Source organism: Sorghum bicolor, chromosome 6, assembly GCF_000003195.3.
Source record: "Sorghum bicolor cultivar BTx623 chromosome 6, Sorghum_bicolor_NCBIv3, whole genome shotgun sequence".
Lineage (NCBI taxonomy): Eukaryota > Viridiplantae > Streptophyta > Magnoliopsida > Poales > Poaceae > Sorghum > Sorghum bicolor.
In genome coordinates, this window is record NC_012875.2 from 48,505,271 (window position 1) to 48,566,218 (window position 60,948).

General features: G+C 43.2%; 7 protein-coding genes, 1 long non-coding RNA gene and 1 pseudogene across 8 annotated transcripts; 2 read left to right on the forward strand and 7 right to left on the reverse strand.

Moving 5' to 3' along the window:
- LOC8073571 overlaps positions 1–4,129 on the reverse strand; it is a 7,218-nt pseudogene extending 3,089 nt beyond the window's left edge.
- On the reverse strand, positions 7,047–11,451 carry LOC8058703 (beta-glucosidase 12). The gene is made up of 13 exons (XM_021462698.1): positions 11,254–11,451; positions 10,894–10,963; positions 10,527–10,585; positions 10,114–10,189; positions 9,928–10,005; positions 9,752–9,839; positions 9,401–9,656; positions 9,172–9,287; positions 8,849–9,066; positions 7,996–8,027; positions 7,801–7,903; positions 7,613–7,721; positions 7,047–7,521 (listed from the first exon to the last, which is right to left on the reverse strand). The coding sequence occupies exons 1-13, from the start codon at positions 11,440–11,442 to the stop codon at positions 7,353–7,355; spliced, it is 1,563 nt and encodes a 520-aa protein (XP_021318373.1). The 5' UTR covers positions 11,443–11,451; the 3' UTR covers positions 7,047–7,352.
- On the reverse strand, positions 15,692–25,922 carry LOC8073572 (beta-glucosidase 12). The gene is made up of 11 exons (XM_021463609.1): positions 25,872–25,922; positions 25,575–25,650; positions 25,389–25,466; positions 25,233–25,320; positions 24,751–25,006; positions 24,441–24,556; positions 24,114–24,331; positions 23,841–23,872; positions 23,632–23,741; positions 21,237–21,339; positions 15,692–16,648 (listed from the first exon to the last, which is right to left on the reverse strand). Exons 2-11 carry the CDS (start codon positions 25,624–25,626, stop codon positions 15,692–15,694), a joined length of 2,010 nt encoding a protein of 669 aa, XP_021319284.1. The 5' UTR covers positions 25,627–25,650; positions 25,872–25,922.
- LOC8058706 (G-type lectin S-receptor-like serine/threonine-protein kinase LECRK3) lies at positions 30,900–33,896 on the forward strand. The gene has a single exon (XM_002446608.2). It carries the CDS (start codon positions 31,125–31,127, stop codon positions 33,648–33,650), a length of 2,526 nt encoding a protein of 841 aa, XP_002446653.2. The 5' UTR covers positions 30,900–31,124; the 3' UTR covers positions 33,651–33,896.
- On the reverse strand, positions 34,264–35,504 carry LOC110436146. Its single transcript, XR_002453852.1, has 2 exons — positions 35,166–35,504; positions 34,264–34,524 (listed from the first exon to the last, which is right to left on the reverse strand). It is a non-coding gene; the product is annotated as an uncharacterized LOC110436146 (long non-coding RNA).
- Positions 39,456–41,327, forward strand: LOC8073573 (putative protein Brevis radix-like 5). The gene is made up of 3 exons (XM_002446609.2): positions 39,456–39,536; positions 39,630–40,277; positions 40,869–41,327. The coding sequence occupies exons 1-3, from the start codon at positions 39,456–39,458 to the stop codon at positions 41,079–41,081; spliced, it is 942 nt and encodes a 313-aa protein (XP_002446654.2). The 3' UTR covers positions 41,082–41,327.
- On the reverse strand, positions 42,987–43,931 carry LOC8073574. Its single transcript, XM_002447987.2, has one exon. The coding sequence runs from the start codon at positions 43,738–43,740 to the stop codon at positions 43,195–43,197; it is 546 nt and encodes a 181-aa protein (XP_002448032.1). The 5' UTR covers positions 43,741–43,931; the 3' UTR covers positions 42,987–43,194.
- On the reverse strand, positions 55,529–57,532 carry LOC8073575 (pentatricopeptide repeat-containing protein At1g62350). Its single transcript, XM_021462347.1, has 2 exons — positions 56,896–57,532; positions 55,529–56,248 (listed from the first exon to the last, which is right to left on the reverse strand). Exons 1-2 carry the CDS (start codon positions 57,214–57,216, stop codon positions 55,844–55,846), a joined length of 726 nt encoding a protein of 241 aa, XP_021318022.1. The 5' UTR covers positions 57,217–57,532; the 3' UTR covers positions 55,529–55,843.
- Positions 58,666–60,382, reverse strand: LOC8058709 (2-oxoglutarate-dependent dioxygenase DAO). Its single transcript, XM_002447990.2, has 3 exons — positions 59,726–60,382; positions 59,277–59,595; positions 58,666–59,181 (listed from the first exon to the last, which is right to left on the reverse strand). Exons 1-3 carry the CDS (start codon positions 60,058–60,060, stop codon positions 58,939–58,941), a joined length of 897 nt encoding a protein of 298 aa, XP_002448035.1. The 5' UTR covers positions 60,061–60,382; the 3' UTR covers positions 58,666–58,938.

The window sequence follows — 60,948 nt, forward strand, 5'->3', positions numbered from 1 at the left end:
GATGGTTGTGCATTTTTCTATAAACCTGATCCAAGTTATAAACGTTTGACTCAGATAAACTAAAATGATCTATAATTGGAAAACTGAGTGCCTATTTTGGTAGTTTTTAGTTTGCATATAAGGATTGTTTTATGCTTATGCTGATAGAAATAAAGGCCTTGGCACAACTTGAGTTTTACAAAAATTGAAATTCTTTCATACTCCATTAAAATACAGGATACTTATATATTCTGTAGAAAAGAATATATTATGAGTCATACCTTGTAGAGATGGTAGGAATCCACTGCCACATCCCCATTGCTTCTGTTAGCAATTTTATCTGCCAAACCAGAGAATGATTAAATCACAATTAATTGTCTACTGTCACTGAAATTCAATAAATAGGGGTTAGGTTACACCATAAGTTATCCCCGTTTGGTATGCTTATTTTCCTGGATGGCTATGCCAAATTAAGATTGTTGGCAGCCACAAGCAAGATCATCAATAATTCAACAACTTGCTCCGTCCATACATTCCGTGTGCAAAAAAAAAAAGCAATCTATGGAGAAAATGGAGCGCAAGATAAGGTAACGACATAACTACTGTCATACAAGCATGTTCGCTAGTCTGAAAAGTTATGGCTGAAAATACTGTTCGCTGATTTATCATAAAAAAACATTGTTGGCTGACAGAAAAAATACGACTTATAAGACAAGCGAATGTGAGTATCATGATCGGGAGTGCAGATCAAGGCTAGCGGATAGCGAACTCACATTTTATAGCATGCGCTAAGTTTCAATAGCAAAATGTTGAAAATGATCACTAACATGATATTTGCATAATATAATTAATTAGAAGTTTTGAATTAATTACTACATTTCACGGTTTAAAACCCATAAACAAACATATATAAATAAGCAAATATAAAGAAGAAACGGGTGAGACAAAGTTAAGGTCAAGCTCTTATAAAAATAATACAATTCATCATCCTATTATTCTTTATCGTCACCCAAATCACCATTCTCAACATTTGTGTTACCATGGATACAGTACCATCCACGTTGTTACTTGAACCATTAGCATAGTGAACGGCCTAATAATAACAATAGCGGCCCACAATAGTATACGCTAAGTGCAATGGGGGCTACTAAGTTTCAACAACCTTATCTTTGTTTACCTGCTGTAGCAGACCCTACGCAATGCTATTTATTTCTATGTCAGGCTTACGCTAAACACTAACCAACATCTAGTTTTTTGCAGAATAAATAATTTTTCGCGGAGCGACGCTTTAGTAAAGAGCAATGAGAGGTTATGATTAATGTTATATATATACACACACAAGTTGGAGTCACACGTCTTCCTTTAGAGGACCCTTTTAACACTATGAGATATAGTTACTATAAAAGATAATTTCCTTAATGGTATTAACTTTAATTTTAGCACATAAGTCATAATATTAATAGTCTCACACAACAACCTCACATGAAGTTGTAGAGTGTCTGCATGAGACTAACTCTTGATCAAATAATAACTTTTCTTTCTCCTCTTTAAAACAAAATAATTGATATGTTTAAAGCTAGTTCATAATAATTATGGTTGGAGGTGTCCTTAGACTGTACTAGAAGCATAGCCCGCGATGCCATGGGATTTCTTAAAAACAAATATATTATATAAATAGCACTACTATATGGTTTCTATATATTGTTTATATGAATTTGATTTGCATGTTGTCTTGTTGTAATGGATCTAGTAAAAATCGTAGGCTAATAGAAGAGAAACCAATAAAATATTTAATTACATTAATAAAATAGATAATGTATCTAAAAATTATAAGTATTACACAAGATAAAGATGATGTTGTCGTTTTTTAATAATTAATAAGGGCTGACATGGAATAATTTGCATGAAAGGATTACAAGTTAGTGTGACACTTAGTGAGGAATGATGTGAACACCTTGCACGAAGAGATAGAACATCCTGTCGGCCATTTAGTGGGGAATATGGACAAGGATGACATGGGATAGCTAGCTTGCATGAAAGAATTGCAAGTTAGTGGGACACTTAGTGGAAAGTGATGTGGACACCTTGCACGAAGAAATAGAACATTTAGTGTGTCATTTAGTGGGGAATGTGGACAAGAATGATATGTGATAGCTTGCACGAAAGGATTGCAAGTTAGTGGAACACTTAAAATGACGTAGACACACGAAGAGATAGAACATCAAGTGGATCATTTAGTGGGGAATGATGTGGACACCTTGCATCAAGAGACAAATCAACTAGGTTTAGCTCTATAATAGTACATAACTTTAGTTTTAGCACGTAATTCATAATATAATAGTCTCACGCAACAACCTCAGATGATATTGTAGAGTGTATGTGCATGAGACTAGCTTTTGATCAAATAATAGCTTCTCTTTCTCCTCTATTAAAATAAAGTAATTAATATTTATAGAGCTAGCTCATAATAAATTATCATTTTTTGTACGAGCATAATAAAGACTGTACTAGAAGCATATATACCCCGGGTCTTACCGTGGGATTTTCTTAAGAAAACTAGTATACATATAATCCTGCTATATAGTATTCTATATACTGTTTATATATATTAATTTGACTTGCATGTTATTTTATTGTAACAGTTCTAGTAAAACAAATATTTGATTAAACTATAGCAGAATAGATAATGAAACAAATAACGAATGTAAATGACTCGTACACTAGTAGACTAAAGATTAAAAGTATTATACATGATAGAGATATTGGCTATTTTTTTATAATTAATAGGGATGACATGGGATAGCTTGTATGAAAGGTTGTAAGTTAGTAGGACACTTAGTGTTTTTTTTCGATCTAGTAGGACACTTAGTGAAAAATGATATTAACACCTTGCACGAAAAGATAGAACATCAAATGGGTTATTTAGTAGAGAATAATATGTACACTTTGCATAAAGAGATAAATTAGCTAGTGCAATTTAGCTTTATAAGTGTATAGACAAATAGATATAAATTCCGGAGAGCGTGGGAGACTTTAGGATCCGTTCATCCTAGCTGTGACTTTTAATAACATTGGTTGTCTCTTGCATATATTGTGTAATTAGGCCAGTCTCAATAGAGTTTTATCAAAGTTCATGAGTATTAAATATGCTGATGTGGCATCATATCAAAGAAGAAGAGAGATGATAAGAGTTTCATAGGAGTAGAGAGAGTTTCATGGGGATAAAACTCTCTGCATTATTTCTAAATAACACCAAACTCCCACTGAGACTAGTCTTATTAACGGTGTGTATGTTCATCAATCCTTTCAAGTTTAAACAGAGGTTGCACAAATGTTATATAGCATTTGAAGCGGTTGTAAGTGGGCTTGCCTAGCTGCAAGCCTGCAAGCATGGTGAAGAAGCATGAAGCACTTCTTTTTCGGAATGAGCATGAAGCACATATAAGTTGCAAACAAAGTATATACGAAGCATATATAGAAGCACAAATCTCGACGATAGAATGGTGGTGTACATATACATGCCTGGATGCTGATGAGTGAAGGTGTCCCAGATGCTTGGCCCTCTGCTCCCCTCCATTGCACCACCCTCGTACTGCACATGCATGAATTTCATTATCAGGCCAACTTGTAAGCTAGGATCAGGCATGGCAAAACAGAACCAACGACTACTACTACTTGGAGCAGCAATTGGATCATCGACGATCTCGATAGGCCAGTACATTGATCGACTGTTTCTTGCCGCTTTTGCCATCTAGTGGTGCTGAAAGTGAGCTTATTAGTATTAAAAACGATCGATCATATGGCCCTGCTGCCTGATCGAACGACGACGCACGTGTGAATGACTAAGATCGAGAGAGAGAACTGTCAGTCACCACCTGATAGGCTGCCGACGCCGTCCCGAAGATGAACCCCTCGGGGAAGCTCCTCCTGCTGCTGATCGGCGGCTGCCTGCCAGCGCAATCACAAGCGTTGGAGGCAGCAGCAAGCAGCAGGAGGAGGAGGAGCAGGGGAAGAAGACGAGCAAGCATCGCAGCACTGCTAGTGGTTCCTCCTTTGGGAGCCATGTCGATCGATGTGGTGGTTAGCTTTGGTCCAGCGGCCAGTCTGCGACAGGCCGGCCTCACTCTGCATCCTAGCACCCCCTACTATATGTAGAGAAGATCACGTCGAATGAAATGAAACGTGTGCGAGCGGCTGACAAGAGCATTTCTGACTAGTTAGTTGGTTCCTGATGGGTTCCTGATGAGCTGTCTTCGGAGCTGAGGAAACGTAAAGACAGCAAAGCGCCTTCACACGTTTGCATTGCTGGGGCCTAGGCTCTGAGGGTGCTTGCAAAAATTGGCCACATAAAAGCGATCGACCACGCGTGTTGCGACTGCGGTGGATAAGCAGAACAAGAATGCCTCGAACGCAGCCATTCAACTTGAGCCAAAATTGCTCATTGCGGAAAAAATAGGGAGCGAATTAAAAAGGCAACGAGATGGGGGTGAAAGCTTCAACTTTTTTGTTCTCTTGGAGCAGATTATGTTCTAAAGGTGAACCTACCATGCCTCTATTTTAATTCTCGCCAAGAACACGTAGTCACAACGTTAACCTTAGCAAACTAGATTAGAAAGATGCAAAAACCCAGCGAGCAGTGAGCATATAGAATGAAGAAAACACTAAAAACATAATAAAAAGGTCCAACCGGTATTCCAAAATCGGCTCGCCTGTTCTTCGAAAAAAAATTATGAATTTTGGAGAAAAAGGCAAAACATGATCATAAAAATGTGAAATTGCCATCATTCTCAGCTTCTTGCATGCACCAGAGCTTCTATAGCTGTATTTAGTGAACGCTCCCACCCACCGCGCGCCGGGGAGCCCCCCTCCAGCCACCACCCCGGCCGCCATCGCCGCCCCTCCGGCGAGCGGTGGTGGCGGCCTCCCTTTCCCGCAGCACACAACCACCCCCTCTCCCCCTCCTCTCCCGTGAATAAAAGTCAGGGCGCCCGAAGTTGACGATGGCCGGCGACGAGCAGTGGGCCTGGGAGCGTGGATTCATGCCCCCCGCCATCGGATCCGGTGATCTCTGGCCTTGATCCGGCGGTGGGCGCACGCCGCGGCGCGAGGAGCCTCAGCTCCTGCCGACCACCGGCCCTGGTGACGACTGGCTCCATCAAGGCCGGCCATCAGCGGTGGTGCCGCGCAAGCTGAGGGCCTGGGAGTGTGAATCCGAGCACCCTGCCCCCGGATCTGGCCTCGGAACGGCGACGACGGTGGTATGGTGGGCTCGTCGCGGTTTCCACCTCGCGAGGCCTTCTTGTCGTGGCTGGGCACGACTCCAACTGACCGGCCCTCTCCTGCAATGGACGGGGAGGGATCCGGCGGGTGGCTGACCCCCGGGGGTGGGGGACCCCCGGATCTAGGCTCGAGGCAGCTGCCCCCCTCCACCGGTCGTTGACGCCCCCTAACGCGTTGGCCAGCAGGCCCTGCTGCAGCGGCGAATGGCGGCGTTTGGGGGTCGCGATTTGGACCCCTGGGCGCCGGCCACGCTGCCCCTAGGCGGCCCACAAGCCGGCTTCGACGTCCACATCAAAGGACGCTGTGCTTGGATCGCCTGCCGTCCACATCAAAGGTTGCCTCGCTGCAGCTGGTGAAGACTCTGCCGATCATCTTCGGCATCTCGTCGTCTGCAGGTTCGGCTTGGATGTGCTTTTGCAGGAACTTGGAATATGGGTGAAAACCCTGCCTGGCTGGCTCTGGGCCGGCGGTGATGACGAAATCAGCGTCATATTCCCCCTTGGAGGTGTCGCTGTAATTTCCTTCCTTGCGAAAGCCTTCCTGAGCCCCTGCACTACGGCATTCGGGACTCAGCTGCGGCGTGTAGAGCAAGCCAAGCCAAGGACGCCCTCTCGTTGATCAAATAGGGTAGAAGCATTAATCGTTTTGGTGTAATGTCCTAGTCGATATATAAGACTGACTTTTCTCTCTTTTGTTTTTTTCACTCTTTTTGTAACTTTTGGCTGTGTACATCCCTGGATGTAGAGACCGGATATTGATTATCCATTATCGAAAAAAAATAAAAATGTAAAATTTGAACCAACTTCGAAGCATCATGATGAATCAATCATCAAAAGATGTTCTCTAATCCGAAAGAGTAGCTCGAAAAAAATAGCCCAATTGTTTTTTTCAAAGTTAACATAGAATATTTCTCCATAAATAAATAGGAGATAATGTCCAAAAATCCAAAACAACTTCATATCATTTGAAAAATTATGAAACTTGGTCCAAAATCTTGACTAACGTCATGGTGAAGGTAATCCCATGGTATCTTTTAAAAAAAATGTCTAGGTTCCATCACATCTTGATTAATTCTTCTCTCAAATCCAAGTTTTCTCAAGAAAGCATAAAAGAGGAAATTGAAAGTGCTCCTAGGAAATCTGTTGAAGGCCAAGCCTAGATATATTCCAAGGACACCAGGATTATAGAACCAAGTAGCAAATGAGAAGAACTCAAGGGCTGAGCTTCAAGGCATGACTTGATTCAAGTTCCAAGGAGTCCAGGAGGCTACAGATCGGATCTACATCGAGTTCTTCATCAAGAGAGAGCACTAGCTCTGAGATCGGTGAAGATAAGTTCATCTTTTGTTTTGAGAATTATGCGGTACAACGCAGATGCTCACAACACACGCACACTCACCCATATGAATACACATAGGCAAACCCTGCCCCTATGAGCACCTCTAAAGGACTGAGTCGGTAGATCACGAGATTCACGAAGTTACCACAGGCGTCTCGCTGTCGACGAGAACATCGTCTACCACTAAAAATATAGCACCGATAAATTCTGGAATAAATCCAGAAAAATGCGAACATGTTGACTTGAACCCAAATGAACTGGTTCCACCATAAGGAACCTAACCATATGATCTATGACCAGTTCACTAAGATAAATTCATCTACATCAACTCCTAAATAAGTACACGAGCACAGATGGCATCTACCGACCTGGTTAGTATCTGAGATTAATTTTCACATTAAGATGAGTTAGTGATCATGCTAAGGCTAAGATTAAGATCCTTTTTAATCTAAGTTTTATTTCAACACCATTCACACCCACACCGGTCGTCTGTCCGGTCCTACAGTTTCATTTTATCATCTTGTTCGATCGGAGAGGAATTATGAAGCCAGAACATTTGCTTCCACTATCTAAAAAAAAATGTTTTATCAAGGAGCGACCATGGGAAGTAGCCCTTCACGTTGCGATTTACATGCATCGCGGACACGACCAACACCAATGTGATCGTGCTTCTTATTTGTGTTTCGATTTACATGCATTCTACCAACACTCTTGCTGCCCCCAGCCAGCACAACATCATCGTCGTCCATGCACACTTATTTCTTGAGGAACTCCGTGAACCAATGGGCAGAGCTCTTGGGGTACCGCTTCAGCCCGTCGTTGTATTCCACGAAGTTTATCCCGAACCGGACTGTGTAGCCGTTCGCCCACTCGAAGTTGTCAAGGAGCGACCATGGGAAGTAGCCCTTCACGTTGGCGCCGTCCCTGCAGTGAGTTGCGCATTGCGAGTCAGAGATTCAGTTGCTGTAATTCAGCACTCGCGCATTTGCAGCTTTGGTGGTTCGATCATTCCTACCTTATGGCACTTTGCAGGGCAAGAAGGTGCGTGTGGTAAAACTCTATCCTGGTGTTGTCCTTCAGAGCTTCCTCGAGTGAGAGGTTCTTGTTGTTGGCTTCGTCGACGCCTAAAAGTTTCAGATTAACAGATTTTAAGATGCTCTGTTTCGTTTTTATAGATACCTTATTCAGGAACACTGAAGCTACCATTTTCAGTGATATAGACGGTAGGATTTCCATAGTTTTCCTTCACATAAAGCAGCAGTTCACGGAAGCCTCGAGGGTATATGAACAGCCAAGATGAAGCAGCCTACACGTGTCATTCGTGGAAATGAATAGTTAGTTCATTTAGCCGCAACGAAATGGGAGACAATCCAAGTTACTTGTGAGACCTGTTGTTACCTGAGGACCAATAGGGACGCCATTTCGAAAACCTAACAAATCATCAGACATGGTTAGTTAGTATATATCAACAGGAAAAGCAGTAGAAATGCTTCTTCTTTTCGCGGTTGGGTCATTCACCCGTTTTTCATTAAGGGGGTGTTTAGTACCCTTTTTTTTCAAAAAATTTTAGGTTTTCGTATATAATTTTGCAAAATAGAACTAAACACCATGCAAAATTTTTGACAAAAAGGTGGTTATTCTCTATTTTGGATTTTGGCCTCAAGAGGCCAAAAAAACCCAAAATGATCTTCAAGAGGCTCTCATGAGACAATAAATTCTGCATTTTGGATAGAACTAAACATGACTCTGAAAATTTTTGCATTTTGTATTCCACAGTTCCAAAATAGTTGGCATTTTGCATTTTTTTTTGAACTAAACACCCCCTAAGAAGAAGTTATAACAACAAACACAAACATGGCAGAGGATCAATGGCAAGGAGTCATCGAGACTGTCCGAGGAACGGAGCCTAGCTACTGGATACATCATTGGTAGATTACATGGCACATGTGTTTTGCGACCAAATAGGTAGTGCTGGCGCGAGCGTTCTGAAGCCCGCCTGAACCAAATGCTTCCACATTGAAACTAAATTGTAAATTCTAATGAGGATTGAGGAATGATGTCAATACACAGTTCAAGCAACTGCATTATGTCAGAAATGCAACAGTATTATTAAACAAGAGTTTTTTTCCTTCTGTTCAGAGTTTTGTTATATATATATATATATATATATATATATATATATATATATATATATATACCAAACTGATAAATGAACAGAAGTAGATTGATCGTTGACTTTAGGATGACTTACCGGTAAGATTAGCACGGGCATCTGTGCTATAGCTAACGTTGAGGCCGTTTGATTGAGGAAGGTTATCGGCGTAGTTTGTGGTGTAGTAGTTTAGTCCAATGAAGTCGAATGCACCCTTGACCAACTCAGACTGCTCCTTTGTGAACTGTGGCAAGCGGTTTCCAACCAATGCTCTCATGCTTAGCGGGTACTCTCCTCTAGTAAGGGGGTCCATGAACCTAGAATGACATTATTCATAGTGAGTTCTTTATTTTCTTCTAGACTAGACTTGGTCGATAATGAAATTCTGTGAGGAGCACAAAGATTTATATTTAGTTATTTACCATCCAAGCATGAAGTCGATGGCACGCCTTGCTGCGTCATCGTTTGATTTGGAACGGGAGAAGGGCACAAACCATTGTGAGACTAGAGTTATTCCAATATTTCCTTTTTGCTCCACCTGCATTCGGCATTCGGTCATTGATGAATTGAAACTCAGAATTGCAAAGTTTCAATTGAGTTGTTGTTCATTGATGAACCGAAACTGAATGGATGGTTGAGTTCATCACTGACCTGATATTTTTCCTTGTACAACCGGACTGTTTCTGCATGGGCGAGTATCTGATGATGACAGACAGTGTAAGGCTCTGTTCCTGAATCCCCAGCGCTGCACTTGCCCTGTTCCCATGGTGAGCACCGGCCCGGCGCAATCGTGCCAGACGCATAGCCACTTGAGCAGAAGCTCCAGGGCTCATTGAAGGTGATCCAGTGTTTCACTCGGTCACCAAATTCTTTGAAGCAAACCTCAGCATAGTCCTTATAGTCGTTGCTGACAGTCATAGATAGATTTGTTTAGCGGTGACCTCAGTGCAGAACGTGCAGTTCGTTCTTGCATTCTGTGTGAATATAAATATTTCGACTTACATAATACTAGAACTAAGGAATCCTCCATATTTATCTTCCAACGCCTGAGGTGTATCCCAGTGAAAAAGGGTCACAAATGGCTGAATCCCTGCACACATATATAAGCACGCACATATATATAAGCATGGATTTATATTGTTTTAATGAAAAATAATACCAATTCTTGCATGGCACACCTTTCAACAGAAGCTCATCGATCAAGTTATTGTAGTATCTGATGCCTTCTCTGTTGACTCCACCGCTCAGACTTCCATCTAACATTACATTCAGATGGCTAAGCATTGTGCAATTGATATCCTTGGACTTCAGAATATACCGAAAACAGTGAATTGCAAAATATCTCGATACTGGGTCACACTTACTTGGAAGAATTCTACTCCAGGAGATTGAAAACCTGTAGGCATCCATCCCCATACCCTTCATGATGCGCACATCTTCCTACATTTTTGACAAGTCATCCATTATGGGTCAGAAATGTACCACTCCGTCCTTTCCAATTATAGGTCACTATAGGTTTTAGTTCATATATATAAGGACCGTGTGTCATACTTGATCTTGTAGAATTAAAGACCCCTGACTAAATTTGAGTTTTTTTATTGTGAAACAGACACTTTATTACCAATCACAAGTATCATTACAGACTAGAGACAAAACAAAAATTTGTGAAACAGACGCTTTATTACTAAATTTGAGTTTTACAGTAATTGAAATTCTTTCAAACTCCACTAAAATACAGGATACATATTCTGTGAAAAGAATATATTATGAGCCATACCTTGTAAAGATGATAGGAATCCACTGCCACATCCCCATTGCTTCTGTCAGCAATTTTATCTGCCAAATCAGAGAATTATTAAGTGTTTTTCAAAATGTAGCTCTTCGATGTCACCGGCAAGGCCGGCTAACCTTGTATCATAAACCTTCCTGCTTAATGAAAATAAAACACAGATCTCATGCGTTTTCGATATAAAAAAATTTATTAAATCACAGGTCGTCATTGTCTATACTGCAACTTGAATTCAATAGGGGTTAGGTTACACCATAAGTTACACCCGTATGGTATGCTTATTTTCCTTTCATAACTATGTACAAAGCATAGAAGCACAAATCTAAACGATCTAATAGAGGTGGTATATACATGCCTGGGTGCTGATGAGTGAAGGTGTCCCAGATGCTGGGCCCTCTGCCCCCCTCCATCGCACCGCCCTCGTACTGCACATGAATATCATTATCGATCAGGCCAACTTGTAAGATCATGGCAAAACCAATGGCTACTTGGCTGAGTCGAAGCAGATCATCGATTTCTATATAGGCCAGTTATTTCAGTAGAAACTATTGACTGTTTGTTTCTTGCAGTTTGCCAAAACTAGCTAGTGGTGCTGATGAAAGGTACTCTATATATTAAACGATCATGCATATGGCCCTGCTGCAGGACCCTTGACCCTGAACCTGATTGAACGCACACGTGTGCATGACAGAGAGATCAGAAACACTGTCACTACCTGATAGGCCGACGAGGCCGTCCCGAAGATGAACCCCTCAGGGAAGCTCCTCCTGCTGATCGGCGGCTGCCCAGCAGCGCCATCGTAAGAAGCGTTGGAAGCAGCAGCAGCAGCAGCAAGGAGGAGGAGCAGCGGGAGAAGACGAGCAAGCATCGCAGCACTGCTATTGCTACCTCCCTTAAAAGCCATGTGGATGTACTGGTGTGGCACCATGCAATGTGCACCATGCTATATATATATATATAGCAGGGACGATCTCTCACGATGTTTCCTAAAAAAAAACGATCTCTCACGATCACATATTCTCATGGACGGAACGCGACTGATCGATGTGTTTTCTTTTTTCTCCCGGCAGGTGATGATGGTGATCACGTACCATTCACCGTCACCGGCACGAGCCGATGAGCATGACAGCACAGCAGGGACGTACATGGACCTTTCTAACTTGCGAAATTTATCCCTGGACCGAGCCCTAGTTGGACAGAAATGTGCAGTTGAAGAGAACCCGATCGAAACGTGTGCGAGAGCGGCTGACAAGAGCGCTTCTGACTAGTTGTTTCCTGGGTTTCTGAATTGTCTTCGGAGAGGAAACGTCAGAGAGAGATCGAGTGCCTTTGCACACGTTTGCATTGCTGGGGCATTTTGGGGGTACCTGAAAAAAGTCGCCATATAGGGATCTCCGGATCTCTGTGGTAACTGGTGAGAAGGAACTGCAGAGTTGAAAACGCAGGCGTACAGCGAGCGACGACCACACGTGTTGCGACTGCGGTGCACGATAAGCAGAAGAGGAATAATCCCTCAACTTATAAGCCACAATTGGCCATTGCGGGAAAAAATAGGGAGGGAAAAGTCAACGTTTTTTTTTTTGACGAAACTGGGAAAAGGCAACGTGATGGGGGTGAATAGAGCTTCAAATTTTTCTCTTGGATATGTTGGTTATGTTCTAAACGTAAAACCGTGCTTCTGTTTTAATTCCCGTCAACAGCACGTAGTCACATCGTGCGTAATAACCTCAGCAAACAAGGTTAGAAACTAGAAAGATGCAGTAACCCAGCGAGCTGTGAGCATAGAATAAAAAAAACATTATAAAAACAATAAAAAGGCCTAACCGGTATTTCAAAATCGGCTCGCCTGTTTTTTGAAAAAAAAAAAACATCATGAATTTTGGATCCAAATGACCTGGAACTCCAAAACCGTTGTTTGTTTATGAAAATTGCCAAACTTTTCTCCAAGAGCCAAAGATTGGCTCCTTCGTGACGATGCTGCCTTCAATACCCCCGGCCCCATCACTGGGTCTCATAGCTATCTCTGGAAAACTATAAATGATGAACTCAACAATTTTCATTCTATTACCCATGTGGCACTGATGCTCTTCATGAGTGTGGAAACAGCGATGCTGCTGAGCGTAGGGATGAAAACGGATTGGATCAGTGCCAATAATGTCTTTTCCATATTCTAATCCGCTTTTTTTTGTTGAATTCGGTGCAGAATAGATAATATACGGATGCGGATATAGATGCAGATTTTTTTAGTAGTCAGAATCGGTAAGGATATGGAGCGGAACCGGATCGGAGACGGATTTTAATAGTCAAGTAATATGTGCATACATACAAAATTATATGCTTGTTAAGAATTGATTTAGTAGAGAACAAGAATAGGCAATAGATAATAATCTTGCACTGCATTCTATACTGCGGCTCTCACACTGATAATTAACACTTAATTAGCCAATAAATAATAGCATCTAGCAAATTTCTTAATTTACAAATTAGAACATCAAACAACCACATCACAAAAAAAAGAGTTCTCAACTAACAGACTTTTTAAAATCCTAAATTCTTTGGTCTAGGAAAGAAAGTTTCGGATATTCTATTTTGTATATCAGATAATCCACATAGAATTTGCGGATAATGCATATCCATCGGATTTTACCTATTCCATATCCTACCCCATATCCGTAGACAAGGATTCAGATTATCCATATCCGCATGGATATTAAAAATTCTTCTCCATATCCTCAAAATTCGAATTCAGATCAGATGGTTCAAAGAATTATCGACACCAGTTTCACCCCTGGCTGAGGGAGATGGGCTGGAAAACCGAACAATGAAATCGCCGGCCATGGATGACCAAGTCGGAGAAGAAAAGACAACGGCAATGTGTTACGACAAATATCATAATGAGGGGCTAGAAATTGAAGACAAGGGTAGTTTGAACATTTCCTCCACCTTCTCTCTCCTGAAATCTGAACATTTATTAAAATAATTGGTGTAGTGTGTCTAGACAAAAAAAACATGAATTTGCGATGTCCTTAGGCAAATTCTTGATCTGGCACTTTGATTTGGCCATTACATGTTTCTCCATTGTGCTCCATAGCAAAATTTGCCAATTTAAAACTAAATTTACAAGCATTCAAAACAAATCTAGGAAATTGATTTTCATGTAAGCACTTTCCAAAGTGGTAGCATGTAAATAGTAATACAAATGATATACTACATCTTAGAATGAAGTCAATTTGAAAATGTAGAGTAAAATCTGTTTAAATTTAAAAGACTTAATCTGCCATCAAGTTATTCCAAGTTTGGAAAACATTATTAGCTATACATGTTTAGAGCTAGTTTTGAAAACATTATGTATATAAGTGTTTTACCAAAACATACAATCAAAGGTGGAGTATAAACTAAGATCTTTAATCCAGGGTAGCTCCTATTGACAAGAAAGATATGATAATTCTTTTTAAGTAGCTAAGATACACAAAACCTAATGATTTGGGTACTAGATATAATCAATACAAAGAGTTAAGAGATGGTATTCAGGGTTTGATTAAAAAGTAAGTTTGTATATAAATTGTCATAAGTTTAGAGCCAAATTACTAAAGGTAATGTGATATGTCATTTGGCCTAAGTTTATATCTTTAGTGGTTAAGTCTTAGCGGTCTTCTGATTAACCAAAGCTAACTAAAAAAATGGTAATTAACTCTGAACATAAAGAACAGATCCTTAATTTTGATCAAAGTTTATTAAACAACATCTTGTGAAGTAGGGACTTTGAGAGTTGAGTGCCTATCTGTAGATTAATATACCAACTTCGAACCTTAGTAAGGCTAATAGAATTTGATAAGTTGTGCTTCAAAACTGAGAGAAAATCATTGAGGAACATGATTGGCCATGCACGAAGTCGAGCTCTACCGTTCAGTCATCGCTTAAGCCTCATAGCTTTGCAACGCTATGACATCACCAGCTTTTCTGGCATAGATCAAGTAGAGTTGGGGCATTGTCCAACAAAGATCAATGCCACAAAATCATTTTTAGTTACCTTATAACTAGGACGTATTTAAGTGGTACAATCACAATCTCAGTAGACAAAAGGCATGTCGTTGTTTTCTAATTATGATGTTTGGATATTTACGTGGCAAGTGAAATCATCGGTGGCGACGCGTACCATGACAAATTCTACCAAGGTTTTTTTTGAATTTTTTAAAATTTAATTTCAAGTTAATACTTAATTTTGAGCATAAGATTTGTTAAGAAACTTCATATTTCACCTAAACAAGTATGCTGAGAAATTACATGACAAAACACTACTTTCTGAACCATGAATTTAATATTTATTTCTGGATTTTTGGAGGCTATTTTGAGGCTAAAGTGGTTAGCCTAAGACTTAAATATAATATTACGGGAAAATTTTAATTTTAAAACTACAAGAGGTACAACGCTAGATACAAGCAAAATGGTTCATGCTTAATTTGTAGCATATACTTAAAAATTTTGAAGAATTTTAAAGATATATCGGTACCTTTTGTTTTGGATAGACAAAAAATAACTAAAAACATCTAACAACTAATTAATGAATGACACAAATATGTGTCACACCATATGTGGTGGTGTGACTCAACCTAGTCACACTATCCATTTGACCGTATCATATGTTGGTAGCTTTACGTGGAATGTGTTGTCTCGATGTACCCAAAAAAAATGTCTAGTTAGTCATGCATGCTTGTGCATATTGTGTGATTGAGCTTATCAGTTGCACCATGACCTCTTGCATGATTAAACGTGCTAGTTTCTGAAAATTAGTTTGAGAGACATGTTCTTTTTTATATACCAGTCTTTTTTATGCTAAAATAAAAATAACCACGCCACCACTTTCTTATTATTTGGGCCAAAAACTTCCTGGGCTTCGACGAAGATTGGGCCAAACCTATTGGGATTTCCCAGACATGAACTGAAGCATTATGAATGACACAGCTCTTTTTTTTCTTTTTCTTTTTTTGACAAGAGAATGACACAGCTTTGACCAACAACTCAAAACAAAATAGTACTATTTTTATTTATGGGATTAACATTATCTATTTATCTTAGCCTCTAATGCATGTTAATCCACAGGCCACAGCCCACAGGATAGAAGAGAGGACACAACTTCATCGTCTCAGCGGCCGTTAATTCCTGCAGGGCGGCAATGGTGTCCCACACAGGCACTTGTTGTGCTCGTACGCCGCCGCCTTGAACTGCACCATGTGCCCGCCGGTAGGTATCTCCCCGCAGAGGTCGTTGTAGCTGAGGTCCAGAATCGACACCCTGGTGTCCCGGAGCGACACCGGCACGCCGCCGTAGATCCGGTTGTGGCTCAGGTTCAGGAAAGACAGCTGCATCGGCATCTCCACGCCGGTGAGGTTGAACCGGAAATTGTTCCCGGACAGGTCGATGGTGCCGGTCACCACCTTGCGCCGCCCGAAGAGGAACGACGGGTCGCCGGTGAGCTTGTTGTTGGCCACCCTGAACTCCAGCATGTGCCTCTCGAGCGCGAAAGTCCAGGGGATAGTTCCGGTGAGCCGGTTGCCGTCCAGCATCAGGACCAACGGCCGGTCGGGCTTGCCGCCGTGCACCAGCAGCGGCGGGATGGGCCCGACCAAGTCGTTGTAGGCGGCGTCGAAGGAGGTGAAGTACGGGAGCTTCCACAGCGACCTGGGGATCGTACCGTTGAGCTTGCTGCGGTAGAAGCTGACGGAGGTGAGGTTGGTGCGGTAGAGGCACGCCGGGATGGGGCCCGACACGGAGGTGACCATGAGGTTGAAGATGGAGAGGTGCGAGAGGTTGCAGAAGGAGTCCGGGATGGGGCCGTGCAGGCCCGGCATCTCGAGGATGCTGAGCGTCTCCAGCTGGTCGAGCAAGCCGATCGCCGGCGGCAGCGCGGACGTGATGTTGATTGGTCGCTCGAGGAAGAGCTTGGTGACACGGCCCTGCTCGTTGCAGGCCGCGGGCCACCACGCCCAGCAGAGCGTGCCGGGCCGCCATCCTGCGAGCGCGTCCGGGTTGCCGAGCTGCTCCCTGATCTTGATGAGAGCCGGGAGGTCTTGACTGGACAGCTGAGATTGAGACAGCGACGTGGTGATCAGCTGGAAAGACAGGAGGAAGAAGAGGAGCAGAGCTGCAGTGCGGCTGGCCATGGCGCCGCGCGGTCTAGTATTTGGCATTGAGCGCTGCAGCTTCGACAGTTCTACTTGTGTTGTGTGATCGATCATGTTCACGGCGATGCAATGCATGAGTGGATATGAAGGCGATGAGAGGTCAACTCTAGCAGGAAGTTGACGAGTGGTCTTGAAGATAGCCAAATTAAGTGTTGGTGAGTCGATAGTTTGATAAAACCGCAAGGGGGCACGACGTGGATATGGATGCTTTACATGCACTCATGCAGCGACCTATATTCTCGTAGCCGTAAGTACGGCCTGCTTTGTCTCATTCGACGTTTTCTTAGGCCAAAGGTCAGCTTCAACAGTGAAGCTGCTAAAAAAACAACTTCATAAGCAGCTTTTTTTTAATATAAGACTGAGCTGATTTTGTCATCTGATTTGGCAGAATAACTTCGCATGATAGAAAAAAAAATGACTAAATAACCTTTTTTTTTTATTTTCTCTTTTTTCTCCCCTTTCCTTCTCCACACATTCTTCCCCACACACTCGTATCCCGCAGCCGTGCCTGCCAGCTCGCCCCAGCAGTCCTGTTGGTGCGCCTGCTTCTGCCACTGCATGCTCCGGATGGAGCTCTGCATCCACTTCGTCACTGCCAACCAACAGTGTGAAGCCCGCGCGGTGCGGTCATACCCCCGATGAGATGATCAGCTCTCGGCGAGGGCTGCGCCCGCCCGTGGCCGATGACGATGGAGCCCACCATCTCGGTGACTAGTGATGATGAAACCCACGCTCCTAGTGAGGGTTGCACCCTCCGACAGCAGGTGACGACAGAGCCCACCCTCCACGTAAGCGCCTCCTAGACACGCGTCCCCGATGGCGGTCCTCATGCTCACAACGTTACTTGCACTAGACAGTCTTTTCCACCTTTTTGGGGCCCACTTGTGAGAGAGAAAGGTAGAATATGCTATTATTTTCAGCTTAATCTCAGCCCATATCTTTGTGAGAGGAGGAGTAAAATGAAAATAAGTGTTTAGCAAAAAGAACACCCGACCTATTGTAAGCTACCCTAAACAGACCCTTAGGCTATTTTTGATACAGCTCCTAAGCTACGCTAAACAGACCCTTAGGCTATGTTTGATACGGCTCCTAACCTGGTAGGAGCTCCGGACATGCAAATGTAGATGTGTTGTAGCGTGAAAAAGATGAAACTGGAGGAGCTCAAAATTATAGCTTTGCCTACTTAATCGTTCACGGACCTCGAAATTTGAAGATCTCCTCCATTGTGTTTGTCAGAAGGAGTTAAAGGTGTGTGTGGTTCACTCTCCATCTTCTAAACTAGTTCTACTTAGTTACTTTTAACACAAACATTATGACTAAATAGGCTTTAACCAACTAGCCACTCAAATATTGTTAAATGAGACTAAACCTCACCTTTTAGTCAGGTTGCCTCACCTTTTAATAACTTTGGAGCCAAACACCCTGACTAAAAGAGGGATTTTAGTCTCTTTTAGTCCACCAAACCAAACAGGGAGTGACTAAACTTTAGGAGCTAATTTAGATCACTAAACTTTAGAAGGTGTGAACCAAACACGCCCTAATATAAAGCTATAGAAAGCTATACTAAACACTACCTTAATCATCTAGCCTACACTTAAAGTGAAGGGCATTAATTGCATGCACTAGTTTTACGTGGGGCAAGATGTTGACGCGAAACTAGTGCTAGAACATACGGTCGCAAACGGATCGAAGAACTTCTCATTAGTAACTATCAAGCATACATGACACAACATTTATGAACAAACTAGCAAAGGATAGTTATCTTACTTGCGTGATGAAGAATGACTAGTTTCCTGGTAAATTAGCAAAGGAGTCGTCGAAGCTCTTGTCCAAGAGAGCCCTGTTGGAGAAGGACATCTATGGATTGCCTAGGTTGACCAGTCTAGGACACCACCCTTGATTGTCGGATCATAGTCTCTACTATAATGGACCAATCAAAATTATTCTAGATCCACCAAAGAAAACGTCCCCCGCTGAGAGCCACAAGCATTGTGTATCCAAAAAAATATACACAAAAAAATGTCTCTATTAAAATCAAAGGCTACAAAACCACCCAAACCAAATCCGATGATTGTGGATGAAAGTTTGATGCAAGACTTCAAACTCAGCCCCCTGCTCCGTGCTTCCGACCTCGCAGAGCAGCCGGTCAGGGTTCGAGGATCACTGAATAAAAAAAAGACGAATAGGCGTGCTAGACACGACGTCTCCTCCAGTCCTCCGTGACCTGTTGCCTCCTGCACTCCTCCACGCCGCAACCTCCTCCACCACGCCGCAACCTCCACCGCCGCCGCGACGCAAGCGCGAGATCCCCGTAACACCACCAGCGCGTCGACGACGGGCAGCCGCGGGCACGGTTTGGGCGCGGCGTTCCTGGCGCGGATGGCGTTCCAAGCGGCCCCGACGACCCTGCGTGCGAGCGGGGGTGCGGGCGTGGCGGCTCTGGCCACATCGAAGCAGGCGAGAGGTGCGGGCACGGCAGCTGCGGCCACCCAGCGTGGGCATGGGTCTCGGGTGCGCCAGCCCCAGCGGCCCCCCTCCCACGACGGCCCCGACACGGTGTCCTCAGGCGATGCTACAGGCAACAAAAGGCGCCAGCGGCAGGTCGGGTGGATGCCGCAGGCAGGCTAGCAGCGCGGCGTTGCAAGCCGGATGTAACCCCTTTGAATGCTTCTTGATGTGGATCTACGGCAGGTTTGTTCCTTCGTCCTCTCCGAAGATCCGAAGATGAACAGTACAAACTAATAAAACTTACACATTTGTACTAATCTATGCAAAAACTTGTGAAAATCCTAGAAAAATAATCATAGATCCCAAGAATGTGAAATTATTATTTTTAGATTCATAACTTTATCCTCTACCCGTGGAAAATATGTTTGCATATGTACTCGAGCCTTTCTGATCCCTGATGACTTTTCATTCATGTGTTACAGTTTAGCTAAACAATTGCCAATATTAATCCAATCATTATACACTATGAAAAACGATTTTAGACTGGTTCATATTTTTAGGACCACAGTACTTGATTTATGGTGGCGGCGGTCAACTGCTAGATGCCCGGTCTGCCATTCCTTGCTCTTTGCGAGTTTTACTGGGTACGATTTTTCAATGACAGGTGTCAGGAGCTGTTACGACGAGAGCAAGCGTACAACTGAAACGTTGACCATGAATTAGTTGACCAAACATTTTTCCCATTTATTCGTGTATTAGTTTTATATCCATGGAGTTTTGAAAGTTTAAGTCACACTAAATTGTATATAACCAAACAATCTAAACATCCCGCATGAGCTGAAGCTAAAAATCAACTGTCCTATAATTCTTCTTCGTAATCTTGATCCCAACAATGGCTTGTGCAATGGCACAAGGCTCATGGTCAGAGCATTGCAAGACAATGCAATTGATGCTGAAATCACTGGAGCATATGGGGAAGAGAGTTTTTATACCAAGGCTACCATTGTCTCCCTCGGATGATATTTCTCTTCCTTTCAAGTTCAAGAGAAAACAATTCCCTATGAGGTTGAGTTTCGCCATGACAATAAATAAATCACACGGACAGACTATCCCTAACGTTGGAATCTATCTTCCAGAACCTGTGTTCTCACACAGACAACTTTATGTTGGTTTATCAAGAGGGGTGTCAAGATCATCAACAAGAATTCTGGCAAAACCAAAAGAGGACTTGGATCCCACAGGGAAGAGCACAAAGAATATAGTTTACATAGACGTCCTAAACTGGTGACTGAAGGTCTGTATACTGAAGCCATTTTTTAAAGATTTTGTTCTATATTGATCTTTTTTTTTTTGCGTTCAAAATATACACACATGTTGTCTAACATGGTATTCATGTTACTTGACTCTGATATGATGTTTGTGCTCAAAACTTTCAAACTTTTATGAGTGGTTGGGTACCGCCAGTGAGGCAATGGAAGGGAAGTCTTCTTCCTATAGCAGGCGTGTCGTGCAAATGAATGTTACGACAATATCCTTGAAGATATCCAATATTTGGTTAATGAGTTAAAGAGGATGTAAATATATTTGGAGATATAAAAATAGTGTAAACGACAAACTCTACAGAAACAAATTAGTTCTTTTAAAAGCATTTTCTATAAAAAAAACCGTAGCGTTAGCACGGGTATTATACTAGTAGATGAATAACAATACAAAGGTTGAAAGAGATTAGGATAAAAATAGAGGTAAAAGATAGATTGACTCGTGCTTAGGGTCGCTCTGTGTTGACAATTTTGGCATAAGGACTTCGAACCTTAGATCTGCTTCATATTTTCTTAATAACCACATCAACATAATTAATACAAAACAAAACATTTTTTCCTGTAACACAATTCATGATCAAAATCATTTCCACACAAGAAAATCTTGCGTGTTGTTCCAAACAGATTCCAATGTGCTAGTGCCAAGTCCATGTTCATTTCTGCAGGAACGCCTTGAACCAATGAGCTGAATTCTTGGGGTACCGCTTCAACCCATCATTGTAGTCCACGTAGTTTAGCCCGAATCTGACCGTGTAGCCATTCACCCACTCGAAGTTGTCCATCAACGACCATGCAAAGTATGCTTTCACGTTTGCTCCATCCCTATGAATTGAAGAAAAGTCAAATCTAATACTGTCAAGTGTCATCAAGTGGCATATGCGGAGTGTGTTGTGTCAAGTAGCTATAGATATCTGACCTTATAGCACTTAGCAGTGCAAGGAGGTGCTTGTGGTGGTACTCTATCCGGGTGTCGTCTTTCAAGGCTTCCTGGAGTGGTAAGCTCTTGTTGTTGGCTTCATCAAAGCCTGTATCGAAGTAAAAAGATGTTTTTAGATTGTTTCAGTCTAGCTTTTGTTGTCTCCTACGTGAGAAAAGTAATACTTCTAGAAAACTAGAGGGAAAAAAATCTACATAACCTCCTCTCCCCTATCAAAGGTGGATTACTTCATCTTCAAAACTATAAAACCTAATTTTCTATCCCCTAAATTTTCTAAAACCGGTCAAATAACAAACTCATCTCCTAAGCGGTTTTGAACAGTGGTTTTGCCTTTTTCTTCTTTATTTATTTTTGTTGAATCTTTGAAAAATCATAGTAAATCACACAAAAAAATATAATATAAAAAATCTAATTTTATTGGACTCTACATAAGTAGTCTACATAGTGAACATATAATATGGTATGCTATAGTATAAAGCTTTTAATGTAGCTTTAGATGTATGTTTTTCTGTAATTAATTGGAATAATTCATAGTTGTAGCTTCTATGGTCCAATTATGGTGGGCTAATTGTTTGTATGCTTGAACCGTAGTAATAATTTCATACTCATTGGATCATGTATAATTTAGTTATAGGTTTATTTAGGTTCATACTTGTTAAATATATGTTTTATCTATAACTAAGTTATATGTGATCCAATGAGTATGACATTTTTACTATAGTTTAAGCATACAATAATTAGCTCAACATAAAATTTCACCACAACTGAACCATAAAAGCTACAGCTATGAATTATTCTAATTAATTATAGAAAACCATAGATCTAAAACTACAGCAAAAACTTTGTTTACAACATACCATATTATATGTTCATTATATAGATCTACTCCTATAGAGTCCAATAAAATTAGATTTTATATTTTATGATTTTTTGTGATTTATTATGATTTTTTAAAGATTCAGCAAAAATAAGTAAAAAAAAAAGACAAAACCACCGTTCAAAACCGCTTGGTGGTTATTTGACCAGTTTTAGAAAGTTTAGGGGATAGAAAATCCAGTCCTTAATAGTTAGGAAATTAGACTTTTTCTATATAAAATTTCTCATTGAAGGAGCAAATTCTAACTTATTCTCCTCGTTCTCAAATTCACGTCCTTTAACGAATGCACGCAGTTGAGTTTACACAAACAAAAATGACCACTCGTACGTATACACAAGATCGAACAAAGGTTTGCCACATATGATTGGTGCTAGTTGATTCATTTTTTAGAGAAAAAAAAGACTGAGAGTTATAATTTCTTTCTTCTTGATGTGGATTCTTTGAAAAGATAATGGTAAAGGTCAACCATTGAAGACAATACCCAAATTAAAAAGACAAGGGGCAATAATAAAGGTACTAGTACAATATATTAAACCCGTTGAAAAATAAATAGATGGCACTAAATAATATTATTTTCCAATCTCTGACATGTTAATCCTCACGAGATGTGCTAGAATAATAAAAAAATTCCTAAAATTTTTCACATGAATAAGAAAGATCATCATATATGTCATCATGAAAAATAATCTAAAATAAAATCAAAAACTTTGTGCCTAGGATTACTCAACTATGTCACCGTTGTATATATTAGATACTCTAAGTAACCTTTAAGTTTATATATAAATTATATACCTTTATCATTACTAAAATATTATGTTAAATCTACATCTACAGTTATAGAAACTGGTGATATGCATTTTTACATTTTTCTATTTCTTTCAATATTAATGTATACAACTAATTTACATATATGGATTTTGTATTAATTGTATATAAGCATTTGGTATCTATATGGCATTCTTTTGTATGAGAGAGAGAGAGGATTAGCTGTATGCTTACTTTGTGTTAGTTGTATGCTTATGATAAACATTTTGAATTAGCTGTTTATCCATTTCTACCACTATTAATATATAAACAACTGACTCAAAGTAAGCAAGTTAATTATATTAATTGTTTACTTATCTTCTCTCCCTTTCTCTATTTTCTAAAAATTTTCATATATATATAATATATATAATCTCTATTCAGTTGTTACATATAGATATAATATATGTAATCTGTATTCACGATCATCTACTACTTATGTATGTCACCTATGATTCTAGCCCATGAATTTAGGATGTAGAAGCTACCATGTTGATAGACTAGTAAAGATAATATTATCATTTACAAGTTACCATTTTCAGTGATGTAGATAGCAGGGTTGCCATAGTTTTTCTTCATATAAAGTAGAAGCTCGCGAAAGCCTTGAGGGTACATGAAGAGCCAAGACGAAGCAGCCTACATTTATGTTGGTTATATGCAAATAAATCATCAGACAGAAAGTGTACAGGAAATCAGTGACATTTCCATCTTATATGTTGGGAAACAACAAGTTACCTGAGGACCTATGGGCACACCATTTCGAATGCCTAATATAATCATAATGTCAGAACAATATAACAGAAAGAAATAAACTAAATCCCCAAATAGTGATTAAGGATGATTCAGTATTACTGACGATGACTCAATTAAGGGAATGGAGGTTGCAGATGTTATTACATCATGCTTTCACAAATCCTACAGTACTATTGAAGATGAGCTATTATTTTATAGAGTTTTACTACAAGCATTATTGCACGAATTCAGGGGAGGCTTGGTTTAGTGGCGCACCAGAAAGATTAGCTTGATTATCAGTGTTACTACTGTAGAGGCCATTTGATGATGGAGGAAGGCTAGCAGCATAGTATGTGGTGTAGTAGTTGAGTCCGATGAAATCGAATGCACCCTTGAGTAGCTTAGATTGTTCCTTTGTGAATCGCGGCAAGCGATTTCCCACCAATCTTCTCATGCTGAGCGGGTAGTCACCTCCAACAAGTGGGTCCATAAACCTGGGAGAGGATTGCATTGATATGGTCAGTAAGATTTGTGTTCATCTATAATTATCTGGACTTCAGTGGCAAAGATGATGCTAGGGTCACAGCCTCACAGAGAATTTACCATCCAAGCATGAAATCTAAAGCACGTGTCACTGCATCCTCATTGGATTTGGATGGGGACAAAGGAAGAAACCATAGGGAGACTAATGTTACTCCGATTTTCCCTCTTTGGACAGCCTGCACGCAACGCAAGTGTGAGATCCATTTACCAATTCTTGTGCAACTATATTCTTAATGCCTGCATGCATGTATGCATACTTCAGAATTGGGAGTAACTATTATATTGATGTATCAAGCTCATTTGCACAGTGCCAATCAGTTCGTCATTCAGTAATTGTAACTGCATGGAGGAGAGCTAGTTCATCTCTGACCTGGTACTTCTCTTTGTACAGGCGAACTGCTTCTCCATGAGCGAGCAGCTGGTGATGACAGACAGTGTAAGGCTCCCTTCCTGAATCCCCAGCGCTGCACTTGCCCTGCTCCCATGGTGAGCACCGGCCTGGCGCACCAATGCCAGATGCATACCCAATTGAGCAGAATTGTGCAGGTTCGTTGAACGTTATCCAGTGTTTCACTCTATCACCAAACTCTTTGAAGCATACTTCAGCGTAGTCCTTGTAGTCATTTCTGCAATAGTTGCCGCAATGAACGATGTAATCATACAGGGAGGTAGTGTTATCACAAAATCACAATGGGGCGACAGATTAATGTAGTTTCCACTAACACCAATCTGTTGCACAATTCTAATGTTAGTGGCTGGGATCTTAAGCAGATAATTACTAAGCTCTTAAAAAGCATCATTGCTAGTGGGATTTTTTTCTGAGAATAAAGGGCTAAAAGTGTCAAGACTTACATCATGTTCGGACTAAGAAATCCTCCGTATTTGTCTTCTAATGCCTGAGGCGAGTCCCAGTGGAAAAGGGTTACGAATGGTTGTAACCCTGTGAATGCATAAGAATAAGATTGACTGTTGGATTGGAAAGAGGCTAATCAAGGCATGAATGAATACCTTTCGACATGAGTTCATTGATCAAGTTGTTGTAGTATCTGATTCCTTCTCTGTTGATGCCACCGCTCAGACTTCCATCTGCCATCATGGACTAACTAGGCTAAGTTTGATGCAATCAGTCTACTTGGACTTTGTAATATGTCCAAGGTAGTGCAACCTAGAACGCTTGAACAATGAATTACATACTTGGAAGAATCCTTGTCCATGAGATGGAGAACCTGTATGCATCCATTCCCATATCCTTCAACAGGCGCACATCTTCCTGTATTTTTCAACAAGCCCTCCCCATGGATCAGTGGTGTACTAACATGTTTTTGTTGGCAGCTTGGATTAAAATTTAAAGATAGTGTTGTAAGTTTAATCTGAAATAATTAAGTAAAGAGCCTGCTGAACGCCTTGCGTCATGGAATTCCTTGAAAAAGTGAAAGGAAATATAGTAGAAAGAACAGAAGGCCAGGTTAAAAATATTGAAGTCCTACATACTTTGTAGAGATGGTAGGAATCTATGGCCACATCCCCGTTGCTTCTGTCAATGATTTTATCTGCAAGATCACAAAAGTGTCAAAACTTCAAAGTTGGTTCCTTAACTATTGTTTCTTAACTAGGCCTCTAATATGTCCATAGACTAATCAAATGTAAGCTTTCTTGCCAGTCCACACCAATCAAGCTCAATAAAACGGGCAGTTTCCTTTACATGAGCAAATCTGAAACAAGATTTTAATACATATTAGGCCTTGTTTAGTTCCCACCTGAAATCCAAAATTTTTTCAAGATTTCCCCTCGCATCGAATCTTAAGGCACATGCATGGAGTATTAAATATAGATAAAAAAACTAATTGCACAGTTTGTCTATAATTTGATTTGCGAGACGAATCTTTTAAGCCTAGTTAGTCCATGGTTAGATAATAATTATCGGATACAAACAAAAGTGTTATGGTGTCGAAAAATCCAAAAAAAAAACGGAGCCTTAGCGTGCGAAGGAGATAAAAACATGCCTGGGTGCTGATGAGTGAAGGTGTCCCAGATGCTTGGTCCTCTGCCCCCCTCCATTACCCCGCCCTCATACTGCATGTAGATGTCAAGATAGCTCGAATGAGAACTAGTCCAAACACAGAGCGTCATGACTCGTGACAATGACTACTTGGATTGTTATTAAAAAAAATTACTACTTGGATCAAACAATGATACTCATATGCTGCTGTTTATACTCTTATCAACTTGTGTTGCCAACTACTATACATGTTTATGGTGAACATTATGACGCAGCTTGTGATGTTTTGTAGGCAGAATAGACTGCATCCTTTTTTTTTATTGCGATAAAAAATATGGGTGTTAAATATCCTGAATCAACATTTTGGAATGCTTTCCATCTATTGGAAACTCAAACAGTCTCACTGTCCTAAAGTGGACAGCAAGAACATGTGCTATGTACATATGAATGGAAAGACATAACATTAATTCACCTGATAGGAAGCAGAGGATGCCCCGAAGATGAACCCCTCAGGAAAGCTCCTCCGGCTGATCGGCGGCTGGCCAGCGCCGTCGTAGGCGCCGCCAGCAGCGACGGATAGAAGGAGAAACAGAGGTAGAAGACGACTCACAGCCATTGCTTGCTGTGTAACAACTGACAACAGAGCTTGTTAACTGCAGGCTCCCCTTGGCGCACCTCATATATATGTAATGGGCTCGCGCATAGCTGTGCGACGAGTGACGACATTGGACACGGTGCTGGCCACAGTGACAGTGACATGGGCATTCACCACTACTCGGTTGTCATATTCTCATGGATAGAGTACCAGTTCAACACCTGTGGTCTGTGGAACAACAGAAATTTGTGTATGTATATGTTGCCCGTGCAGGCCTGCAGCTACGCGCATCGATCTCTATCATAAGACTAAGTTGGTGACTCAGTAATTTGCTGCATTTCCTCCTTTAATTTAAAAAAAAAAGATGGCAGGAATGCCACATGTCTTTATTCACGGAGGCTGAAAGTTGCAAAACAAACTGGCAAGAAGGAAACAAGCAGGCACTGAGACAGCATCGGCATCGAAATTATTCCCCAGCGCTGGTGCACCATGCGTGCACATGTGTCGGCGTCGAAGAAGGGTCAGGTGCGTCCGGGTTGCCGATCGAACTGCGCCTTGATCCTGAGCAGGGCCGGGAGGTCAGGGTCATTGCGACAGTCAGACTGGGACTGGGAGGTGATCAGTTGGGACAATAGGAGGACGAGGACGAGGATCAGTTGCCTGGCCATTGAAATCGTTTGAGGTGTCTCATAAAGCGCGGTGACCAGCTGATGAACTAGACTGGCAGTGCATATGCATATATACGTAGGTAGAGGCGTTTTGGGTTAAGTAGGCGTTGACTAATCTCTATTCTTAAGGTAAAACCACGTTCTGGGTCAAGGGTTCATGAGTCGTTTGCTGCACCTGCAAGAAAAACGGAACGTGGAAAGTTTCCTGCCACTCACTTATTACAAGTTACAGTGGTTTGGAGGTATTTCTTCTCATTATTCAACAGCCGTTTAAATAGCACGCTTCCTAGAGTGCAGACGTCTGAAAATGCAGAAATCAAAGACACCTGACAACCAAAGGAAGCAAACGAAGGACTGATTTAGATCCAACCAACGAGAATCATTGCATGATTAGATACAAAATTTCAGGCACCTGGGTCCCAACAAATAATCACCATGTTCACTATCATTGCATAGTTTTTTCCTGACGGCCAGAAACCGCCAACCATGGATGGTGTCTAGAATGGATGAAGTTATTTTATAAGTTTTAATTCATTTGTTACATAGATTGGAATGTTTATTTCCAATCTTATTGATGTTTGATATATTAAACCACTTAAATATATTTATTAATAATATTTTTATGACTTATATTTAAAATTATTTCATGCACTGATGCACAATATGGATCCCATTGCAGCCGTGAATGCTGACAGGACCACGGTTTTTGTTGATGCCGGCAGCTCAACCCAAGTGCGTCGGACTCACTAAATAGCGAACTTGAATCTAGCGAACGATCAGACAGCCCCCACGACTTTCCTTTTTTGGCAAAAAAAAGAAAATCCTACAATTTTCTATTTTTGGAAAGTTTTCTATTTTAGGCAAAAAAAATCGCTACTTTTCTTTTTTGAAAAATGATACTCACAACTTTTACGTAAAACTTATGGAACAAACTTTTACGTATAACTCATATATATGACTTTAATATATACCTTCACTATGACAAAGTTACACACATAACTTATACATATAACTTACTACATGATAAAGTTATACACATAACTTTTATCTATAATATTTTATGAAACAAGTTTATCAACATAATTTATGACGAGACAATTTAGCGAACGTTCAAAAAAATTACAATTAAAACTTAAGCATATAATTTAGTTAAACCAATTTTAACATATAGGTTAATAACTGCAAGTTAAGCACAAAATATAATAAATCAAATAGCTTTGCAAAAAGTTAGACATAAAAGATAATAATTATAAGTTAATATCTACTAGTTACATGTAGAAAGTTAGATATAAAAGTTGCGTACAGAAAGTTAGATATAAAAGTTACGTGCAGAAAGTTAATAATAATAAAATTTATATCTAGCATTTTAAAATAAATGTTTTACTTTTTTATGACACGGTGGTTATGGAAAAGCACGCTAGAAGGAGAGGTAGTTTGAACCTTTGTTACATCAAATCTAAGTGAACGATCGTCCAAATAAAATAAGGGTTGACATCATATATAAAAAGAAAAAATTGATAGACTTATATAAAAAATGAAAAGAGAAAAAAGGCAAAAGAAAAATTAAAAAAATGTTTTATAACTTTTGTGCTTCAAAGTTTTGGCATAAGTTATAAGTTATATGGTATTTAAGTCATATGGTGATAATAAGTTTTGCAAAGTGGTATACCAAGTTGTTAGTATAATTTATAGAAATAAGTTATATTCTATAACATATATGTATAACCTAGAATTGGATTTGGGTGCGTCCTGGTCCATTCTCCGCAGCCATTCCCAATGTAGGCTGACAGCAGTGCCAAAGCCATGAAGATCCACGATGCCAAGGCCTCCCAGTTCTGGCCAAGCCACACTACACTGCTCTTCCCTCACCACCTCCGGCAAATGCACGCCTGCGTTTATCAACAGCCTTGATGGGCTATGGGTCACAATTCGTTTGTTTTATAAACCGTATTTCTACCAGTCAACGGTGTTTTTCTCTCATAATAAATCAGCAACAGTATTTTTAGTCATAGCTTTTCAGATCAGGATGGTCTATAATGTCACTGACACGCACGACCAGCCAAATTCAACACAGAATGTACATCACTTCTTACAATCTTCTTAAATTCTTCAATAAAATCTAAGAAAAATCTAGTTTGCGCAACAATATTTCTGCCACAGGTCTTCCCATCGCTTCCACAGGTAGCTCTGATCTACCTGTCGGACTGTCACACGGTGACTCATGAATTTGGCTTAGGCCTTGTTTAGATCTTTTTTTTTTGGATTTTGACACTATAACACTTTTGTTTTTATTTAGTAATTATTGTCTAATCATAGACTAACTAGGCTTAAAAGATTCATCTCACAAATTAGAGATAAACTATGCAATTAGTTATTTTCTTTACCTAGATTTAATGTTTTATGCATGTGCCGCAAGATTCAATACGACGAAGAATCTTAAAAAGTTTTTGGATTTAGGATGAACTAAACAAGGCCTTATATGAGCTTGTTCCTTGATCTAAGAGCTGAAAGTACTGTTCGCTCCGCTTGACAATTGCACTCTGCATTTGAATCTCTCAAAGTCTTCGGCACGAGGTCGCAGCAATGACAGCTTCTGCAGAAAAAGACAGTGGAGGTCTGGAGGGAATGAAAACCACAATAGTTATGCTTTATTTAAATGAAAAATAGACACACGCGAATACAGTACCTCTACCTTTGTAAATTCGATATACAGTTTGATCAGTAAAATAATATGATAATTTGCTGCAAATAATATGCGAACGAAACTATAGTTTCCCTCCTCTTTGCCAGCACTTTCACAAACCATGTATGTGCTTGACTTTCTCTAATATACTGTGCAGAAAATTTCTCATTATTGGGATTTACCCAGAAGCTAAGGCCCTGTTTAGTTCCCTACCTAAAATTTTTTCATCCATCCCATCGAATCTTTGGACACATGCATGGAACATTAAATGTAGATAAAAAAATAAACTAATTACACAGTTTAGTTAAGAATCGCGAGACGAATCTTTTAAGCCTAGTTACTCCATGATTAGCCTTAAGTGCTACAGTAACCCACATATGCTAATGACAGATTAATTATGCTTAATAAATTTGTCTTGCAGTTTCCTGACGAGATATGTAATTTGTTTTTTTATTAGTTTCTAAAAACTCCTCCCGACATCCTTCCGACACATCCGATATGACATCCAAAAAATTTTCGTTCCCAATCTAAACAGGCCCTAAGCATTCATGATAATGTCTAATTCCATGTGCCAGTTGTTCTATAGCGACGTTTGGACTAAATTTTTTGACAAGTCTTTGGGTGTACCGATTTGATTCGAAGAAACCAAACCTCACACAAAATCTTGTGCGGTTCACATTTGCTCTGTGCTTCACTTTACAGTGCATATGGCCGAGCATCCATGGAAACAAGTGTATGGGGCCGGTCAATACACTGACTTCAGCTCCATGTTATCAAACAAGCCATACATTCATCTCGAATGCGTTTACAAGTCATCCCGTGGAGAAGTCTTATTCCCGGACGTGATACCTCATTGAGTGACCTGGAAGTCATATCCTCCCATGTGCATAAAACTGGTGTTAGAAGGAGAAACCAGCCAAGATCAATGGCGCACATATTCTTTCTCCTACTATGGTTGCCACTTTCCTGCTCATATACTCTAGCTCAGCACAATATCAGCTTGGGATCTACTCTGAATCCTGAGGGGCCAAACAGATCATGGCTCTCGCCCTCTGGTGACTTTGCCTTTGGTTTCCGACCCCTGGAGACCAACTCTTCTCAGTATTTACTTGGCATCTGGTTCGATCAGATCAATGAGAATATTATTGTTTGGTATGCCAAATCCAATGGTACAACAGCAGTGTCGTCTGGTTCAAGCCTGCAGTTCACCGTTAATGGTTCGCTTTCTCTCCGTAACTCCACTGGAGCTGAGATCTGGAGCTCCCAGATTGCTGGTGGTGCTTATGCTTCCATGAACGACAATGGAAACTTTGTGCTTTATGGAGCAGACGGCTCCCCCAAGTGGCAAAGTTTTACTACACCAACAGACACCATCCTGCCATCCCAAGAGCTCCCTAGTGGGACTATCCTCCATGCTAAGCTTATGGACACCGACTACTCAAATGGTCGGTTCATCCTCAGTCTTGAAACAGATGGCAACCTGACTTTCTACTCAGTGGCTGTTCCTACAGGATTCAAGTATGATGGTTATTGGTCTACTAACACAAGTGGAAACGGTGGGAAGCTGGTCTATGATACGAATGGCACAATCTACTATGCCTTGGAGAACAACATGAAGCGCATAATGCAAGCAGAGATGGACTCAACAGATCAGTACTACCACTGGGCAAAACTTGACCCAGATGGTGTTCTTCGACAGTATAAGTATCCAAAAAGGGAAGCAGTAAGAAGTGGTTTGCCTGCAGAGTGGACAGTAGTGCAAGCCATGCCGGCAAATATCTGCAATATAGTATATACGGATTTTGGTAGTGGAGTGTGTGGATACAACAGCTATTGCATGTTGAACTGGAATCAGACAGAAACAGAATGTTCATGTGCCCCACACTATTCTTTCTTTGATACAGAAAGGAAGTACAAAGGGTGCAAGCCAGACTTTGCACTGCAGAGCTGTGACTTGAGTGAAGCGCAAGTGCTAGAGCAGTTCAAAATGATTCCAATGAATCATATTGACTGGCCTCATCGTGCTTATGAGGAGTATTACCCCATAGACGAGACTACTTGCCAAAGCTTATGCTTGAATGATTGCTTCTGTGCTGCTGCAGTGTCTGATCATACTGGCTATTGCTGGAAGAAGAAGCTACCTTTGTCTAATGGGAATGAAGGGAGCGAAGTTCAACGGACAGTTTATCTCAAGGTGCCGAAGGATAATTATTCACAGACTCTACTGAATATTGAGGCCAGCAGTAAATGGAAAACCAATAGGAAGGATTGGATACTTGGAGGATCGATCATTATAGGTAGTTCTGTATTTCTCAACTTTCTCTTCATCTCAGCCCATTTTCTGGGAGCTCACTTTAGGGCCAACAGAGAAAAGAACCATTTACGAGCGTGGACCAGGATGATGACAAGAGATTTCACTTACAGAGAACTTGAGGAGGCAACTAATGGGTTCAACGAGGAAGTGGGCAGGGGAGCTTCTGGTGTAGTCTATAAAGGGTACCTACATGGTGAGTTTGACACTAGCATTGCAGTCAAGAAGATCATCGATAGGATCCCACAAGAGACAGAGAAGGAGTTCACAATGGAAGTTCAAACAATTGGGCACACGCTCCACAAGAACTTAGTCCAGCTATTGGGATTCTGCTATGAAGGAGCTGAAAGGCTCCTGGTGTATCCATTTATGCCCAATGGCTCTCTTACTAAGTTCCTCTTCAGTGGGAAGAAGCCAGCATGGGCCCTCCGAGTTGATATTGCCCATGGGGTGGCAAGAGGACTCCTCTACTTGCATGAGGAGTGTGGTAAGCAGATCATACACTGTGACATAAAGCCTGAGAACATCCTTCTTGATAACAACTTTATAGCAAAGATATCAGACTTTGGCATAGCAAAGCTGCTGAAAGCTGAGCAGACAAAAACTAGCACTGGAATCCGAGGTACCCGAGGATACTTTGCTCCAGAGTGGTTCAAGAACGTGAGAATCTCCAGTAAAGTAGATGTGTACAGCTTTGGTATAGTCCTTCTGGAGATTGTATGCTGCAGGCGGAATGTAGACCTTCAGTCCAACGATGACGAGCAAGTTGTATTGGCATACTGGGCATATGATTGCTACCGCTGCAGTCGCCTCGACTTGTTAGTTGAAAGTGATGAGGAAGCAATTATCAATATGAAGATAGTGGAAAGATTCATGAGAGTTGCACTTTGGTGTATACAGGATGAACCAGAAATGCGCCCAACTATGCTTAAAGTGACCAAGATGCTTGACGGAGCAATAGAAGTTCCTCAGCCTCCAATTGATACCCCAACTTTCATAAGTTTATGGCATTGAGAAGAGCAAGTGGTACTTTTTTCTGTTTAGGGATCTATCTTTTGGTCAGCCTGTGCTGTTGAAGGATGATGGTAGTTTTGCTGTTGCTCTGACAGACATTAGAGAATGGAGAATCCCTTTTGTTGGTCATTAACAGGTTATGAAGTCTGTTCTGTTTTCTCATTCTTGCATGGAAGCTTTGTGTGTCCTTGAGAATAAAAAAATATACTGGCTTTTACCAATAGTGATATGGTTGATTGGTTTGCACGAGAAGCATCTCCAAATTGATATCTGATAATCATATGGTGCACTGCATCCAATTGTTATTGCTTGCTCCATTGTATAGAAGTAGGCTGGCAGTGTGTCGTAACAATAGAAATAAGCTGGCAAATTGGCAATATGTCAAAAAATAGTTGTATATGCTAATATGCACATGAACTGCATTGTCAACCAGAATAGCATATCCACATAATTAATTCAAGGAAATTTGGAGCAAGAAATATAATGGATTCAATGTGTCTACAGTCAGAGATTCCAAAAAATAGACTATGGTAGGTTGTTGGATCTATGGACGAACTAATTAGGAAGTGACGCATTAGCTGTCCCAATGCAAACACGGGTTAAAAACCATACAGATCTCCAAAGTGATTACTTCTTCAAACAAAAGAAAATGCAGTGACAGTCATCCAATAACAGCACAAAGTGAGTGGGCAAAATTAAACAGCTGGTATGCCAAGGCTCCATGAAAAGGTTCTGCTGCTTTGCCTGTAAATCAAGTAATCAACACCTAACAGAATGCGACTTCGGATGCAGTGTTCTGCTACTTCCAGCTAGTTGGTCCTAGGAACATGTTCTAATTACTACTCTTTCCCACTGAGGCCTTGTTTAGTTCGCCCTGAAAAACAAAAAATTTTCAAGATTTCTCGTCACATCAAATCTTATGGTACATGCATGAAACATTAAATATAGACGAAAACAAAAACTAATTATACAGTTTAGTTGGAAATCACGAAACGAATTTTTTGATCCTAGTTAGTCCATAATTGGATAATATTTGTCACAAACAAACGAAAATACTACAGTACCGAAAACTTTTCACTTTTCGGAACTAAACAAGGCCTGAAGTATTGAACATAGTGTCAGTAAAACCAATGTAGATGTAGTGCTTTTCAAATTTTGATGGGTGCAAACAATACTTCCAAACGGCGGATAAGCCGTGGCATAAAGTACTATTGACTAATTTATTGTGAGAGAAAAACACTTAGGCCTTGTTTAGTTTGAGAAAAATTTTGGATTTCGCTACTGTAGCACTTTCGTTTGTTTGTGCCAAATATTATCCAATCATAGACTAACTAGGATCAAAAGATTCATCTCGCAATTTACAGGTAAACTACGTAATTAGTTTTTGTTTTCGTCTATATTTAATGCTTCATGCATGTGCCACAAGATTCGATGTGACGGGAATCTTGAAAAAATTTTTTAACTAAACAAGGCCTTACTATCAGAACGTTGAACGAAAAATGTCGGCAGACTCACCATCCAGTCCTGGCATCCTTCGCGTGTGGCCGCTACCGATCTACCAGAAGCAGATTCCTGCTTCAGCCCGGCACCATCGAGCAGCGCCGCGAAGCCCCGTTCCTAGGTTCCTCCCCGCCGGACCCCGGCCACCGCCACCATGGCCTCCGGCGAAAACAGCACGGAGCGACCCAGGCCAAGTCGCTTGGCAGCTCATCTCCGGCGTGGCTAGCTTGCCACCGGGAGACCCGCGGGACCGCGTCCGTGTCCCACCTCCGCCACGGGTTAGGCGGGGCTGTGGCTGTCGCCGGCCGCATCCGACGAACTCCGGCGCGGGCCGAAACGGCGCGGACATCGGTCCCTCCCTCTCATATCCCCACGTTGCACCAAACTGATGGGCCAGTGATTGTTTTCAAGCCCATCATAAAATAGGAGCTCCCGGAGCAGCCCAGTGCCATAAATCCGTCCAGCACCGTTGACATATGTAAAGTTGAAAACGGACGGGATAAATCTCGTTCCGTCCGCAACCGTATATCGTATTTTCTTGCTTGTTTTCGTTTTTTACGGGATAAACGAAAACGGGACCGAAAACGGGACGGATTAAAGCGGAAGCGGGATCGAAAACGGTAGAGCGTTTGTCCGTCCGTATTTACGGAATCCCGTTTTTTACCGAGATATCCCGTTTTTCATAAAAACGAGAAAGTAGCCCAACATAGTCCCTAAGCTCAATATGGCTCAAAATGTCTCTTGTCTTATGTGATGTATTGATAATTCATATTTGTGTGAATTGTGATCTATGAACTATGGATATGTTCTTATTCGATGTATGGATAATTTATATTTGTGTGAATTATGATCTATGGACTATGGATATATGGTATTGTATTAATGTGGTCACTAGTCACTGGTCAGTGCATATTTGATATTTGGTATTACATTTTGCTATTTTGGTCTCTGTATTTGCGCTATCATATGCGGCTTATATGTTTCGGTTTGAATTTTCGCTTACCGCTCGTTTCCGTCTATTTTCGATCGTATTTACCCGTTTTCGTATTACCGTTTATCCCGCTACCGTTTTCGCTCCCGGTTGTCCAGCTTCCGCTTCCGTTTTCGTCTAAAAATATGAAAATGAAAACAATAGAGCGATTTTCCGTTCGTTTCCGTCCATTTTCAACCTTAGACATATGTGATTACCCTTTAGCTACCAAAGGTTGTCCAATTTTTTTTTCTGGACTATAAAATCAGTTTTTGACTTCCCTCAACTTTTAAAATCACTTATCTTTGCGTCCTTGCCGACATGACACCATGATAGAGAGGATAAACCAAACTTAAATTGAAAGTTTAGGAGTTAAATCAGACTAGAAATATTTAGAAAAGATATCCAAAAAATTATAAATTATTTTTAAAAAATATTAAAATATTTTTACAATAAAAAATAATGCATTAAAATCCTAAAATCTGGTTTGATCTTAGAAAATTGGTTTTACCTCGAAAAACTATGAAACTCTTTTAGATTCTTTTTTCTAAAGTCATGCTTATCTTATGGTGCCTAGCTTAAATTTGTTTGAATCTTGATGGCTTATTTTAGCACTTATTTGCTGGTAGAAGCTCTCGTTATCAATTATAGTTAGATGATCTTGATCGCCCAGCCCAACTACATAGAAGTCGCTAGCGGAGCGTCGTTAGTAGGCACTTGTCTCTGGATAACTTTTGAAAGTGGCAAAAAGTCTATATAACTCCACAAACTATCTAGGGCGGACTACTTCACCCCTCGAACTATGAAACCGGATATTCTACCCCCTGAACTTTCAAAACCGGTCAAATAACCCCCTCGAGTGGTTTTGAAGGGCGGTTTTGTCTTTTTCTTTTTTATTTATTTTTGCTAAATCTTTGAAAAATCATAATAAATCATAAAAAAATCATAAAATGAAAATTTTAATTTTGTTGGACTCCTGATGAGTTGATCTACACAGTGAATATATAATATGGTATACTTTAGTACAAAATTTTTGTTGTAGCTTTAAATATATATTTTTCTATAATTAGTTTGAATAATTCATATATGCAGTTCCTGTGGCCCAATGTGGTAAAAGTTTTATGGTGGGCTCATTATTGTATGCTTGAACTATGGTAAAAATTTCATACTCATTGGATCACATATAACTTAGTTATAAATAAAGCATAGATTTAACAAGAATAAATCTAAATAAATTGATAACTAAGTTATACGTGATCTACTGGGTATGAAACTTTTACCATAGTTCAAGCATATAATAATGAGCCCACCATAAAAATTTCACCACAATTGGATCATAGGAACTGCATATATCAATTATTCGATTTAACTATAGAAAAATATAGATTTAAAGCTACAACAAAAACTTTATACTAAAGTATACCATATTACATATTCACTGTGTAGATCTACTCATCAGAAGTCCAGCAAAATTGAAATTTTCATTTTATGATTTTTCTATGATTTATTATGATTTTTCAAAGATTTAGCAGAAATAAATAAAAAAGAAAAAGACAAAACCAACATCCAAAACCACTCTAGGGAGTTATTTGACCGGTTTTGAAAGTTCAGGGGGTAGAATATCCGGTTTTATAGTTCAGGGGGTGAAGTAGTCCACCCTTGATAGTTTGGGGGGTTATGTAGACTTTTTCCTTTGAAAGTGATAGTGAACATGTGTGGTTGTATGCACCTTGCCATACATACAATCTAGATGCCTCGCCACTAACACTTCTACGTAGTCATTGTCTAGATCATCAATTTCGAATAATTATAATAGATAACGAAAGCTTCTACAAGCAAATACACCAAAATGGGTCCATAAAGATTCAAACAATTTCGAGCTACGCACCATAAGATAGAGCATGATTAGATAATGTTCGGTTGATGGTTTCCATGGCTGATAAGTCGGTTGAAAATGATTTATTGTGATAGACAAATATTGTTCCATGGTTGATAAACCAGGCTAATTTGTTGTGAGAGAGAAGTATTAGTTTCATAACTTTTAGAGGTAAAAAAACAAGATTTCTAAGATTAAACCAAATTCTAAGATTTTTAATTGCATTATCTTTTCATGTAAAAAAATATATATATTTTTTTATTTAAACTTACTCTAGTTTACCATGTTCGATTTACCTTCATGAAATTTTAACTTAGTATAATTTATCTCCTTTGGCATGGTCCGCATCAAAAAAAGCCACCATCAAAACTATCCAAGGTGCAAAAGCAAACGGTTTTAAAAGGGAGTTAAAAAATTGATTTTGTAGTTTAGGGGGAAAACTAACGATCACGATAGTTGAGGAAGGTAAATTAGATTTTTTTTTTCATTCCCAAGCTCCTAGATTTTTTTTTAGTCCAAACACACAAGCTGTTACTTGCCAGTACGCGAATACCAGTTCTTAGGCAAATATCGAGCTAGCTGAAACTAATGATAAACCTAAAACTGATATGTGTAACAAAAGTTAGGCCTTGTTTAGTTCCGAAAAGTGAAAAGTTTTCGGTACTGTAGCATTTTCGTTTGTTTGTGACAAATATTATCCAATCATGAACTAACTAGGATCAAAAGATTCGTCTCGTGATTTACAGCTAAACTATGTAATTAGTTTTTGTTTTCCTCTATATTTAATGTTTCATGCATGTATCACAAGATTCGACGTGACGAAGAATCTTGAAAACTTTTTGGTTTTCAGAGTGAATTAAACAAGGCCTTAAGTTTCATAAACAAGAGGAACGTGTAACAAAAAAGTTGGTTTGAGAAACAAGAGGCCCCGAATTCAGAGCACGCCAGTACTGTCTCGCACAACCGCATGCCATCATCGTCGTCATGTCAATATGTCATGTAACGGTAATTTCGTGCTCCGTCAGTCACCGGCCGTCCTCCAACGAAATCCGGGCCAAATTCGAAGCCCCCCGTGCGGTGCGCGTACGTGCGCCGGAGAGTAAAGGCAGGCAGCTCTCTGCCCTGGCCGTGGCCGTGGCCGCACTCGTCCGTCCTCGGTGGCCGCCGCCTGGGGTTTGGAGTTGGAAGGAGGAAAATCCCGAACGCTTGCCATAAATACGCCAATCTCGCCCCGCAGGCATTGAATTGATTGCGCGACGGACACGCTCGCCCGTTAATTCCGTGCTGGCGCCCTTCGCCTCTTTCAAATTCCATCCCCCCCGTCCTTCCATTTCCTTCCTTCCAAACCAGCACGAGCGCGGAGCCAGCAGCTGCCCCGGACACGACAGCGAGGTGCGGCGGAGAGTAGAGGGAGAGAGATACGTCACCGGCAGGGAGGCAGCCGGACCTGCTCTTCCCGATGCACGCGTGCTTCCATGGCGGCGGCGGCGGCGGCAACAGCAGCAGGATCACCAAGTCCGTCGGCTTCATCGCCAAGAGCGTACGCCGCCGGCCCGACATCCCCATCGCTCTCCTGCTTTCTGCTCTACGCGCGCGTGATGTTAATGTAGTGTCGTGTCCGTCGCTTGCGCAGATGAAGGCCCTGTCCCTCCTAAAGGTGAAGACGGCGGGCGGCGGCGAGGGCGAGGGCCACCCGCGCGCGCCGCGACGGCGGCGTCAGCGGCGGCATCGGAGGCGGTCCCCGGAGGCCGAGGAGCTGCAGGACAAGGACGTCGCGGCGGCGTCGTCGTCCGCGTCCTCGTCCGCCAAGATCGCGCCGGCGGCGCAGCCGCACGAAGCCGCCGCCGACGGTGACCATCGGAAAGACCGCCTCCACCAGGACGAGGAGCGGGGGCAAGGAGGAGCGAAACATGAGCACTGCGACAAGTGCTGCTCGCCGTTGGACGACGGCGGCGGCGGCGGCGACGAGGAGGAGGCCGCCGAGGGTACGGCGGACGCGGCGAGTGACGGGGAGTGGGCGGCGGAGCCGGAGCCCGGTGTGCTGATGACGCTGGTGCCGCGCGGCGACGGCGCCAACTACCTCCGCAGGATCCGGTTCAGCGAGGAGTACTTCGGCGACGCGTGGGCGGCGCAGACCTGGTGGGCGGACAACTGCGACCGCATCGTCGAGCTCTACAGCGTCGTCGTCCAGCCGCAGGACGGCGAAAACGACGACGACGACGATCCGGCGGCGCCCGTAACCCCATGCCAATCCGAGGACGACGAGCACCACCAACTGCAGGTACACGATCGGATTCGTTCTGATTCGATTTGGTTGGGTTTCCCGCTGTTTCTGAATTCTGATCGCTCGCGCTGTGGGGTGGGGTGGCCTGTGGCCACCTACCTCCACCGTACTCAGCAGCTACTGGCTCGGTACGACAGCAAGGCAATAAAAAGATTTGCAATATCGTCATGAGCCATCATGATCAACGGAGCATTTCATCTCATTTCATTTCAAATGCTTGGCACGATCATTTGTTGCAGACTTCCTGTACTCTCCCCAACCAGCCATCTTTTCGGTGATGGAGTGCCGTTTCTTTGCACCTGTACACATGGTGATAAATAAATGGGGCGGCAGTGTACCAACAAAATCTTCCTGTAGAAAATTAAACTTCCACCTCCGTGCGCACCAATTGCATATAGAATCTAGTTTCGCTGCACTTCGCCAACGCCTTTTATTTATACCCAAAGTATCTCACTTAACCTCACAAATTTGTGTGTCTGTGCCCCTTTCTGGATCTGGAGATAGTATGGCACACACTTATTTTTACATGATGTTTTTTTAGTAGTGATTACATTTGTAACTGAGAGTGCATTGTGTGTGATTTTCCAGGATGGGATTGGGGACCTCGACTACTCGGCGTCGTGCTCGGCCTCGGCGTCGGGAGGGTCCACCTCCAACTTCTCCGGGCCATCCAGCGGCAGCGGCAGCGGGTCGGCCAACAAGGTGGACTCTCCAATTCTCGGCCTCGTCACTGAGGCCGACAGCATCACAAGAACAGCCCGGGCGCAGCACAGCCATAAAGCAATGGGACAAGAACAGTGACACTTACATCTTCTACCATTGTTTCTGACAGTTTTTGCAATGCTTAACTTATAGGCTGCATGCTAAGCAGCTAAAGAATGTTTGGAATTTTGGATGAGTGGTTGTTTGCTGGAAAATGTACAGTATTTACTATATGTAGCTCATAATTCAAAATGAATCGAAAGCTCAATCCAATGAAACAGGCCTTGTATTTTTTTTAATACTTGCTGTTCCTTAAAGTCGTACGGATTATTCAGACTTTCGATTTATCATGGTCTACTGTATAGAAGAAAAACAGAGAAAAGCATCGGCCATATGGCCAGAGAATCAGTTGCGCATTGTGTGGCATAAGCTTCCCATGAGCACTCTCAACACAGCTACAGATCAAACAATGTTCGTCACACAGCTAAACATGCAGTTCTTACTTTACAATCTCCAGGTAATCATGGTGAAGCGAAAAGCACTTCCTATTTTGATATGGTTGGTTGGAGTAGGCCACAAAGTTCAGTTTGGACTAGTTGTGCAAAGGAAGTTACTTTTTTTTTGACAAAAAAAAGGAAGTCACTTGAAACAAATGCAGAGTGAAACATTGATGCTAGAAGAGGAAGGCAGGAGGTCACGTGAGAGAATGCTAGTAGTATGTACGCACATGGTCATGTAGGTAACTGCATCCAGTACCGAAACCAATGACCATGAAGCTGCAGAAACGTAACGCTCCAGCTCATCATTGCTTCCAAGGCTGGAGAAGGAGAATCCATGGCGGTGGGAGCACTCGATGTGAGTGGTGAAGGCATTCTATTGCCTTGTCAAGTGAACAACTCGCCAACTCGGCCATGGCTGACGAGATGGAACCAGAGAAGAATCTTTTGTGAGTGAGCATAAATCGAATGCCACATGTACAAGCTTGCATTGCATACTCCTGCTCCTGCCCTGCTGAAGCGACCACACAGACACAAAGTCGTAGCAAAGCATATTTACAAATTTTCATCATTGTGGTTGCTTTCTTTCTCCTGCACATAATAGGTTTTGTGTTTAGTACTTTAGTGGATGATGATGAACCTCAGCAGTCTGCTAGCAGCCACGCCTGACTGTCTGTTCTGTGTAGCAGACTAGCAGAGATATCATCCACTGCGACACTAGCCAGAAACATTCTTCCTCTTGACAATAATTTCGGACAAAATACACCCACCTCTGTCGAGGTAAAGCACCAACAAACGCTGGAGTCTAGAGAACCTGACGATATATCGCGCCTGATTGGAGCCAAGAACACTGGCATCCCCCAACAAACTGGATGCTGATCCTTCTGGAACTTGTTTCTCCAGGGGCAAATGCTGAAGAGGCCCCTGATGATGCAAGAAAATGCTGAATGACTGGGCCAGATACTGCTGCCGGCTTGGCCAGATTGATTTGCTGGTGGTCCATGAGGAGGCTTCGATTGACATGAGGGGGGTAGAGCCGTAGAGTGGTCTCTGTGTCAGTGACGCTCTGGTGCGGTGGTGCCCCCTGGCCTGGCATGCATAAATAGGCCCACAGGTGTTTGATGGAGCTGCCGAGATCCCTGTGTTCCCTGGATCCTGATCCAGCATCCTGGGCATGTTCAATTAAGATCAGCAATGCAGCATGCTCTCATAAATACTACTACTAAGCGGCAATCTGAAAACGGATAGCAGAAAATAGGAGGAGGAGTAGTAGCAGCAGCAGCAGCAGTATATGTTACAGGCATTGTTCGTTAAGATCATCTATATAACGTATTCAGTGAGCTTGTCTGATGGCTGATGCACGCCATCTGTTGCAGCCAATTACCCAAATCATTACTCGTGACCTGAGCAACTAAAGCCCCATACAATAAGCACCACCAGGCCATATCTACCGTTGCATTTGCAGATTGCAGGCACATGTCACCACAGATTTGCTATGCTCATCACGGTTTGCAACACTGTCAGACAATGGCTTCTTTTTTTTGATTGACAGAGGTAGAACTCAGCTTTTATAGACATGTCAAGAAGCTGTCTTGGTCAGCCGATTACACCATACAAAGAAAAGAGAAAACACTCGGGGTTGCCAGTTCACATCAAGAGCAAAAGAGCATCAGACAATGGCTTCTGCGCGCATGGAAACCATGCAAAATGCCACCTCAGATGCGGTTGGGCCTGTCGATCCAGAAGTACTCCCGTACGAAGGCCACGACGATCACGACGTTGGGCACGGTGCAGAGCACCGCTCCCGTCACGGACACCGGCGGCCGCACCGTCAGTGGGCCCCTCCGCGCCCGCCGCCGGCGCGCGTAGTCCCTGAGCTCGGCGTCGGCCCAGCGCTCGGGCGCCGGCTCGATGGCCGCGGAGGGCACGAGCGGCGGCGGGAGCTGGAAGGGGCACCGGGACCGCCAGGACGAGGGCGGGAGGCAGAGGCGCGCCACGCGCGGGAGGAAGACGGAGGCGAGAGCCCAGCGGAGGAGCGAGGCGCCGGGGCAGAGGAATGGCGGGTACGACGTGGTGGAGCCCAGACCCCGCGGCGGGCACGGGACGCGGGAGGCGACGAAGAGCTGCGAGTGGAGCGACGGCGCGTGGGACGGGTGGGTCAGGATGTGGGTCAGGGCCTCCGCGCGCTGCGCCCATGTGGGAGTGGGAGCGGGGACATGAGAGGCGGCCTGGCCTTGGGTACGGGCTGCGGCCTTCGCCATGGGGGGCAGGGCAAGGAAGGGGAGCGGAGGTGAGAGACGGCGGCGGAAGCCGGAGCCAGGACCAGGAGGTTGGGGCGATCGTGCGGCGGGAACTGAACGGTGACTGGATAACTGGATAAGGATGTTTGAACGTTAGAAAGTTTCCTTTTATTCATGCATGTTCCAAAAACTTTTAGGTTTTGATTTACTCTCTCCATCCCAAATTGTAAGTCATTCCAAGAATCTTGGAGAGTCAAAATATTTTTTACGTTTGACCAAAATTATAGAAAGAAATACTAAGATTTGTAATGTAAAGTGAGTATACTATGAAAATATAATTAAGGAAGAATCTAATGATATTTAGTTGGTATCATAATAATTATTATTTTAACATATAAATTTGGTCAAATTTAGAAAAAATTGACTCTCCAAGATTCTTGGAATGACTTACAATTTGAGATGGAGGAAGTATCATTTTGCATGATAGAATTGAATACTATGTACATTTTTTAGCAAAAAGTAACTAGTCTCTATTTTAGATTTTTGCGTTAAGAGGGCAAAAAAAAAATCCTCAAGAAGCCTTCGTGAGCACAATAAATTCTACACCAACATGTATGCATAAGCATGTGACTATCCTTATAGTTTTTTTAATTAGATAAAAGTTATTAATTTCTTACATTTGAATGCTCATATAATTGCACATAATCAATTCAAATTGATCTATTTTGAAAAGATGAATAGGTTGTTACAATGGATTTGGTATTGCTTTCTACAAGGGCTATCAGTGATTCCTTTAGTAAATCATGTAAAAAATTTGGAAATATATATACCCAATGAATTTGGTCATGAGTAATTACGGACTCATAGAACTCCCTTAGGCATTGTTTAGATGTAGTCAGATTCGAATCAATCCATATGTGTTAGGGTGGATTGGAGTGGAACTTGAACTAACATCCAAATAAGGCCTTAATTTGAGGAAAAATATACTTGGAGTAATAATAGAAAAACCCTACTCTGATAGAGTGTTGAAATTGAGAAAATTGTCCCCTTTGCAATCTTAAGAAAATTCCAGGGTATAAGTTTGATCATAACCCTTCCTGGCTCAAACACCTTGAGTTTAACATGAAAATTCAAGAGATTTAGTCACAGAAAGTCATCTCTAAATCTTCCATTGATACTCGGTGTATCAAAATGGATAGAGTTAGGAATTTTTGTAATGTTGGGGTCAAAGTCTTAAAGGACATACTAGAAAATATAAAAATCTATTAATCCAGGAGCTTGATGATTTAGAAAAAGAATAGGTAGAGATTCTTTTGTCTAAAAAGTTCAATAGAAAATAGTTTATACAGGCTAAAATGCTCAAACTTCTAGAAGAGGAAAAGAGCTATTGGCAAAAGAGATCTAACTTGATGTGGTTGTTGAAAGGTGATAATAACACTAGGTTTTTTTCATAAAATTTCTAATGACAAGTGAAGAAAAAACACCATCTTTTGTTCGCAACATAATGACAAGTTGATTGTGGGGGATGTTGCCATTGTTGAGCATGCATCTCAGTATTATAAGGAGTTCTTTGGCCCTTCTAATCATAGTGATTTCCATCAGTGGCGGAGCCAGAATTTTAAACTTGGGTATTCCTACTTCCACAAAGTTAATCTATAGGTTGAAAATATAGTCAATTATACTGCAAGTTAGCAACTTTATACTAATATTTGCTTTCTAGAATATAGACTTCTAATTCAAATGCTAGTTTTTTACATGTTTTGAGCTCAAATGTGCAAAATACTATATATTATAGCATTATATATTTATATATATAAGTATATACACATATTTACATAAAAGTGTACCAAAATAGTTGGGTATTCCCGGGAATACTGGGGAATACCCCTAGATCCGCCACTGATTTCCATATAGATCCTAGCTATTGGGAACAAGGAGGAAAGATCAATGTCCAAGAAAATAAAGAACATAACAAAGAGTTTTTCTTTTATTAAAATAAAAGAGGTGGTGTTCTCTATGGAGAGAAACGTTGCACCTAGGCCTAATCATTTTTCTATTGAATTTTATCAACACTGTTGGAATACTATCAAAGATGATTTGCTACTTTTTTCAATGATTTTCATAAGCTAAAGTTGGATATTTGTAGATTTAACTATGGCATTAATTATAACCTTGCTTCCAAAAATAAAGGAAGGCAATAAAATCTAGTAGTACATGCCTATATGTCTGTTAAATGTGATTTATAAAATCTTTACCAAGGCTCTGATGTTGAGACTTCAGAAGGTGATGGGGGAAATCATTAGTAAAAGCCAATCTGGTTTTATTAATAAATATAGAAATATAATGGATGGTGTGATGGCACTTCATGATATTCTTCGTGACACTAGAGTTAAGAAAAAGGATGGGGTGGTGTTGAAAATTGATTTTGAAAAAGCTTATGACCAAATTAGCTTGGACTTCCTTTTTTAATGTCTCAAACAGCGAGTTCTTTGTCAAAAAATGGTGTGACTAGATTTAATTGGTGATGACTTCTAGAACTTTGAGTATTAAGGTGAATAATACTTTTGTTAAACAAGATGGTATTGGGAGAAATCTGGGTTATTCTCTGTTAAATCGACATAGAAACACTTATGTAGCAATGAGTTTGGGCTAAGCTTCAAACACATTTGGTAAGCTAAGTTGCCCTTGAAAGTGAAAGTCTTCCTGTGGCTTACCCTTTATGAAGCCATCTTGACAAAAGACAATCTTCAGAGAATAAATTATAAAGGAAATGTATCTTGTGCCTTTTGCACAAGAAAGTCACCTCTTTCTTTTCGATGTACTACTGTTAAATATGTGTGGAGTTTGATTGTTTATGCAATAGGCGCTCATGTAGGCCTAGCACCTTTGACAAATACTTGTCTTGGATCAAAAATCAATTTACCACATGGTAATCCTATCTATGCTATGGGCCTTGCTGCTGTATGTTGGGCCATTTGGAGGACTAGGAACACAACATGGTTTGGTAAAAAAAAGAGAGTCTGATCGTCTCCTACTGAGATTAAGCCTGGGCATTTGGGTTACCCGATTTTTTCGGATCGGGTAATTCGGGTAATTCAAAATTCGGGTAATGAAAATTGTTACCCGATATTAGTCCCGAAAAAACACTACCCGCAATTTCGGGTATCCGATAATTCGGGTTCGGGTTCGGGTATTCCCGATTTACCCGAATTTTCAAAAAACAACACACTACACAAAAGTTCAATAGCAATTTATAGATAATTTCAGCAGCAATTTATATATAATTTCAATAGCATTTTGTAGAGAATAATATATTACTAGCACTTGTTCAAACAAAGAGAATTATGTTCTATTAAATTGATAAGTTCTAATATTTAGCTAACAACACATGATATATACAAAGATAAAGACAAATATTCGGGTAATTCGGGTAGTTCGGGTACCGGGGGATATTACCCGAATTACCCAAACTAATTTCGGGTAATCAAAATCGCTATCCGAATTTAGGATCGGGTACCTCGGGTTCGGGTAATTCGGGTTCGGGTCCGGGTAATTCGGGTACGGGTAATGGGTATCGGGTAATTTGCCCAGGGTTAACTGAGATCATCTGCATGATGTGTTGTTTTATTACATACTGGGTAGGGCTTCAGATGTATGAGCTGGAGAAGCAGGTTCTTGTGTGGAGACCATCAAGGCGATTGCTCTTCTCTCCCATCAGCAAGATACAAAGACAAACGCAAGAGGAAAGTAGATCGTGCCATACACTGGCAAGCTTAGGCTGTGTTTGTTTGGTCAACTGTACGTTCACGCACTAACACAGGGAGACCATTTATCTCTTTTTCTCGTCAATCCGGTTGAGGATGCTTTGGAGCACACTTTGTTTAAAGTTAAACAAGAGGGTATTCTAAAGGGGGTTGTGCCACATCTGATCTAGGGAGGCATCACCTATATGCAATATGCCGATGATACTATTTTTCTAATGAAAGCAGCATAAGATCAATAAATACTAATTATCAAATTTTCGCCATGATATTTCTAATAAAAGGTAGGTTTAAAAATGAATTATCATAGCAACAAGCATAAGAGAATGATGTGTACTATCACAAATTTAGACGAACCATAATCCTTTTGAGGTTTTGTATAAAGTTTGAAGCAGTTTTTCATTCTTTATGGAAATCATAATCATTATGTCCTAGAGTGTTTGATCATTGAGAAACAATTTCATCTTAAGAGGAATGCAATCGACTACACACCCTAATGCAAAAGATATTTTCAAATACACTTTTGCAATTGTTATCCATTTTCCATTGTGGCTTACCTTCCTCTCATAGAAACATGGTTACAGAATTTTGTGTATTTTTTCTCTTTGTTTCTTGATCTATTGCACTAAGGCTTTGCCTTCTTTTCTCTAATATGTATATCAATTAGTAGGTGAACCCTCTTGTTGCCTATAAAAAAAATTTGCCTGAGCCAATCCTTGTCCTCATGATTTATTATCTGGGCTTGGGACATTGATATTGCTTGCTGTTCTCTAGATACAGGTACAAATTGTTTTCACAAACAACTATATAAGTTGCTACATACAGCATGCAAGTCTCTTTATTATCTGATGAATTAAAAAAAAAGTATTCTGACTCTTCTGAATACTCAAAAGATTTGGGTGCCTTCTATTCCTGTTCTGTAGCCTCTGCGTTGAGGTCAATGTTCCACAGCCTTCGCCCACCTCTGTCGTCTGCTTGAGTCGGAGTCGGTGCCGGCGCCGGCGCTGCCAGTGTCAGGCCACCGCTCCTCCTTCCTGAGTGCTGCCGCCGCATCTCTATCATCTGTCCTCCCCACGCCTGCCCAGACTGCCGCGGCACGTTCGATGCCATGGAGAGCTGCTCGGAGAGCAGGCCCCTTTGCAGAGACAGACCACTGTCACCCCAACCGTCGTCATCGTCACCGCCGCCTTTAACTTGCAGCTTCCAATCCTGGCTCTGGCCAGCCATGCCCTGGTGTGCCCTGGACGAGGAGGCATCGTTCAGTGTCTGGACCTTCTTGTCCCTGTGATGGCCGGCCATGTGCCCACCCAGGGCCTGGTGCGTGGAGAACTCTGCGTAGCAATGCTTGCAGATGTACGGACCCTTCTCCTTCGGAGGTGGCGGTGGCACAAGCTTCGTCTGCTTCGCCTTCTTCCTGTGTGCCTCCCTGATTTCTTTGAGCATATTACGCCTCTTCTTGGGGATTTTCACAATGGAGCCACCGTATTGATCAGCGTGCGCTTCAGCAGCTGCCATATCGCTGGTGCCTACACCTTGTTCGACGACACCGACGTTTGTTTCGCTCTGACAAAAAGAAGGCGGCTGCACCGGCGGCGGCGGCGGCACCTGTTGGGTTGGCTGACTGTTCTCTGGGTATGGCAGGGTGAGCAATGCGTAGGTACATACTAGCTCGAACGGGGTTAGCGGACGATCGCGTCGGGCGCATGGTTGATGGGTACCTCCAGACGGCGATGGGGAAGAAGGCGATGCGGCGGCCGTCTCCGGCTCCGGCGACAGCTTCAGCTTGTTCACGGGCGGAGTAGCACCTTTGTACCCTCTGTTCGGGTGACTCCGGAGGTGGCCGAACATAGATTTATCGTTCTTGAAGAACTTCCCGCACTCGGGACATTCGACATCACCGCCGCCGCCGCCGCCGCTACCGGAGCTGCTGCCCTTGGCTCCACCGCCGCCGTCATCGTCAGGCAGCCACCCCTCTTCCTCCTCCACAACAGGCACGCCTCCACCGTCGCTCGTATACCCTTCGTCAGCGAGCTCCTCGTCGAAGATCCAATCAGAGCTGTGGCCGTGGAGCTCCTCGCGGCCATGCTTTGACATCAACCGCGGCGGCCTCCCGATCGGATCTTGGCGGCACAAAAACTCGCCCCCAGCAGCCTGGCCTGCGGTCAGCTGCCAGCTCGAGATCACGCACAGCTGGACGATGCAGACTTGCACCTGCACCAGCGACCACAGCAGCAAGCTGCCCTTACTCATCGGCAGGGGCAGCAGAGCAGCCAGGCAGGGGAGTGCGACGCCGGCCGGAGAGCGGTGGATCTCACGCGGGAGCACCAGAGGGCAGAGCTGAGCGGGGGGCGGTCTGGTTTCCAAGGCTGGCGGCTCGGAGCACTAATAGACTTCTTTACCTGCGGGCTGCGTGCGGCTGCTGCTATGGAAAGCCCAGAACAGGTATCCTGCAGGCATAGGAACACGTTTGTCAGTTTTGATCTGATTCGATCGGTTTCCTGCGCTGCTCGGGGCGAAGCGTCGAAGCAGCGTTGGAAGCTCAAGGGGCGTGGGGAGTCCGTGATCTTGGTGGGGGATTAAAATCTATCTGGCGGCGACTCCTCCAGAAGCTTCCATGGTCCGCACGTTTCAGATTCGCGGTGCACCGCGGCCCAGTGAGCGTGAGCGATCCATCCAGCATCCATGGCGCGGACACCGGAAGGCGAAGGCGCCAGCGCCACCGCGCCCGTCCAGACGGAGCGGTCGCTGCCGGAGCTGCCGTTCGGCTGCGTCTTCCATCCCGACGGGCCCTGCCTCTCCTGATGAAGCGCTACCTCCTCCCCCATGGCGCTCGGCCGCGTCCCCGACGAGGCTAATTGTTACCAGGGCTTCGTCGCCGACGGCGTCGACGTGTGTACGCCGCGCGGCCGGAGGCGCTCCCGTTTCCCGCGTTGCAACAGGGGCCTGCACGACAAGGTCTGGGACTACTACTTCACCACCACGCGGCCGGAGGCGGCGGGAGCCGGGAGGAGGATCCGGCGTGGCGGGCGGCAGCGAGGACGACGTCCGGGACGTGGCAGCTGGTGGGTGCTGGAGGCGGTACGGCGCCGACAAGGAGTACGTCGGCGACGACGGGGAGGTCTACGGGTTCCGCCGCAGGTTCGCGTTCCACGAGGCCGGGGACCCCGGCAAGAAGACGGTGTGGAGGATGAAGGAGTTCCGCCTCAACGAGGCTGCGCCCGCCTTGCGCGGCCGCGGCCGCGGCGTCGTGTTCCAGTTCCACCCCAGCGCCAAGGGCCTGGTGATACACTGATATGGAAGGTCTACAACGAGGTGATCCCAGAGGAGGAGCCGGCGGTGGACTACTACAACATCGACGACGGCGATGGCGAGGAGGAGGAGATCGGAGCGGTTGTGATCACGGTGGGAGATGCGCCGGCCGCCGCCCACACGCCGTGATGGTGTGCATCACGCCGTAGCGACGGGCCACGGGGAGCAGTTGCATGCGGTTCAGAATTTCGGAATTGAAGCAGATGGATAGCACAGCAGGCAGTTCTGGTTTTGTATTGCAGGTTTTTTCGTGTTATCAAATTTTGTTATTCAGGACGGCTACCCAAAAAAAAAAAGAGTTGTCTTGTTTCCAGACAGCAAATTTCAAGCTAGTCAAGGAAGCCATGCAACTCTCTTCTCAAATTTCAGGTTACCATATTCTCCTGCATCCTTCATGTTGAATCCAAATGGCCCTTTCGTTGTGTTAGTCATCTGAACAATTTTATTATCTTTAAGATTAAGAGTGTAACTAGAGTGGAAACAGATGCTAAACGTTAAGAGGAATAAGCACCCCAGAATGAAAGCGGAGTCTGCTGCACGCCATTTTTTTTTTTTTTTTTGCAGCGAATCACCCAAATGCCAAATCTCTATTGCCTGAGCAACAATACCATCGCAAGGCCATATCTTTTCTTTTTCTATATATATAGGCCAAAGGACTACTAGGCTATATATCTATCATCATGTTTGAAAGATTGCAGGTATATGGACAATGTGGTAAATGTTACCATAGATTTGCGAAGTTCAGTAGATTACAGGTAATATGGACAATAACGTGACTTTGTGCAACTAGATGCCGAGACCTGAGAGCCCAACGCAAGGCCGTGGTAGAGGAAGGACAACGAATGAGCTGGACTTGTGTTTGGTTGGTAGGACGATTAGGAACGGGACAGGTCGATCCTGAATTTAGAGCTGTTTGATTCTTCTTAAGGTAATTGAGGATGGGATCGTCCGCTAGATGCGGGTCAGGATGCATAGAGCGGCTTCGTGCCTACATCGCTATTCCCTCTCGCACACGCTGCCCGAAGCCAGGCTAGCTAGAAATGGAAGAATTTGTTTCACACAAACTAGGCTACAAGGTGTTAGCTAGACGCGCCAGGTCAGGTGTAGGATGTAATAGCTTACCTGCATCCCAAGAGTCAAGCCAACTAAAACATGCCCCTAATAATGAGCGAGCATTCGTGATGGCATCAACGGAGGCTGGAGATAGTTGTCTCATTATTTGACCACCACTACTCCCTAGTCTTTACGGGTACCCATCACTTTCCCTCAGTGCCTGCCTAGTGACAAAAAAGGCAAATAGGGCACAAAGATCGTGGCCAGTGAGGAAGAGTCGTGACTGGAAAGATGGGTTGTGGATGACATTTAGGGCCTCTTTGATGGGGCTTGTAGAAGCTTCGACTTCTGCATTGTAGCGCTACTATATTAGAATCTAGTGAAGTCTTTTTAAGTTGGCTTCACCAACTTCTCCTTTTTGCTAGTTTATTTTAGCCTAAAGAGAAAAAAGGAGCTTCTGCTATAGTGATCGATAAATAGTGTTGCTATAGCACACATGGCAGGAGAAGCTAAATCTTCTTGAGTTATTGCCAAGTAGAGCCTTAACTACTCCATCATTCTTAAAAAATATAATTCTAGAATTAGACTTGAAAAGGACCAGACAAGCCTAGACGGGGATAAATATGCTTGTTTAAAACTTTAGCTTAAAGCAACGGTTAGTAACAAGTGATTCTGAATACAACTATGGTATTGCCATATATCAGAGCACATCGAGAACACAACTAAAAAACTACTAGATGAAAAAGTAGATTGAGTAAATTACTAATGTTGCTAAGGTAGTAAAGAGCCTATTTAACCACTTCTCCATGATATGAAGCTCAAGCACAAGTAGATCAAGAGTAAACCCTAGAATGAGAAGTAACACATAGTAGATTACAAAACAAATAACAAGAACAGGAAGACAAAAAAATTTATCCTGTGGTTCATATCGCCACCAAGGCTTTGCCTACTCCACGTTGTTGAGGAAGCCAACAAGACTTGGTTTCACCGAACCGTATCCTCTTCTCAAGTTAAGAGAACAAGTCTCTTAACTGAGAGTTCTTACTAGATGATGGGGAAGTTACAAACTTCCTGGAGCACCCACAAGTGCTTGTAGTGCTTCGACAAATGATGCCTAGCCAACTAGGAACTCTCTCTCTCTCTCTCCAAGACGATGCAACACACTAGCTTAAATGTGAACTAAGTCGTTCGCAAAAAAAATGTGAACTAAGTGCTTTAGGAGTTGGAGCTCAGTTTGTGAAGCTCTCTTGTGAATTTTGTAGGCCAAACTCACAAGGAATCACTAGGGATTGAGTGGGAGATGAGCTTAGGGGCCTTCAATGGCTTCAGAAGAGCTTGTCTAAAGTTAGATAGGCAGTGAATGCGCTAGCTAGCCGTTGAGAGGTAGAAGAGAGGGTATAAGTACCCCTACCTCCCATCTAGCCGTTAAGTCACAACATTGCCCCTGTGCGGCCATGCTACATAATTATGCAGCACTCCCACGCTGCCTAGCAACAAAAGATACGAGTTAAGCTTTGGCTGGCTTTTGCTATGGGTGAGAATTTGTGTATGGTGGATTAGAGTTGAGTACTTGATTACACATTAAAGCTTGTGTATTACATCCCCTTGATAGTTTGTCGGTTCCTATACTTAATTTTAAAATATAAAAAAAATTTAAGGCTCCAATGAGTCCACCATCATAACCTTTTCTAGTGTCCTCGTTGTTTTCTCATATGCTTGTCAATTCGATAAATTTTAGTGGTCCTCTTAATTATGTAGTCGTTATCTCACATAGGGCTTGATTGCACTTATAAAACCAAGTTGAATTTTCTTAAATTTGAGAATATTTATACCTCAAAGTATTATAAAATTTTATGTTATTATTTATCTAATGATATTTCTTATGTACTTATAACATTAATGTTTTTATATAAATGATCAAAGTTGAATAGGTTAACTCCTAATAAAATACAATATATCTAACGGTACTAGTGAGCGTCGTAAATCTTCTCACTCTTTTCTATAAATTTGATCAAACTAACAAAACTGACTTCAACAACTCTAGAAATCTCTCTCTCCATCCTAAATTATAAGACGTTTGACTTTTTACACCTCAAATTTGACCACTCATCTTATTAAAAAAATATAAAAATATAATTAAATTTAAGTTATTTTTTAAAAACTTTTATTAATAAACCAAACACAACAAAAAAAAATAATATTTTGCACCAACGTGCGAGTGGGAGTGGGAGCATGAGACGCGAGCCGAGGTTTGGGTACGGGCTTTGGGCTCCGCCACGGATGCAGGCAGCCTGGCAGGGGAGGGGACGGAGGTGGGACCGTGGGAGGTGATGGCGGAGGCCCGGGCCCAGGAGACGAGGCCGCCAGGCGAGCACGGGAGAGAACGGTGACAGGATAAAGTCTGAAGGAGACAGGGGAGTTCATCATCTGATTGCTTCATTCAGATTCTCAGCCCAACTGAAACCGAGGGACGAGTCCTGCGTGTGCGCGATCCATCCATGGCGCAGACGCCGGAAGGCACCACCACTGCTCCCGTCCAGGCTCCGGACAGGGTGCCGCGGCCCATGTTGAAGCTGCCCGCCGGCTTCGTCTTCCAACCCAAGGCCCGCAGCCTCCTCGAGGACCACCTCATCGCCAGGGCGCGCGACGGCGCCATCAAGGACCCTTACGAGGACACGATCGCCGACGGCGTCGACGTCTACGCCGTGCGGCCGGAGGCGCTCCCGTTCCCGCGCCGCAACAGGGGCCTGCACGGCCATGTCTGGGCCTACTTCTTCGCCACGCAGCCCGCGGGCGCGGAGGGCAGCGGCGCCGAGGACGACGACGACGTCCGGGAAGTGGCGGCGGGCGGGTGCTGGCGCCAGTACGGCGGCGACAAGGAGTACCGCGGCCGTGACGGGGAGGTCTACGCGTTCCGCCGCAGGTTCGCGTTCCACCAGGCCGGGCCCCGCCGCAAGAAGACGGTGTGGAGGATGAAGGAGTTCCGCCTCAAGGAGACCGCGCCCCGCTTCCGCGGTGTCGTGTTCCACCCCGACGCCAAGGGCCTGGTGATCTGGAAGGTCTCGAACCAGGTGATCCCAGAGGAGGAGCCGGCGGTGGACTACTACGGCAACGGCGGCATGAACGACGACGAGGAGGAGGAGGACGAGGACGAGGAGATTGGACCCGTCGCGATCACGGTGGGAGATGCGGCCGCCGCCGCCCCCGATGCATTAGCATGACATGATGTTGGTGTGCATCACGCCGTAGCGACAAGCCCTGGGGAGAAGTTGCATGCGGTTCAGATTGCTGAAATGGATGATGCAGATAGATACTAGCAGACTCTGTTTTTGTAGATTCTTCGTGTTTCGTAGATGGGTTGGCTTTTTCAGGATGTGGATGGCTACCAAGAAAAAGTTGAGTAATCCTTTGTCTTGCCACCATCCTTCATGTTGCATCCAAATGGCTCTTTTGTTCTGTTACTAGTCATATGAACATTACCCGACAGAAATGGGAATCTGAAAACACTACAAATGAATAGTACTCCAGGAAATATCACATAGCTTGTGCTTTTACAAATACGCTATCAAGTTAAATCTGAGTCATCAGTACAGTTTTTTCTCATGTTCTGAATCTGCCATCCGGGTACAACTTTGTGGTCTACTCTCTGGAGATATGTAAACATTTACACATAAAAATGAATACAGTTTTGCGAAGAGAAAACAGTAATATCACTATATTTCAGGGAATAACAGTATGATTAGACAGCCACACAGGTGACTTCTCGAACAAAAATCAAGCTAAGTATGTACAATCAAAACTGCAGGTAGCCCTTCAAGATTTTTGGATACATAACTAACAGCTAGACATTAGTAGTCTGCAACAAGTTCTGCTTTTCTAATTTCTAAAATTGCGTATATCTAGGAATGAATGATTTACCAAGATTCTGTATAGTCTCATTCTAAACTTCAGAAAGAGATACTCCTGCTGGTTGGATCAAAGAGCAAGACTGAAGCATCCTGTTAAGAACTACTTCTGCAAGCCTCATCGATCTCCACTTCATCGAGGAAGTCCAAGGAACCGTAATCATTTTCTGCCTCCAACCGAATACCAGCAGATAGCTCCATCTTTCCTAGGGATTCAAGACCTTTGATCAATGTTGTATATGTTATCCTGTCAGGATCACTGTCCCACAATTTCATTAGACGGAAACAGTCCATTGTTAATTGTGTGAACCCAGCATCTAGGAGTTCCTTCAGAAGCAGATTGAAACCTTCTGTATCAGGTTCTAACTGTTCCTTCTTCAGATATGAACAGGCTCTGTCGACCTCAATCCGCAAACCTTTGCTTGCAAGCACTGTAACAAGATCTACATACCAAAGCAACCTAGGTTTGTACCAATGCTCCTTCCGAATTTCCTCAAAGACCTATCAGAATTAACAATTCCTTAATCCCTTTTACCTTTTATGTATCATGGATCATCTCATTTTGTTGGCCTAAACAACAATAAATAGATGGCAAAATCTACCAGGAATATGTATCCAATAATCCCCCAAAAAGGCCATTTATAGACGCTAACATTAAAAAGGTATAACTATAAGAAATTAGAAGTTTATAAACCGATGGTAAATTGGTGACAAACTAGAAATACAGCGGATCCATTATATAACAGAAATGAGGTTTATAAACAACTATATTGGATACACATCTGTTAGGGGTAGTTTATAAAGGCTGATAGGTTTTAGCTAAACCATTTTTCTCAAATTTCTTATCTGCTTAAGCATCATTGAGAATTAAGGCATGCTTTAGTTTTAAAAATTTCGGCAGTGGGCACAACTTAAGCATGGCATAACCCCATGAGAGGAATTAGGTTACCCCAGGATAACTATTTTACATATTATTTGCTAATTTGTGTATTCACAGGTAATTGATCAATAGAATATGATGAAGAATTTGCCTTACAACGCCCAAATACCCACAAAAGTCATTTGCAATAGCAGCTTCATGTGCCATTTGCAATAGCAGCTTCATGTGGACTGTCGGTGAAGAAGCAAATACATATAACACCACATACCTGGAAGGCCAAGAGCGCCTCACCCTGCGCGGCAAGCTCGCGGAAGACAGCGACCATGTCTGTCTTGAGGAGGCGTCGCAGCTTGGGCTCCACCGTGGCAGCAGTGGATGCAGAGGGGGCACTGCGCCGTGCGGCGCGCTTGAGGGACTGGACGGCCTGGATGGCCTCTGTGCTGAGGTACCGCCCACGCTGTGTGGGCTTCCGGTTCTTGCCACGGTCCCGCATCGTGATGGTCATGGCAGCCGCAATCCTCCGGTGAGCGCCATAACGGATTTGGTGTAGGCGTAATGATGAACAGGCGGGTGAGAGGAGTATCGACATACGGATCTGCCTCTACTCACCGGCGGAGCCAAGGCCCGGCCACCCTGGGCAGCTGGCCGGGCTCCCACGGTACAGCAGAGGCGGGAGGGGAGAGGGAGGTGCGTACGCAGGGTCGCCGGCCGGTGCGCGGAGGACGAAGGCGAGGGCGTGAGGCGACTGGCGAGAGGCAGGAGGGGGAGCCGCTGACGCCGCCGCCGAGCCTGGGACTGCCCCTCCGTCGCTGAGGGCCCGAGCCTGAGCGCCGCTGAGCGAGTGAGCGTCGGCGCTGGAGGAAGGGGAAAAGACTACGCGGCGGTGCGTGGATTGCCCTGATCGAATGGACCTGTAGATAGGCCAATAAATAAAAGCCCATATTTTTTCTCTTTTCTTTTCAATTTTTAAGCAACTTTCATTTCTTTTTTCTTTCTAACATATTTTGATAAATTAGTACCCGAAAAAGTCTATATAACCCCCTTAACTATAGGGTAGGCTACTTTACTTTCCAAACTATAAAACCGAGTTTTCTATCACTTGAACTTTCTAAAACTAAAGTGGTCAAATAACTCTCTCAAGCGGTTTTGTACGATGATTTTAATACAGTGATGATAATGGTTTTGGTTTTTTAAATTTATTTTTTCCAAATCTTTGAAAATCGTAATAAACTATAAAACAATCCTAAAATTAAAAAAAAAATCTAATTTTATTAGATTCTAAGTGAGTAGATCTACACAGTGAACATATAACGTGATATGCTTTAAAAGTTCCTATAAGGGTACCAGCATATATTTAACCATCATTTTATCAGAATCATTAACAATGCTTAGAATCAGCTACACAGTACTCTCTCCGTATCGGATTTACAAGTCGTTTAGTACAGCAACATGGTCGCCAAAACGCAATTTTAACTTCTTATTTTTATAAAATTTTTAGAAAAAATGATATAGGTATATATCTATGAAAAAAATTTTCAACACAAATCTACTCATATAATTTTTACATTTACAAACTTAACAATTTAAAAATTATTAATGATTTATATTCTCGATGTTTAACCTAAATATTATCTAAAACGACTTCTAAATCCGATAAAAAGGTGTACATTTACCACTGGCACTCGGCCTAATCAGCATCAGGCCTACCTTTAGGTGGCGAAGTTTACATGTGAGTCGACTACGAATACTCGATTACAAAGGATCTCATTTCATGGCTATAGCCTTGTTTAGTTGGCAAAAATTTTTGTTTTTGGCTACTGTAGCATTTCGTTTTTATTTGACAAACATTATCCAATCACGGAGTAACTAGGCTCAAAAGATTCATCTCACAAATTACAGGTAAACTGTGCAGTTAGTTTTTATTTTTGTTTATATTTAATGCTCCATGCATGCGACTAAAAATTCGATGTGACGGAAAATCTTGAAAATTTTTACGAACTAAACAAGGCCATATGTGTATCCCTGGCTGCACGTGTGCTAGACTCGCAAGTGTTACAGGATTTTATTGATCAGAGTCATAGCAATTCACATGGCACCACGGTAGTTTTTTTTAGATCGTGCTGGGCATGTCTTTCATTAAGCAGTAGAGCAAATTAGGTACATATAATCCTTCTCCCCACACGATTAATACAACGGATCAACGAGAAAACCGATATGGAATACTCTGCTCGTGTAGGCGTATGGCGGTCCCACGGTAAGCCTATAATTAACGGCTTGTCGCTGCCGGCTTCCAATTTGCAGCTGCACCACGTCACGCCGCCATCCGCGCGAGCGCCTCGCCTGCGCGCTCGCCGGTGGACAGCCGGAGCCTGCGGTAGTCGTCGTAGTTGAACGCCTTGTACCGGCGCGGGTGGTCCTCGTCGACGAACGCCTCCGGCGCGCTCACGCCGTCGTCCTTGGGCGCGAGCAGGAACATGGCGACGGAGATGCGGGGCACGGGCGCGACGCACCGCACCCGGTGCTTCACGTTGTGCAGCCTCCCGTTGCTCCACGCCTGGAAACGCACGAGAGACGCTCGCTCGATCAGCGTCAGAAACCACCACGACGACGCGCCGCGGATTCAGAGACGTGTGGTGTGGGGTACCGTACCGTGCCGACGTCGCCGATGTTGACGACGAAGGAGCCCGCGACGGGGTCCACGGGCACGAACTCGCCGGTGGCGGGGTCCAGCACCTCGAGGCCGCCCACGCACTCGTCCTCCTGGAGCACGGTGAGGAAGCCCGAGTCCGTGTGGGTCTGCACGCCGGAGGAGCCCACCGTCTCCTGCGTGTAGTTGTACCGGTTGATGCGGAACTGGCACGGCCAGTCCTGGAACGAGTGCTTCTCCAGCCCCAGGCTGGAGGCCAGCTCGCCGGCGACGCCAACGATCACGTCGTGCATCTTCTCCGCGTAGGCCTTGACGGTCTCCCTGCGCACCGGATTGCGTTTTACCTTACCCGTGACCAAATTAGGGGCGGGCGGAGCGGAGGAAAGGGGACCAAGAAAAGGCGCGAATTTTTTTTTCCTTCTTCTGTGCGGCAGGTGTACTGCCAACCAACCTGACGTGGGGCGGCGCGTCGAGGCGCGCGCAGAAGGCGTCGACGTCGGCGGGCGCGGCGGCGTCGAGGAGCCCGAAGGCCTCGTAGAGCGGGTTGGCGGCGCTGGGCGGCACGTAGCCGCTGCCGGGGATGACGTCGGCGTTGCGGCGCTTGGCGTCGTCGGGGAGGTCGAAGAGCGCGCGCACGGCGGCCTTCATCTCGGCCAGCAGCCCCGCGGGCACGCCGTGGCCGGTCACCCGGAAGCAGCCCAGGCGCTCGCACGCGGCACGCAGCCGCGCGGACTCCTCGCGCGACGAGCCGGCGAGGCGCAGGTCGATCACCGGGATCTCCGCCATCGCCGCTGCGGCTCCCGCTAGCTGTAGCTGTGATGTCCCGGACTGCGTCGCCGGCGGCCGGGTTCGCTTTGCGTGGATGAGTGGGTGGGTGGGGCGGCGGCGGGATTGGCGGCCTCGCTCGGGGCTGTGTATTTAGAGGCGTGCACGCGCAGCGCGTGCGGGCGCCGCTTGTCGGGCGGACGGCACCGAGACAAGCGACGAGCTGGCTTCCATGTCGCCGGTTTGGTGAGACAAGCGACCGACACACCACGCGCTTAGCAGCTGTCTTGTGTTCCCACCCAAATTTTTTTCGTCCATCCCATGGACACATGTATGGAACATTAAATATACATAAAAAATAAACTAATTACATAGTTTGATTGAAAAATATGAGACAAATCTTTTAAAACTAGTTACTCTATGATTAGCCTTAAGTGCTACAGTAACTCACATGTACTAATGATAGATTAATTATGCTTAATAGATTTGTCTTGTAGTTTGCTGATGAGCTATGTAATTTGTTTTTTTATTAGTTTCTAAAAACTCCTTCTGATATCTTTCCGACACATCTGATGTGACATTCAAAAAATTTTCATCTCCAATCTAAACAGGGTCTAATACGCTCCGAGGAAAAAAAAATAAAATCTGATCGTATAGCGAAATTTTTGCCAACTAAACAAGGCCGAACGTCGCAATTTGGCAAGCGAACCGTTTTGCCTGCGCACTTGCAACACCGGGGAAGGCACGCTCCAATCGCACACGTTTTGGCCGATTCTGGCGGCTTCTTGTTTTGTCTCTTTAGAGGACACGAGCAAGACAGCCATGTCTGATGGGTCGCGCGACTTCGAGACATCAAGATCGGAAATAGATTTACTTCAAAATTTTTTACAAAATATAAATAGTAACACT

What these genes read in the sequence shown, in the direction of transcription:
- LOC8058703 (XM_021462698.1), bottom strand. Translation starts at nt 11,442, where the DNA reads ATGGCTTTTAAGGGAGGTAGCAATAGCAGTGCTGCGATGCTTGCTCGT. An exon ending in TGCCCGTGCTAATCTTACCG is followed by an intron (nt 8,028 to 8,848) that starts GTAAGTCATCCT and finishes ATGATTTGTTAG; the next exon opens with GTTTTCGAAATGGCGTCCCT. An exon ending in GCCCTGCAAAGTGCCATAAG is followed by an intron (nt 7,522 to 7,612) that starts GTAGGAATGATC and finishes AACTCACTGCAG; the next exon opens with GGACGGCGCCAACGTGAAGG.
- LOC8073572 (XM_021463609.1), bottom strand. Translation starts at nt 25,626, where the DNA reads ATGGGAATGGATGCATACAGGTTCTCCATCTCATGGACAAGGATTCTT. An exon ending in TAATCAAGCTAATCTTTCTG is followed by an intron (nt 23,873 to 24,113) that starts GTGCGCCACTAA and finishes TGATTATATTAG; the next exon opens with GCATTCGAAATGGTGTGCCC. An exon ending in AGTGGGTGAATGGCTACACG is followed by an intron (nt 16,649 to 21,236) that starts GTCAGATTCGGG and finishes CTGTCTTTCCAG; the next exon opens with CTGATCACCACGTCGCTGTC.
- LOC8073573 (XM_002446609.2), top strand. Translation starts at nt 39,456, where the DNA reads ATGCACGCGTGCTTCCATGGCGGCGGCGGCGGCGGCAACAGCAGCAGG. An exon ending in TCGGCTTCATCGCCAAGAGC is followed by an intron (nt 39,537 to 39,629) that starts GTACGCCGCCGG and finishes TCGCTTGCGCAG; the next exon opens with ATGAAGGCCCTGTCCCTCCT. An exon ending in ACGAGCACCACCAACTGCAG is followed by an intron (nt 40,278 to 40,868) that starts GTACACGATCGG and finishes GTGATTTTCCAG; the next exon opens with GATGGGATTGGGGACCTCGA.
- LOC8058709 (XM_002447990.2), bottom strand. Translation starts at nt 60,060, where the DNA reads ATGGCGGAGATCCCGGTGATCGACCTGCGCCTCGCCGGCTCGTCGCGC. An exon ending in GACGCGCCGCCCCACGTCAG is followed by an intron (nt 59,596 to 59,725) that starts GTTGGTTGGCAG and finishes TCCGGTGCGCAG; the next exon opens with GGAGACCGTCAAGGCCTACG. An exon ending in ACATCGGCGACGTCGGCACG is followed by an intron (nt 59,182 to 59,276) that starts GTACGGTACCCC and finishes GTGCGTTTCCAG; the next exon opens with GCGTGGAGCAACGGGAGGCT.
- LOC8058706 (XM_002446608.2), top strand. Translation starts at nt 31,125, where the DNA reads ATGCGTTTACAAGTCATCCCGTGGAGAAGTCTTATTCCCGGACGTGAT.
- LOC8073575 (XM_021462347.1), bottom strand. Translation starts at nt 57,216, where the DNA reads ATGTCGATACTCCTCTCACCCGCCTGTTCATCATTACGCCTACACCAA. An exon ending in AGGCGCTCTTGGCCTTCCAG is followed by an intron (nt 56,249 to 56,895) that starts GTATGTGGTGTT and finishes TAATTCTGATAG; the next exon opens with GTCTTTGAGGAAATTCGGAA.
- LOC8073574 (XM_002447987.2), bottom strand. Translation starts at nt 43,740, where the DNA reads ATGGCGAAGGCCGCAGCCCGTACCCAAGGCCAGGCCGCCTCTCATGTC.